Here is a 72089-nt window from a genome sequence, read left to right as displayed (position 1 = left end):
AGCAGCCACTGTCAATATACCATTCTTCGTCAAACTGCTCGTCACTAATAACCTGAAAAAATTAAGCAGATTTAGGAACCCAAAGTTTCTTGGGTCCACGTGAGCCTTTCACAGGAACAAGAATAGTAAGAGAAACATCAACAAGATATGTTCGTTTTATTAAGGTTGTTTCATCTTTTCTTTTAATGGTGAACACTTTGATTTTATTAGGATTAGTTGCATGCTTTTTGAATTCAGATTTTGGGGTACGGACTTTAGTCTGCTTTCGGTCTTCCTTGACTGAGGAAATCTTCCTTTTTCCTTTCAAGTTCGTTGATGATCTTGAATTTTGTGTAGGAACAGAATTGGGTTTAGAAGAAGATTGAGAATGAGAAGAATTAGAGGAAAAGAAATTAGAATGAGATTCTTTCCTGACTTGGGTTTCAAAATGACCCTTTCGTTTGTGGTCATTAGAGGGACCGAACCTGGACCTTCGGTAGCCGCTTGATGATGAGCCGAATTTGGATTTTTTGGTGTTGTTGGTTGGTGGTCCGAAACTTGGTCTTTTATTATAAAAGCTTGATGGACTGAAATCAGGTCTTTGCCTGTTATTATTAGGCGGACCGAAACTAGCTTTTCGGTTGCTGTTGCTTTCGGGACCAAACCTATCCTTTCGGTTCTGTTCTTCGTGTGGCCCGAAAGTCTTTCTCTCTGACTTAGAATCTTTATCATGGTAAGAGTAATGAGGGTTTTGAGAGCGAAAAAACTGCTTCCACTTTGAGAGATTTTTCTTGTATCTCAGGTTTCTCTGCTGCTTTTGATTTTTCACCTGTTTCGGTTGTCTGTGGATATTAGCTTTTTGTTTCAGCTTCTTGGCAACCGGTTCACTCTTCATAGATGAGGTTTCGCTTGTGGAGGTGACTTCTTCTACAAGAATTTCTTTTGTGCCACTTGTACTTGGTACGTCCAAGTTGGTAGGCTTATTTAGCGGCTCGGACACATATCTACCTTTGGTCTTCCAGGATGTTCGCTCCGACAGACCAACCGTTTCGTCTGCATTGTCTATGGGTGCTGACCAGAAAAACTCATCACAGCCATCTGCATTATCTTCGTTCACTATGGAAGTGAGTTCGGCTGTTTGATGTTCGGTTACTCCTGTGACCTTATACACCTGATTGGGAGTAGTTCTAACCTTCTGAAACACAACGGCTTTTTCTTTAAGGGCTGGGGACTTAGTTTTGGACAAACGAGCGAATTCCACAGAATTTTCAGAAATCAGGTTTTTGTGGTTTTCGGGTTCGCTCTTGACAAACTCAGAACATTCGACTTCAACCTCTACAGAAATTTCACTCATATCATCGTCCTCATTAAGTTCAGATGCGTTTTCAACATCAATTTTCTTTTCTGAACTTAAATTGGTACTCAATGAGTCGAATTTTTGTATGGTTTTGGTCCTGAGTTTCATCTTATCATTATCATCCAAAAGATTATTAAGCATGTCCTTATGGTCTTTGGACTTTATAAAAGATTCTATTTTGTCCAGACCATACATATAAGTAGGATTAACATCATCGGAAGATACAACACTTTCACAGTTGTATGCTTCGGCATCGATTTCATCCTCCTTAAACTCAAGGAAGGGTAGAATCATGCGATGTATCTTCTGCCCTATTTCACAATTTAGATGCAGTTGAGTAATGTTAGCATAAAGTCTTTTAGCGATCAAACAAAAAACATTCCTTTGTTTTAACAATTTCAAATTGTCTCTTTGCAAATAAATGTTTTCACCTCAAGACTTAATTAGCTCCGACTCCTTCTGCTCAATCCATATCCTTCGCTCCTCACTCTTGGATGACACCCTGCTTATTTGGTCAGTTAGATTAGAATTTGTGACCCGTGTTTGAGTTAAACAACTATCTAGATTTGAAAGTCTTGAATTCAAGTTATTTAATTCCTTTTCATATGATTTTTTGTGGAATTTTAAACGAAACAAAAACAGATTGTACCTTCTTGATCAGTTCATCAAGTTCATTGATCTGCGCACTGAGAGGTTTTGCTGTAAAGCATAAGTCCTATCGCCCCTTGGCCTCTTCATTTCCACCATCAGTATTGTATCCCCTCATCTGAGATACATCGGTCACCATCAGACATCTTCCACCGGTTTCACCACCTTTTGCGAGATAAGCCTTTCCATGAGAAAGCTTTCTCACCTCATCATCTTCTGAGTCGGTCGACCACACCTGTACACCACCGAACTCGTCATCCTCTGCCAAACCCTGCACAATAAGAGCATTCATAGAAGAATTAGTAGCAGCCTTCTTCCTTTTTATCTCTTCTAGTCTTTTCATAAGAGTTGATTTTTCATCATTCTCTTTGTCTTTCTCTGCCATCTTCTTCAGCACGCAATCCTTTGCGTAGCGATTCTTTCCCCCACAGTAGAAGCAACTGACACCAGAGTCAGCTTCACCCTTTGCTTCCTTTTTCGATTCCTCAACCTTCGGTTCATCTTTCACTCTTTCGGAACTATAACTTCCCTGCCAATTACGATTTTTGTTGGAAGGAAACTTTTTCTTGATAAATCTTCTAGGATTGGACACCATTAGAGCATAATCTTCGGCTGTCAGATCGTGATCTCCCAGATTAAGATCCTCTTCATCTTCTTCTACACTTTTACCCTTGGACAGAAGCGCCAGAGACCCCAGACTAGAAACCACGCTTTTCTCTTGCAACACAATCTTTTCTTGGGATTTTAGAATTTCCACCAGTTTCGCCAGCGAGTACGATTTAAACTGCTCGTGTGCTTTAACTGTTGACACAACAGCTCTCCATTTGGATCTTAGACCATTCAGAAAAGTGACCTTCTGTTCAATAAGCTTCCTTTCAATATCATGTTTGATCATCTTGCTGAGAAGATGATTGAAGTGATCAAACGTCTGTGTAATAGATTCATCAGGATTTTGCTTGAACTCTCCAAATTCAGACAGAAGCAAGGTCTGAATTGAGTGCTCCAGATCTTCATCTGTAGAATACAACTCTCGCAGCCGATCCCAGATTTCTTTAGCAGTACCACAGGAACTTACCAATATGAACATGCCAGATTGAAGAGCGAATCAAATCAGTGTCAATGCCTTGATGTTGCACTGAAACTTCTCCTTTTCGTCCTGAGCAACATCTTTCACATCTTTTAACAAATCATTATACTCTTTTTGAGTTTTAATAATTCTGGATGTTCCTAAATGAGCAAATGGTCCAGACACAATAGCTTCCCATATCAAATAACCATTATCTTCAGATCCAATGACGTAGTCTTCAAAGTGATGCGCCCAAACCTCATAATCTTGAATGTAAAGAATTGGAATCTTAGTCGTAGATCCTATACTGTTTGAGATGTTGATAGGATTGGATTGAGAATCGTCCATGCTTGATCGTTTAACCTGTTGTAAGATCAGACTTGTAATACGTAATATTAGGGCAAGATGAATAAATACCGAGATACGTCAATTATGGAGTGATGGCTCAATAAATATCAGTAAATGCGGAATAAACCCTAATCACTTCTTTCACAGAAGAGATGTGTATGAATTACACAGTCTCCTGCTCTGATACCAATTGATGAGTTAAGAAACTCTTTGATCGTTTAGATCTTCTAACAGGTTAATCACAAAAACGATAAACAATAATATAAAACACAAGAATGAATCAAAATATGTCGAATGATTCAATAGATTCAAGCCTCAGCAGAGCTCGATAAAGAACTTCCGCTGTAGAGGTTGTTAGGGTTACAAACGATAAAGATTAAATCTTTTTGAGTAATTGACCTCTAAAACTTACGTACTAAGATGCATGCAAGCACCTATAAATACAAAACCCTAGATATAACTCATGGATGGACTGGCCCAATCCGGAGACTAAATGGACTAAATAGCGAGCCCAAGACGCAACACCTTCCAGACCCTACAGTTATGTTGTTATGAGATGTGTTATCCATGCTAGAGTAGGCTAGGTAAATCATACCTTAGGACTAGGGTGGCCTGATATGTGATGCCTTAGCCTAGGAGTTTAAGCTACTGTGAGTTGCTTTGAGTGCATGTAGGTAGCAGAGAGTAGCTTGTGAGAAGTCTTCTAGAAAGTAGGCTGTATTCAGGGTGGTATAGAGTACTTGTGAATTGGGATCCTAGAAGGAGGACTTGGTGTGGATACGGATACGGTGTGGAAGGTAGTATTGGGCCCGTACTACTGAAAGCACCGGATCGGTAAGAATTCCAAGTAGGAATCCTTAGGGTGCTAAGGAAAAAGTAGGAGTGGTTGATCGAGTGTGAGTAATCTTGGTCGAGTCTCTGATTACTTTATGTCGTATTTCAGAGGCATCATGGTGGGAACGCGCCACAACCCAGGAGGCAATGGTACCAGTGGTACTAGTGATGAGAAGATTCGTAGGTTGATTCACGAGGAGGTGGCTGCAGCCATTCCAGTTGAGATACCGGAGATGTTTGGGTCTATCAAGACCACGCTAATTGAGACGTTTGATGAGAGATATGCTGCTGTTACTGAGGTAGCTGTTGCTGCAGCCACTACAGATGTCGCTGCCGCAAGGCCATATGGGGGTGACTCGTTGCTGTACCAAGAGTTCAGCAACACAAAGCCACAAGAGTTTGATGGGACTCAGGATCTGATAGCCGCGATGAGGTGGATCTCTGACATTGAGGGATGCTTCTACACCTGTTCTTGTCCGGAGCATCTGAGGGTACGGTTCGTGCTGAACCAACTTCGCTTGGGAGCGAAGGACTGGTGGAATTTGGTGACAGATGACTTCACTCCTGCAGAGTTGATAGCGGTGACCTGGGAGAGGTTCACCACCATGTTCCAAGATGATCATGTTCCCCCTATGGAGAGGGAACGTCTAGCCCTTGTCCCTCAAGCAAGGAACGGAGTCCGTGACTGTGATCACACGTATGTTTCATGAGAGGGCATTATTTTACACTGAGCACGTGTTTTCTGAGCAGGCACGTATTAGCCGATATCTAAGCATACTGAGGAGAGACATTCGTGAGTTCGTGGCGAACTCGTCATACCGGACATTTTCCAAGCTCTAGAAGAATGCATGGAAGAGGGGGATTGAGCTAGAGACTCAGGCCAGGGAGGAGGCGCAGTCTCAGAGGAGGGATAGGCAGCTAGCACAATCTCAGCCGGTGGCCAAGTGGGCAAAGCCCACGTGACAACCTGAAATTTCTATTCTGTACAACCCTTCACTTCAATAGAAGTCAGAACAGTTTCTACTAATTTTCAAGCTTTTTGGAATAAGTTTGAGTATTTTAGGATTAGCACTTTAGGAGATATCAGGAGAGAGGATGCCCTAGGGTTTATTGTGCATCAATAAAGTTCCAAAAACTCCAAGAGTTTGGATTTTACGGCCCAAATGGCATTTGGACCGTAAACCATAATGACTATATATATGACACTTAGCCATTTTTCACAATTTCAGGTTAGAACTCAAATCCTCTAAAGTGGCATTCGACTTTTCCTCCTATACCTTCAACTTGTAAGTGTTTCTAGCCCTATTAAGTTGATATATTACTTAATCTAGTGATCTAACACACTTCCATCCGTGAAATCATTCCAAAAGGTTAGATCTTCAAGTTTCACCAAGAACACCAAGAACACACACTAGTGTTCTTGGACTTTTAGCACCTTTTCAAGCCTCTATCTTGTAAGTACTTCTATCCTAGAGTATATTAAGGTTTTCTACAATTCCATATATCAAGAAATCACCCAAGAATCACCAAGATCAAGGTGTTTACGGTCCAAGATGTTCTTGAACCGTAAACCCTAAAAAGGGTGCCAAAGTGTGCCCTAGTCCCTTCTAAGCCTTGGAAACTAGCATAGATCCTTTCCTTGATGAGCTTAGCACTTGAAAACATCAAAAGACCATAAATCATAGGGTTTTACGACCGTAAACCCAAAGGAAAATGGTCGAAGGACCATAAACTCCATTTAGTAGTGAAATGGTGCCCTAATCCCTTCCTTAGGCTTATACTTCAAGTGGAAATGCTTCTAAGGACTTGTAGAGCTTCAAAACAACACATGGTCAAAGAAGCATGAGTTTACGACTGTAAACTCAATGGGTTGTGGTCACAAAACCGTAAACTCCCATAGAGGGTCCTTTGAACCCTAAACTCAATAGCCAAGTCCTACAAACCCATAGAGGCAATCCTTACGGCATATAGCACTTATACAAGGTGTTTATCATGTCCTAGGATGTCTTAACTTTGTTAATTAGTTGTTAAAAGACTAATTGGATGCATATATGTGTCATTATATGTTAACTAGGATCCTTGTGTGTGTTCAAAACTTCACTTGACGCCTAGCAATCGTGTTTCATCAGTTCAGCCAAACCACTCACTACAGGTGAGTTCATACCCCCTTAATTAACCTTTTAAATGTTTCGAAATGTTTATAAATGCTTTATGGGGGGATACAAGTTGAATCATGCTACTTGTTATATCAATCACATGTGATTAATAACTAGCATGCAAATGGATTAACTATACGTTAACTGTTTTACCAAACAAATTACTTCAAATGGCTTTCCAAAACGTTTTTACTTGTTTAAAACTCTTTATCTAACTGTCTTACATACTGAATGCTTCTTTTCAAACTCTATTACAATAGTGTTTCCAACAAACATTTTCCTTACACTTAAAACCGTTCTTATCAAATAAACTTCTTTCAAACCGTTTTACAAACTGACATCAAGTCATCATTTCTTAGTTATTAAATATTTCAAAGGTGTTACCAAAACTTCTTTTTATACTTTTATATTGTCAAATGCATGCCTATGTATGTATAGTTATATAAGTAATGTTTAAAGGACTTAGGAAGGCTAACTCGCTTTAACTCTTTTTCCCATGTTTGGATGTGGCTTTAGGGTATCGGTTATCCGTCTGAAGGTCGTTTAAATATTAGTTATATAACATGTATACATATATAGTCGTAAAAGTTCTTTCAGTCAATTCAATACCCTTGAGTAGCAAGAGTATACATTCATGTTCATACGTACAAGTCATATTACTAGTAAACTACAATAGGCGTAGTTTAGGAAGTTACTAATACTATTACTAGAACGATGAATCATACAATGAGTTAGTTCATACATGAGTCACTACTTGCTAGATAGAGAGAGAACACACAATACAGCTAGTACACACAATACGTTACTATACATGCTAGATAGAGAGAGAGCACACAATACAGCTAGTACACACATTACATTACTATACATCCTAGATAGAGAGAGAACACACAATACAGCTAGTACACCCAGTTCATTACAACACATGCTAGACAGAGAAAGAACACACAATACAGCTAGCACATACATTACATATACATTAATACAGTTATGTGAGCCACTAAACAGGGCATGGCACTACCTGCCATGACCATTTTTGTATCCATAATTTCCTTAATTGGGGAGCGTATGAGTTTGTGTATAGATCTATACTGGATTGACTATCCTACACCTTGTTGCTCGCTACAGTGGGACTTGCAAGTCTACGGGTGCCAAATGTCATTTCTTACGGCGTCTTACATCTTCGTTTTACTAGAGTCGGTAGCAGGATACAGGCCGATCACATGGCACTTTAAATTACAATTGGTTTAAGGTAGTTAGTACAATAGTAGTTACTTATTGCAATACTACATTACTTTAATATTTTTCTAATTACATTCACTTCGTGAACATTCACACGATGCACGGTAATGTAAAAACTATGTTTTTGGTTAATGGTAGTCGGATTTGGGAAAATACACACTCTTACAAGAGACACACACAGATACTAGATGCCTTGGTAGAAGGCTACTTTTACACCCCGTTCCCAAGTTCAACTTAACGAAAGAAAAGAAAGGAAATGGGCGGAAATGAGAAGAAAATAAAGGAAATTGGCGTTCCCGAGTTTCATTAATGGAGAGAAGTGGAAGGAAGTGGAGGGAAATGGGAGGATCACTTTCCGTCCTAACTTTCCTTCCGATTTGGGAGGATTTGGAAAGAAAGAATAAAATGATTCATTTTCCTTCTACTTCTCTGCAGCTCGGGAACACAAAAGAAAATTTTGTTTTCTTTTCCTTTCTCTTCTTTTCTCTCATGACTTTCTTTTCTCTTCTCTTCTTTTCTTTTGTCAAACTCGGGAACGAGGCGTTAGTAGGAAACATAGGGTTTTCTAGGAGGTTCAAAACTTTTACATACTTACACTTACAAAAGAAAAGAAGAGAAGAGAAAAGAAAGTCATGAGAGAAAAGAAGAGAACTTGTATCCTCAGGTCAACAATAGATAGGTACTGATACAAGGTTTAGGGAAGATGGTGCTCGTTCAAGACTCATCTTTCATTTTGATTTATACTTCAGTGTCTATTAAACATGTCAGAACACACTTGTATTAAAATTATATTATTAATGCAATGGATGATGTTGTTGCTTGTTTCCTACTATTCATTGTTGTGATACTGTAAATGACGTCCTCCGCCCTAGAACGTTTCCGCCGTTCATGGTTTTGGGGTGTGACAGATTGGTATCAGAGCATTGTTTATAGTGAATTAAGTATATCAACCCATAAAAGATATACTAACTATAAATACAATGGGATTAAAAATACTCTGACCAAGAGTTTATAGTTTTAAATAATAAAATATTTAACTAAGTATACATGCCTGCATTCATACTAAAATCCAAGTCACAATGTCAAGAACAAAAGTATTACGATTGTTGAATATCACAGGTAAGCTCGGGGATGTATGGTCAGTCTTGGGAGTGGCGTAGCCTGATCAACTATGCTGGTCCGAGGAGTGATTAGCACATGCCCAAGAATGGTTGTGATGTGTCAACAAGTCTAAAAACTTACCAACACTACCACAATGAGAACATTATATCAGAGCCTAAGTCTAAGATACTATAGGAGTAATTTGTGTTACTATAATTACTTACTTGAGAACTAAAAAGGATCTTCATTACTAAGTCAATAGTTGCTAAGTGGATACACCAAAGTTATATGTAACTACGATGTCATAGACTTAGAATCTGTGAAAATTTTGCTTTACCCCTATTCCTTGTGAAATTGGAGTTAAGGTCACTTATTCGAAGGCCTATCCTGTTTTGCTTATATATAACTGGTATGTACTTTACAAATAGTGATGTAACTAATGAAGATTATCTAATAATTATTAGATGAACTATCTAAATAATTATTAGATAGTTATTTTCTTAACCCAATTCTCACGTAGATAACATGGCTGGACTCCATCCCCATGGCAACCCGTACCTTCTGAATGAAGGCGATGCTGGGTGGTTTGGAGAAGAACCTAAGAATGATCATCCAATCCCTTTGAATGATCACCATGCTGAAGACCTTTCGGATGATGATAACTCCGAACCTGAGGTTGAGAACCTACCCCCGATAGCTCCCATTCCAAATCCTAACCCTCTTCCTGCTTTTCATGGCCCGACGCCCCCTTGGGTAGAAAGTTTGGAGACGTGGAGCAAAGAGCAAGATCAACCTATGCCGTTTAATGGAGACCGAAGCTTCTACAACTTAAGCGAAGGAAGCTCAGCAGACAGAGTTCTGCCAATCCTGGTCCGTAGAGTTGCCCGAAACAAAATTTAGGGCAGGACAACTCCACATCGTATCGCAGAGGTTGATGCCAATGCAGGAATGCATACCATCCGCACCTATCGTCTTGAACACACTCATGAGAGATCTGAGAGAAACCATGAGACTCTGCTGCAAGCATTAGCTGAAACCCGAGCCGAAGTCATAGAGTTCCGAGTACGCCAGAGGGTGTACGAAAGATACCTGCTGGACATGGAACGTCAACTGGCTGAACTAAGAGTTCACCAAAGGGAAGACCGCCACCAGTAGGAGATGCCTTACATTCCTTCCTTTGTTTTAAGGGATCGTTTTTCCTGTATATATCCTATGTGGCATTTTTCTATGAAACTATCTTGTATTGTAAGCACTTTTAGTTAGGCCTTTATGTGGCCAAAAACCTTTCTACTCCGGATATGATGTAAGACCTTCTACAAGGTCAATTTTTCCCAAACTTATTACGTCATGAATATTAATGATATTGACAGTCGGCTAACTTCTGTGTCATTTGTTGTTCAAATACTTTCATCATACTTTCATTGGAGTCTATCTGAAACTTGCTTTAGTCGAGTCTTTGGACTATAGTAATTTAACTCCGGAATCAATTTCAAGTCTCTTTCAAAGGTTGGATCATATTATCCACCAACCAATAATACCTCGGCTTGAACGATAAAACGTCTTGAGACCATTTTACGAACTTACTTCTACTCTTTACTAGGACTGCATCGTAGGGATATAGGTCAAACCTTCGCGAACATACTTCTATTCCGTACTAGGACTATATCATAGGGATGTAGGTCAAACCTCCGAGAACATACTCTTAATCTTTACTTGAACGATCGAAATTCATCTAGGTTCAACCATAATAGCTCACGAACTCCTTTTCTTTTCATGTAGCATAATCATGTCGTCATCCGGAAATAATCAGCCGCACAACGAAACCCCTATCCTTCGTATCGACGCCGCTACATTCCAAGCCACGATAATAGCTGCCGTGTCAGCTTTCCTTGCAGACCTCGGCTTTGGCAACGCAAACAAGACTGACAAAGGGGTTTACAATTCCGATCGTGGTAACGATCCGAGAAATCAACAAATAGTAACAGCCGCCAACACCCAAAACAACAACTTAGAGTTCAAGAAACGGAAGCATCAAGCCCAAACAGAACGCAAGCGATTTCAAAGTCTTGCCATGCGACAACGACCAGTGGCGACTCCTGCCACCTCAACACCGGTCAAGCGTTATGAGGGAACACTCACGAAGTGTAACAAGTGTAACTATCATCATAATGGAGCTTGCCGAGTATTGCAATGCAACAATTGCAACAAGATGGGGCACATTGCTTGTTTCTGTAGAACCACCTCCACCACCGGAGCCAACCAGGTTTGCTATAGTTATGGTGAGACAGGACATTATCATAGGAATTGTCCAAAAGGAAAGAACAACGAAAGCACCCACGTCCACATAACTCCGACTCGACACCTTGCTTCCACCACCGATGCTAGTACCAGCCAGATATGTCACCAATGCGGTGAGATTGGGCACTTCAAGAAGGATTGTCCAATAACTAAGAACTCCGGCTCAGACGGGAGAATACTAAGGATCACTGCCGCAGGAGAGACTACTCCGGACCCACGTTAATGTAATTAAGGCATTTTGTTGTAACAGACTTATAATCTGTTTAAAACTAATGCAACTAGAATCTTATCTTTTGTGAGATCTCGTCAGTAAAGGGACCCTCGTGCTGCGTATACTTGCCTTTTGTAGTATACCTTGTTCGCAACAATGGTCTTGTAGTAAATCTCAAGTACTCTAACTCTGTTAAAAGTTGCATGGTTGTGTTTATTCTGTAACTCCTTTATGTACAAATCTAATGTCTTTTACTTCTAAGTAAGTCCGACATTATCATACAACTTGAGTCAATTCAACCCGCACAATACCAGTTTCGTGCGCACATCTCTTTCTCCGTAAACGTCTTTCTAGCGAAGCCGTCATTTCAGAACACCAAAATACTCATGCACAGAGTACCTCATGATTCTTATCCTTTCCGAAGAAACCTCATCAAACCTCCCCAGAGTACCACTTGTACAGTACGTCAAGTTCAATCCAAAGATCCATACGATTGATCTATCGTGGAAGAATGTATACACAAGGGTGGTATATTATCAAGGCTCTACATGTTTAGAATTGATGATTCCACTTTAACTTCTTTTCCTCATTGGGATGTGAGCTTAAAGAAGAATCATTTATTGGACTACCTTTTCAATCTTAATTATATACGACTCGTATACACGAGACTGTGATTGATGAACCATGTATGAATTCTAATATGAACTTCAGGACGGAGACTACCCAAGACTATGAGTAATTGCATTGTCATGCGAACAAACTTAGAACCCAATATGACTCCTGTAACCAGATTGCCCTACAGCCTAATACCTACAGAGATACAAGAACCGTCCGGACAACTTAATGACTACTCAGCAACAGAATTGAAGACCAAGCTCCTCACCCTGGAGAACTCCGGTCTAATTCTTCAAGAAGGTAGATGGATTGTTTCGTAAGTCCATCGACTTTAGAGACCTCGACAAGATTTCCATTAGAAATCATTACCCACTGCCTCGCATAGATGAGTCGGTTGACCAATAACAAGGAACTATTTACCTTTCAGAAATAGACCTGAGATCCGAATATCACCGATTACGATTGTTAGTGAAGGATGTCCCGAGGACAATCTTCTAAACTCGATGTGGACGCTATGAGTCCATAGTGATACCCCTCGGAGAAGACCAATACGCCCGTAGTATTCATAAATTTAATGGATAGGGTACGCCATCCTTACTTGGATCAGTTAGTCATTGTCCATGTAAATGACTTACTTATCTACTCACGTAGTAAGAGAGGGCAAAGAAACATCCACAAGTTAACCTACCTCGCGAACTCAGTAACATACGTTTTACCCTCCACGTCTCGAACTTGAAAAAGTATCCGTCCGACGAGACTCTTGTAATCCCACTCGACGAGATCGGGTCCAATGAGAGCCTCACCTTCATGGATGAACCATAGTTACCAAGGACCGAGAGGTCATGCGAACGAATCAGAGCCACTTCCCATTAGTGAAAGTTCGCTGGAATGCCTACCGAGGACCTGAATTCACTTGGGAGCGCGAGAATTAATTGATTAGGAAGTATCCCCACTTCTTGTCTCGATTATTCATGCCTACTCCTTTACCTAAATCCTAATTTCGGGACGAAATTCCTTCTAATGGGGGGATGATGTGACAACCCGAAATTTCTATTCTGTACAACCCTTCACTTCAATAGATGTCAGGACATTTTCTACTAATTTTCAAGCTTTTTGGAATAAGTTTGAGTATTTTAGGATTAGCACTTTAGGAGATATCAGGAGAGAGGATGCTCTAGGGTTTATTGTTCATCAATAAAGTACCAAAAACTCCAAGATTTTGGATTTTACGGCCCAAATGGCATTTGGACCGTAAACCATAATGACTATATATGACACTTAGCCATTTTTCACACTTTTTCACCATTTCAAGTTAAAACTCAAATCCTCTCAAGTAGCATCCGACTTTTCCTCCTAGATCTTCAACTTGTAAGTGTTCTAGCCCTATTAAGTTGATATATTACTTAATCTAGTGATCTAACACACTTCCATCTGTGAAATCATTCCAAAAGGTTAGATCTTCAAGTTTCACCAAAAACACCAAGAACACACACTAGTGTTCTTGGACTTTTAGCACCTTTTCAAGCCTCTATCTTGTAAGTACTTCTATCCTAGATTATATTAAGGCTTGTTACACTTCCATATATCAAGAAATCACCCAAGAATCACCAAGATCAAGGTGTTTACGGTCCAAGATGTTCTTGAACCGTAAACCCTAAAAGGGTGCCAAAGTGTGTCCTAGTCCGTTTTAAGCCTTGGAAACTAGCATAGATCCTTTCCTTGATGAGCTTAGCACTTGAAAACATCAAAAGACCATCAATCATAGGGTTTTACGACCGTAAACCCAAAGGAAAATGCTCTAAGGACCGTAAACTCCATTTAGGAGTGAAATGGTGCCCTAATCCCTTCCTTAGGCTTATACTTCAAGTGGAAATGCTTCTAAGGACTTGTAGGGCTTCAAAACAACACATGGTCAAAGAAGCATGAGTTTACGACCGTAAACTCATGATTTTACGACCATAAACTCAATGGGTTATGGTCACAACACCGTAAACTCCCATAGAGGGTCCTTTTGAACCCTAAACTCAATAGCCAAGTCCTACAAACCCATAGAGGCAATCCTTACGGCATATAGCACTTATACAAGGTGTTTATCATGTCCTAGGATGTCTTAACTTTGTTAATTAGTTGTTAAAAGACTAATTGGATGCATATATGTTTCATTATATGTTAACTAGGATCCTTGTGTGTGTTCAAAACTTCACTTGACGCCTAGCAATCGTGTTTCATCAGTTCAGCCAAACCACTCACTACAGGTGAGTTCATACCCCCTTAATTAACCTTTTAAATGTTTCGAAATGTTTATAAATGCTTTATGGGGGGATACAAGTTGAATCATGCTACTTGTTATATCAATCACATGTGATTAATAACTAGCATGCAAATGGATTAACTATACGTTAACTGTTTTACCAAACAAAGTACTTCAAATGGCTTTCCAAAACGTTTTTACTTGTTTAAAACTCTTTATCTAACTGTCTTACATACTGAATGCTTCTTTTCAAACTCTATTACAATAGTGTTTCAAACAAACATTTTCCTTATACTTAAAACCGTTCTTATCAAATAAACTGCTTTCAAACCGTTTTACAAACTGACATCAAGTCATCATTTCTTAGTTATTAAATATTTCAAAGGTGTTACCAAAACTTATTTTTATACTTTTATATTGTCAAATGCATGCCTATGTGTGTATAGTTATATAAGTAATGTTTAAAGGACTTAGGAAGGCTAACTCGCTTTAACTCTTTTTCCCATGTTTGGATGTGGCTTTAGGGTATCGGTTATCCGTCTGACGGTCGTTTAAATATTAGTTATATAACATGTATACATATATAGTCGTAAAAGTTCTTTCAGTCAATTCAATACCCTTGAGTAGCAAGAGTATACATTCATGTTCATACGTACATGTCATATTACTAGTAAACTACAATAGGCGTAGTTTAGGAAGTTACTAATACTATTACTAGAACGATGAATCATACAATGAGTTAGTTCATACATGAGTCACTACTTGCTAGATAGAGAGAGAACACACAATACAGCTAGTACACACAATACGTTACTATACATGCTAGATAGAGAGAGAGAGCACACAATACAGCTAGTACACACATTACATTACTATACATCCTAGATAGAGAGAGAACACACAATACAGCTAGTACTCCCAGTTCATTACAACACATGCTAGACAGAGAAAGAACACACAATACAGCTAGCACATACATTACATATACATTAATACAGTTATGTGAGCCACTAAACAGGGCATGGCACTACCTGCCATGACCATTTTTGTATCCAGAATTTCCTTAATTGGGGAGCGTATGAGTTTGTGTATAGATCTATACTGGATTGACTATCCTACACCTTGCTGCTCGCTACAGTGGGACCTGCAAGTCTACGGGTGCCAAATGTCATTTCTTACGTCGTCTTACATCTTCGTTTTACTAGAGTCGGTAGCAGGATACAGGCCGATCACATGGCACTTTAAATTACAATTGGTTTAAGGTAGTTAGTACAATAGTAGTTACTTATTGCAATACTACATTACTTTAATATTTTTCCAATTACATTCACTTCGTGAACATTCACACGATGCACGGTAATGTAAAAACTATGTTTTTGGTTAATGGTAGTCGGATTTGGGAAAATACACACTCTTACAAGAGACACACACAGATACTAGATGCCTTGGTAGAACACTACTTTTAGTAGGAAACATAGGGTTTTCTAGGAGTTTCAAAACTTTTACATACTTACACTTCACATACTTACAAATATTTTCTTACAAATTCAGACACTAAAATACTTATGATCTCACGAGCTTTAAAGCTGACACTCTCTTTCAAAATAACTTGTATCCTCAGGTCAACAGTAGATAGGTACCGATACAAGGTTTAGAGAAGATGGTGCTCGTTCAAGACTCATATTTCATTTTGATTTATATTTTAGTGTCTATTAAACATATCAGAACACACTTGTATTAAAATTATATTATTAATGCAATGGATGATGTTGTTGCTTGTTTACTACTATTCATTGTTGTGATACTGTACATGATGTCCTCCGCCCCAGAATGTTTCCACCATTTATGGTTTTGGGGTGTGACAGCCCGCTGATGCGAGATTGGGAGGTCAGAAGGGCCGCACTTGTGGAAAGTGCGGTAAGAGCCATGATGGGGCTTGCAGTTCAGGTGTGTGTTACAAGTGCAGGAAGGAGGGGCATATCGCGAGGGATTGCCCCAAGGGATTTGCGGTTTGCTTTCATTGCAATAAGACTGGCCATCGGAAGGCCGAGTACTCGCAGTTACTTCAAGGATCAGCGCAGGGATCTGTGCCTTCTTCTACTCGAGCTTCAGAGGGGCGGCCAGTGAAGACGTGACGCCGAAGGCTCTCGGCAGAGCCTTCCAGTTGACAGTGGAGGAGGTCCACGCAGCGCCCGGTGTCGTGGTTGCTATGTATTCACTTGTTTACTTATAATAAGTTTGAGATATTGTTTTTATATTGTGGTATGCATAGGTACTTTTCTTGTGAGTCTTATACTTTCTTTAGTGTTATTTGACTCGGGTACGAGTCGATCTTTCGGGTCATTAGCGTTTAGCCAGCACATCAGTATCCGACGAGAGGCGTTGAGTCAACCTCTGCTGTAACATCCCGAAATATCAAGAGTAGAGTTGAAGGGCTAAAAGAATAGGTTGTGAAAGAGTGACTCGGCGAGTCCATGGATGGACTCGGCGAGTAGAGTCGCGACTGGGTCGCGTGCTATGTAGCCGACTCAGCGAGTCAGTGAGGAGGACTCGGCGAGTAGGCGCTGATTGGAGAAAACCCTAATTCTCGGGGTTGAGCCCTATATAAAGAACATTATGCCTTCCTCCCAGCCTCCTTATCACCCCTTGAGCCTCAGAAAACCCTAAATCGCGGTGAAGCACCATTGTTGAGTGGATTGGAGCTTGGAGAAGTAATTGTTGAAGGAATATTGGGAGATTGAAGGCTTGGAGCAGGGGGATTTGCTTGGATTCGAGTTGCATTGCAGTTGGGGCATCTCTTGGAGGTAATATCTCGTTCTTGGGCTGTTTTTATGTTGTTCCTTCATTTTGGGGGTTTGTGGGAACTTGTCTATGGATGTATTGGGAAGTCTAGAGGTTAGATCTGGAAGGGAGAAGAATCAGAGAGCATGAAAGTCCCTGTGTTGGAGTGTTTAGTGAAGCTTTCATGTCCCAAACCCTAGCCCAATGTGCAAATGGCCTAGATCTCTTTGGATTCACGTAACGTTTGCCACTTTACGTGATGGATGAGTGGTAGGAGGCTAGATCTATGTTTTGGAGCAATTGCATGGCCTGGAATGCTTATGAATGGATTCAGACCGGTGGTACTCGGCGAGTCACATGGGTGTACTCGACGAGTTGCTTGAAGATGAGCTGGGACTCGACGAGTTGGAAGAACAACTCGGCGAGTTGGATGAAGATGGCCTGGAACTCGGCGAGTAGGTTGATGATAGTCTTGGACTCGGCGAGTCTGTTCTTGGACTCGGCGAGTCTTGTCGAAGAGTCCCGATATTCCCTGTTTGAGTCGAGAATCGGTGAGTCAAGGGATGACTCGGTGAGTTGTGTGCGAGTGGACTCAGAGTTGTTGAACTCGGTGAGTCTCGGAGTGAATCGACGAGTTAGGTCGCGGATTGAGTGAAGTTCTGATTATAGGAACTCGGCGAGTCATAGGGTTGACTCGGCGAGTAGGGTCAGTCAGGGGTTGACTTTCACTGAGGACTTTGATTTTGACCAAGGGTTGACCGTTGACTTTTAGGGTTTGGTCAGCGATGTGGCCTTTAGGCCAAGAGAGGGGGGTAAAATAGTCTTTTACCCTTAAGAGGGTGCATTGAGAGGATTGATTCTAGTCTCGAGAGTTATAGTCATGAGAGTTTTGCCTTACGTGTTAGGCGGTGGCGAGTTCGAGATTCAAGTATGGAGATACCTGCTTTCTGCTTGCCAGGTGAGTCTTCTCACTATACCTTACCTTGAGTAGGTAACCAGAGTTATGTGACAGAGTATTTGTATGCTATGTAGGTTATGTGTTGTACTGCATTATTTCTATGTGATTTATGCTGTGCATGTTTGTAGAGTCGGAACCGAAGGGTTCCTAGAGTTAGAACCGGAAGGTTCACAGAGTTAGAACCCGAGGGTTCACAGAGTTTGGGTGCACGGACCCATAGAGTTATAGCCTCGAGTGGCTTATATGTGTTATGCGTGTGGTATTTTGGGGAACTCACTAAGCTTCGTGCTTACAGTGTTTTGTGTGATGTTTTGCAAGTTTCTTTCAGTATCACGGGACGGCACCGGCTTGATTGTACACACCAGAGAAAGAGTCATGTTTTGGAGGATCCTGGTTTTCTATACAAGCGAAAATGGAGTTATGTTTTGTAAATAAGATTTTTAAACAAGTGTTTCTAAGAATTAAAACGTTTATTTTAAATGAAAATTTTGTTTGAAGTTTTCGGTGTTACAAGTTGGTATCAGAGCCTTGGTTTGAGGGATTCGGATGCGCCTTCGGGTAATTCTGGACTCAAACTGAGGAAGTAAGAAAAGTTTTCAAAGAAATAATTTTCAAAGCGAATAAGAGTTCAAAGAGAAAACGAGAAAGAGCAGTGTGTACAATCAGCCAGAGCCCGAACGTTGATTTCCCAAAATACCCTTACTTTTCTGTTATGAGATATTTATGATGCACTTTATGAGATATTATTGCATGCTAGAGACAGGCTAGGTATTCCATATATTAGGACTAGAGTGGCCTGATTTGTGATGCCTTAGCCTAGGAATTGCTGTGATATGCGATGTGCTTTTGAGTATGTGATGAGTGAGAATATTTGATTGGAATCCTTTAGGGGATTTGAGTAGAGGAGTAATCTAGGTAAGATACCTAGATGAGTACTGTGGTACTTGGAGAAAGAATAGTTAGAGCCCACGCGGGGAAGAGTTGCAGAGTTCGGTGGTACTTCCGAGGATGAGCAGAGCAAGCGGAGTTATCACCCAGAGTGAGTCATATATATTCTTCGATGCTCGAATGCTGCTTGCTTCGTGCTTTGTGGAACTCTCGATGATGGGAGTCAGCTACCAAGCAAATATGACGATATTCAGGAGGTAGATGGCTGACATCATTAGGAGCTCTTCAGTAGCTGATGGCAGAGAAGTGTGGGAATCTGAGGAGAGCCTAGGGAGTAACCTTAGCCATATGAGTGCACTGGCAGGGTAGAGAATTTCGCTGGGGAGCGAGCGCGCGACGGAATTGGTGAACGAAAAGGTCGAGCAGCTACTTAGGAGCTCCGGGATAGTCCGTGTGGAAAGTATGGGTAGATGTGGCAGGTAGTATGGGCCCGTACTACTGAAAGCAGAGGACCCATGCTTGATACAGGGAGTATTCTGAAGGTTCTAACGAGCGTATTAAGGAGTGATGTATGGTTCGAGTACCATACATCGGAGCAGACTGAGGAGTGATGTTATAGTTCGAGTATCATACATCGGACCAGATGGAGGAGCGATGCTATGGTTCGGGTACCATACACTGGAGCATATTGAGAAGAGATGTCATGGGATGAGTACCATGGTTCGTAGTGAATGATGCTTGTGATTCTCTGGTTATCCGGTCACGATGGATGGGGTAGAGATTGGATGCTATGGGTTTTAGGCCCGTAGGCCATGATTGAGTTTGGAGAGGCGTCCCTCGAGAGGGAAGTCGAGAGCCTATTAGAGTATTTTGGTAAGGAGTTAGAGGGAGAGGAGAATTTCAGTCTGAGTTGAGTAATCAGTCGATAGAGGAGAGGTCACCTTCTATGTGAGTGGTGCTATTTATGTTCGTGTGCGGAACATGGGAGGCCTGATGTTTTAGTTTTGGGTTTGGGGGTAAACCTGCAGGTCATTATTAATGATGATTTCTCCCAAAGTATCAGGTAGCATGTATGCCGCGAGGCAGTGATTTATCATGAGCAGATAGTTAGTTGGGACTGAGATAGTCGAGGACCACACTACACCTATTTGAGTATAGTAGGATGTATTGTAGTGGTATCAGTGGGGAGTTCAGTCGAGTTTAGCAGTGCAGAGAGTTTTCCATCTATGTTGGGTGTTGAATATGGGAGTGGGTCCCTGTTCTTGGGATGATCCCGGTGTTGGAGCGATGTTTGATGAATTAAAGTGAGGGGTACGATGATTTTGTGGTTCGGTCTATGAGCCAGGGATGTTATTGAGCAGTTGAGTTGTTTGGTACTAGATTGGTACGAGATTTGGAACGACTAGAGGCAGTCGTGGCGAGAAGTTCTTGAGGAGTTCATTTGAGGATCAGAGTTATGAGATCGATTAATTTCCTTAAAGGGGATTATCGGGTGTTGCGTAGCACTTTCCAGGGGCAGGTGCATTATTGCTGGTGGAAATAGTTCGTGAGGCTGTTGATGTGTCAGATAGTGATGGTTCGAACCCTAAGTGGGGGAGAACCGGGTGGTTTATTGAGAGAACCAGAGATTTGTGCAAGAGCGGTTAGGGGTTGGATGCAGAACCAGCGGCTTGAATTCATGAGATCAGGGTCATTGGTGATTAAGGAAAGGTGCAGGGCGAGATAATGCATGTGATATATGTCTAAGAGAAGGATGGGTGTCTCCACGGCAGGTGGTTAATGATCAGGAATCTGATGGTGGTCAGAGTCGTCTCGAGTTGAAGGCTCGTAATGATGGTATGGGCAATTGAGAACTTCTGGGTTGAGATATGGGTAGTTGATTATCGAGTAGCCAATTCCCGGGCTAGGATGTGTATTCTTGCTTGAATTTTTGAGCAGTAGTGGAAAGGGTTTCGGAGGATCATCAGTGTGTTCTGAAGGGTTAGCACCTTCCTTGTATTCCAATTGAGTGTTTGGATGCACTGAAGTTGTGCATCGTGTGATATCAAAAATTATTATGGGATTCAGAGGAAATGTATTGTCGTGAGTGTATGGTATTGGGAGTAAGGGAATTAGTGGTTGTGGAAGGATCTTGTGATGTTCTGTTGGGATATTCCGAGGTATCCGGGTAGGATACCTTTATTTCGGAGTTACTCGTAAATCTTGAGTTGAAACGATTTGTGGTGTATCAGGTATCTACGGATCTAGTGGAAGCCCTTCGAGTATGGGCATCCAGGGAGATTATTAAGAGAGTGGATCTTCACAAGGGTGGGCATTTTGATATGTTGATTGCTTCCAGAGTTTGGAATGTGTATTCGAGTCGAGTATGGGTAGCTGCCTGTGATAGTCTGCGGAGCATGAGCTAGTGGAGTTAGAGGGTGTTGTGATACTGCGGGGAGCCGTAGTACTCACTAGTCAGAGGGTGTTGTGATACTGCGGGGAGCCGTAGTACTCACTCGTCAGAGAGTGTTGTGATACTGCGGGGAGCCGTAGTACTCACTAGTCAGAGGGTGTTGTGATACTGCGGGGAGCCGTAGTACTCACTAGTCAGAGAGTGTTGTGATACTGCGGGGAGCCGTAGTACTCACTAGTTAGAGGGTGTTGTGATACTGCGGGGAGCCGTAGTACTCACTAGATGGCAAGAGAATGTGATGATGGAATGATCTCCGATCAGTGTATGATGTGGAAGAGTCTTGGGCTTGAGTATCCCTAGTATTGAGTTCTGGAGCCTGGGTGTTGAACCGGGGGCGAGACTGGGGTCACCGTCTCTGTCAGGAGATGTGGCGAGATGCGCAAGGGATATGCGCAGCAGAAACCAGAGATCAGAGTTGAGGCGATCCTCGGTTGGATTGAATATTCTCGCATGAGGAAAAGAGAATTTTGTGACTTGCGCGTCCCTGGGCTGGGATAGTGGTCACGGGGAGGAAGTTAGTGGGTTATTTGGATCATGATATGGGTGACCTTTGGAGGCTCAGCTGTGGAGTCAAAAGCTGACATGGTGCTCAGTCTCGAAGAGAGATATGAGACATGAGCTAGAGCTTATCATGATGATGTCTGAGGACACTTCAGAGCGAGCGAGCGATTCAGACGCTCGAAGACATGCTTCGGGCATGTGTATTAGATCTCGGAGGGAGTTGCGGCACGTATGTATCTTTGGTTGAGTTATCCTATATCAACATCCATCATTAGTGCATTTGTATGCCACCCTTTGAGCTGTTGTATGGGAGTAGGTGTCGGACCCTCATTTGTTGGGGAGAGGTAGCGCATGGACCCGAGGGCCCTTGCGATCAGATCCAGAGCATGTGTGGTACATGGAGTAGTGGCAAGGTTGGCTAGTGGTTTCCCTGGGTAAGGGAAGAGAAAGGTATGTAACCCCTGGGGGGTGTTGGTTCACGGAAGTGAAAGTAGTAGTGAGAGTGGATGATTTGGAGCATGGTGGTTGAACACTGTGTCTGTGACAGTGGAATGGAATGACATCATGTTGGGATGTCTGCTGAGGACGCGGAAGGGGTTCCGCGAGAGTAGAGCCAAGAGTCTCAGGATGGATGCAGGGAGGGAGTCTGGGACTCCCAGCTTGATTCTGATCAGGATATTGGATATGTACTAGTGGTTCATCCTGGGGGGATGTTGGAGGATATCATCAGTGCATCGAGTTTTTCCCAACCTGAGGGTGCTGGGAAAGTTCAGCATGTGTATGTGAATGCAAGAGGAGAACTCGTAGGAGTTGCTCTGAGATTGAAGAGTGGGTCTTTCTGTCAGCACAGAATGGATAGAGAGGGATTCGGATCGGGGATCCGATGGTTCATGGCTTTCTAGCCCTTATGGGTCGAGCGATTGTTGAGATTTGGAGCAGTGATGCATCTCGGGTAATTCTCGATTGTTGAGTGTGATTATCAGAGGGTACAGCCGGTGCCCGGTTTGAGATAGTGGTCAGGACACCGCAAGGAAAGAGGAAGTGAGTTTGAGTTCGATGGTTATGCTTGAGGAACCTGGTCCAGTTAGGGCCAGGTGGCGCGTCGTGGGAGTATTTTGGAGTTGAGTTGCCGTTGGCTTCGAGGGCGAAGCCTAATTTAAGTGAGGGAGAATTGTAACATCCTGAAATATCAAGAGTAGAGTTAAAGGGCTAAAAGAATAGGTTGTGAAAGAGTGACTCGGCGAGTCCATGGATGGACTCGGCGAGTAGAGTCGCGACTGGGTCGCGTGCTATGTAGCCGACTCGGCGAGTCAGTGAGGAGGACTCGGCGAGTAGGCGCTGATTGGAGAAAACCCTAATTCTCGGGGTTGAGCCCTATATAAAGAACATTATGCCTTCCTCCCAGCCTCCTTATCACCCCTTGAGCCTCAGAAAACCCTAAATCGCGGTGAAGCACCATTGTTGAGTGGATTAGAGCTTGGAGAAGTAATTGTTGAAGGAATTTTGGGAGATTGAAGGCTTGGAGCAGGGGGCTTTTCTTGGATTCGAGTTGCATTGCAGTTGGAGCATCTCTTGGAGGTAATATCTCGTTCTTGGGCTGTTGTTATGTTGTTCCTTCATTTTGGGGGTTTGTGGGAACTTGTCTATGGATGTATTGGGAAGTCTAGAGGTTAGATCTGAGGTTGCTACCTCAGATCTGGAAGGGAGAAGAATCAGAGAGCATGAAAGTCCCTGTGTTGGAGTTTTTAGTGAAGCTTTCATGTCCCAAACCCTAGCCCAATGTGCAAATGGCCTAGATCTCTTTGGATTCACGTAACGTTTGCCACTTTACGTGATGGATGAGTGGTAGGAGGCTAGATCTATGTTTTGGAGCAATTGCATGGCCTGGAATGCTTATGAATGGATTCAGACCGGTGGTACTCGGCGAGTCACATGGGTGTACTCGACGAGTTGCTTGAAGATGAGCTGGGACTCGACGAGTTGGAAGAACAACTCGGCGAGTTGGATGAAGATGGCCTGGAACTCGGCGAGTTGTATGAACAACTTGACGAGTAGGTTGATGATAGTCTTGGACTCGGCGAGTCTTGTCGAAGAGTCTCGATATTCCCTGTTTGAGTCGAGAATCGGTGAGTCAAAGGATGACTCGGTGAGTTGTGTGCGAGTGGACTCAGAGTTGTTGAACTCGGCGAGTTCGATCGCAGATTGAGTGAAGTTCTGATTATAGGAACTCGGCGAGTCATAGGGTTGACTCGGCGAGTAGGGTCAGTCAGGGGTTGACTTTGACTGAGGACTTTGATTTTGACAAAGGGTTGACCGTTTACTTTTAGGGTTTGGTCAGCGATGTGGCCTTTAGGCCAAGAGAGGGGGTAAAATAGTCTTTTACCCTTAAGAGGGTGCATTGAGAGGATTGATTCTAGTCTCGAGAGTTATAGTCATGAGAGTTTTGCCTTACGTGTTAGGCGGTGGCGAGTTCGAGATTCAAGTATGGAGATACCTGCTTTCTGCTTGCCAGGTGAGTCTTCTCACTATACCTTACCTTGAGTAGGTAACCAGAGTTATGTGACAGAGTATTTCTATGCTATATAGGTTATGTGTTGTACTGCATTATTTCTATGTGATTTATGTTGTGCATGTTTGTAGAGTCGGAACCGAAGGGTTCCTAGAGTTAGAACCGGAAGGTTCACAGAGTTAGAACCCGAGGGTTCACAGAGTTTGGGTGCACGGACCCATAGAGTTATAGCCTCGAGTGGCTTATATATGTTATGTGTGTGGTATTTTGGGGAACTCACTAAGCTTCGTGCTTACAGTGTTTTGTGTGATGTTTTGCAGGTTTCTTTCAGTATCACGGGACGGCACCGGCTTGATTGTACACACCAGAGAAAGAGTCATGTTTTGGAGGATCCTGGTTTTCTATAAAAGCGAAAATGGAGTTATGTTTTGGAAATAAGATTTTTAAAGAAGTGTTTCTAAGAATTAAAACGTTTATTTTAAATGAAAAATTTGTTTGAAATTTTCGGTGTTACATCTGCGAGTTTGTATAGCTGATGAGCGAGCGGCTTTTGCTACTGATGTGATTCGAGGATGTGTACTCGAGATTTTCAGTGTTGAGTTCCCGATAGATTTGGTACCGATTGTGATGGGGGATGTCTGTGTCATCATGGGCATGGACTGGTTGAGCTGATTCGGAGTTGTTATTGACTGCGAGTGTCAGTTGGTGACCATACGAGACCCTAGTGTGGGAGTACTTATGGTGTATGGCGAGGGTACTCAATCTGGGTCAGCATTTTGCTCGGCTACCAGAGCAAGACAGAGTCTACAGCAGGGATGTAGAGGGTTTGTGGCCTATGTGACGGATACACAATTTGCCGTAAAGAGGCCGAGCTCTGTCAGTGAGGTTCCGATAGTACGAGAGTTTCCAGATGTTTTCCCCGAGGAGTTGTCGGGTGTGACTCCCGAGAGGCAGGTGGAGTTTCGCATCGATTTGGTTCCGGGGGCGGCGCCTATTGCCAAGGCACCCTATCGCCTTGCGCCACCGGAGATGCAAGAGTTATCCTTGTTGCTTCAGGAGCTGTTGGGGAAGGGATTCATCTGACCGAGTAGCTCGCCATGGGGAGCGCCGTTCCTTTTTGTCAAGAAAAAGGATGGTTCACACGGGATGTGCATTGATTACTAGGAGTTGAACAAGTTGACGGTCAAGAACCGTTATCCACTACTGAGGATCAACGATCTATTCGATCAGTTGCACAGAGATTCTTGGTTCTCCAAGATAGACGTGAGGTCTAGATATCACCAAATGAGGGTGCAGGGTGAGGATATCCAGAAGACGGCATTTAGGACTCGTTATGGGCATTACGAGTTCGTGGTGATGCCTTTTGGGCTCACCAATGCACTAGCAGCGTTCATGGATCTCATAAATCGAGTGTGCAGGCCGATGTTGGATCGATCGGTGATTGTGTTCATCGATGATATTCTAGTGTATTCGAGATCCGGAGAGCAACATGAGGAGCATTTGAGAGAGATTCTTGGAGTATTGAGATTGGAGAGGCTTTATGCCAAATTCTCCAAGTGTGATTTCTGGTTAGGAGAGGTCCAGTTCTTGGGACATCTTGCTAATTAGAATGGGATATTGGTTGATCCGGCCAAGATTGAGGCTGTTAAGAGTTAGGAAGTGTCGAGATCCCCCACCGAGATCAGGAGTTTTCTAGGGTTGGCAAACTATTATCGAATATTTATCAAGGATTTCTCTAAGATCGCCATTCCCCTCACCAGATTGACCCGGAAGGGTGTGGCTTTTACTTGTGGTCCAGAGCAGCAGACCTCGTTTCAGACGCTTCGCCAGAGATTATGCGAAGCCCCGGTGTTAGCCCTTACGGAGGGAATAAAGGATTTTTTGGTTTATTGTGATGCGTCTATATCAAGGTTAGGTGCGGTGCTTATGCAGAGAGGGCACGTGATAGCATACGCATCGAGGCAACTGAATCCTCATGAGACGAGGTATCCCACCCATGATTTGGAGTTGGGGGCAGTGGTTTTCGCCCTCAAGATATGGCGCCATTATTTGTATGGGGTTTGGTGTACCATATACACGGACCACAAGAGTTTGAAGTATCTGATGGATCATGCCAACCTGAACATGCACCAGAGGAGATTCTTGGATGTGGTAAAGGATTATGACTGTGTGATCCTGTACCACCCGGGCAAGGCTAACATTGTAGTCGATCTGTAACGCCCCGTTCCTAAGAGTACCTAATTGTGAGTCCCCGGGATTTAAGAGAAATGATATTTTGGTCATCTTGTGGGAAAAGTGGAAAATGAGGGGCAAGTATGAAATTTGGGGACTCGCCGAGTACGCCCAGCGTAAGCTGGGATTATGCCCAGCGTAAGGCGTATATGGACACGGGTGCAAGGCTGAGTACGCCCAGCGTACTAGAATTACGCCCAGCGTACTCTCAGAGTTCTAAAACCCTAAAATTAGGGTCAGCCACTATATAAGGAACATGTTGGTGCATACCCTAGCCTCCATAAGCTCTCCCTTAACCTCAGAAACCCTAGAAACCCGTATTCCCTCCATTGTTGGGTGTGTTTGGCCTTGGAAAGCTCATTTTGGCAAAAGAAAAGCTAGAAGAAGAAAGGAGAAGTTGTCAAAGAAGGAAAGGAACGATTGGAGCTTGTAGATTTGAAGAGATATCATCCTTTGGAGCTTATTTGAGGTATAAAGCATCTTGCTTTCTATTTATTTTGCATAGATCTAAGTGTTGTGAAGTTTTAGCATCTTTCTTGTCCCAAAGTTCTCATCTTGATTCATGCTTTGTGTTGGCCGAGATTATCTGTCCTTTCACACCTTTGGAGAGGTCTTGAGTGAGAAAAACAAGGTCCCAAGGGCTAAGGTTGTTCTATGTGTGAGATAAGTGGGTCTTAATGGATTAAGACCTTGGATTAAGAGCTTTATGGACGTCCCAAATGAGTAGTTGGGCTTAAGAGCTTAAGCCATTAAGATGTTATAAGGACTTAATGAGTAGCGAAGTTACGCCCCGCGTAACATGTGAGTACACCCCGCGTAGCGAGTCAGTGCCTCGATCCCCAGTTGCGAATCAGCGTGTACGCCCAGCGTACCAAGGAGGGTACGCCCAGCGTACTCCCTCTGTTGGGTTTTCATTTTGGGCCTTAGGGTTTGGGCTGTTATTTGGGCTGCTGGATTTTGGGCCGTGACTGGACATTATGGTTAGAGTAGTGTGGGCCCATTGGTTGTTATGGATCATGAGTGTAGGCCCATTTGGTGAGGTGGGCCCAATTTAGTAAATTGGGCCAATAATGGGCTTTGTTTTGGACTTCTGGACTTTGGGCCATTGGTGGGCTTGGGAGCTTACCTAGTGTTGGGCCGGATTGAGTTAGGGGTAAAATGGTCAATTTACCCTTAGAAGAGTATTGTGCTTGGCCTAATGTTTATTTGTGCTATGTTGGCTAGTTCGGGATTTTCAGTGAGTCGGTGATTCGAGAATCTGCTTCTCCAGTTCAGAGTTTCGGTAGTGCGAGGTGAGTTATCCTCACTATATCAACAGGGTCTAAGGCACCAAGGTCGGCCCTTTATCGGATTGAGTTATGGGTATTTGTTTTTATATTATTGCTTTGATATGTTTGCATCCTGGTAGCTAGGATGGTATATGTTAGAGACCTGGTTGAGGTCGGTATCCTGATATGTAGGGTGATGCTATGCTAGTGACCGGTTAGGTCGGTATCCTGGTTAGGATGATGATATGCTATGTGATCTGTTTGATCGGCTTGTTGACTGTGAATTATTATATGATTGTATGTTTATGTGCACATGGTTGTTAGAACTGGAGTTGGGTTGAGGCGGGTCCTGCTTTGTGCTGTAGGCCAAGATACCCAGGGCGGACCGGTTGTCCCGAAGGCCCAACGAGCGGTCTGGATAGGCTGTAGGCCCCAAGAGGGCGGACCAGACGTGCCGAGGCTCGGAGAGTGGACCAGGCCGACTGAAGGCCCGGTGCGGGCGGACCAGTCATACTGTAGACTCGGAGAGTGGACCAGGTGGATTGAAGGCCCGGTGCGGGCGGACCAATCACACTGCAGACTTGATGTATATGGCTAGACTCGGAGGGTGGACTAGGTGGACTGTTGGCCGGTGCGGCGGACCAGTCACACAGTAGACCCGAAGTGCATGGCTGTTCTGTGATCGGTTATGATATGGCATGTTATGCATGTATGGTATATATGGTTGGTATTTTGGGATATCTCATTAAGCTTTCGGGCTTACAGTTGTGGTTTAATGTTTTTCAGGTTCCTCAGGAGGTCGTGGCAAGGCGAAGGCCTGATCGTACCACTCCTCATGTTTATGATGTGATGTGATTCTGGGAATACTCTAAATAAATTGTATTGAAAACCTTTTTGTAATAATTTAATGAATTCGGGTTGTTTTTGAAAAATTTAAATTGGTTGGAATTTTTCTGTCGTTACAAGTTGGTATCAGAGCCTTGGTTTGAGTGAATTGGAGGAACACTCGTGTGACTCCAGTCTCAAATCGAGGAGAGTTTTCAAAAGAGAATTTAAAATGGTTTTCAAAATGAGTAAAGGAGGATGCGGAGGTACGATCAACCGGAGCCAGTAGGTAACCCCAAAATACCATACATGATATTTGTTTTTGAGCTTTGATAGAACAACATGCTAGTGCTAGGCTAGGGATCTTCAGGATTTCATGATAATGTTGCCTGATTTATGATGCCTTTTAGCCTAGGGTTTCCTTACGTGAGATTTCCAGTGTTCCTCTAGTAGTGAGGGTTGAGCGATTGTTATGTATGTTTTCACTAGGGTGTTGTGGTAGTGCTTCATACAAATATGGGTAGGTGTGGAAGGTAGTATGGGCACGTACTACTGAAAGCACAGGACCCATACGCGTATCAGGGAAACCATGACCTCTAGGGTTGGGTTGAGAGTTGGTTCCCGGGTTAGTGGGAAGGGTATGAGATTTTGTGGTGTTTTTCAGTATGGAGATTCCGAGGCATGCTGGGAGTGGATCCGGGTCTGGATCGGGAGTAGGAGAGGGAGTTTCGGGCAGGTCAGTACCGCCCGAGGTTATCGGTCAGATGAGCACATGCGAGTTGGATGCGAGGATTCGTGAGATCCTGTGTGATGAGATTGCTGCGTTGTTCCGGGCTGAGTTGCCGGAACTGTTTGGGTCGATCAAGACCGCCATGGTTGAGTATTTTGATGAGCGCTATGCAGCTCTCACAGAGACGGCTGCCGCGGCGGCTACAATGGCTGTAGCAGCGGCAGGGGGAGGAGCTGGTCGGGGTTTTCAGTATCGGGACTTCGATAATACGAAGCCTCCCACCTTTGATGGAGTTCAGGACCCGATTGTTTCTATGAGATGCTTATCGGACGTGGAGGGGTGTTTCTTCATGTGTTCATGCCCTGCTGATCAGAGGGTGAGGTGTGCTCTGAACCTGTTGAGGCTCGGGGCGAAGGATTGGTGGAGATTGACCACAGGTCATATTCGGATGCGCAGAGGGCTGCGGTTTCATGGGATCAGTTCAGAGAGATGTTCAGCACTCGTTTTGTTCCGTGGGTTGAGAGAGAAAGATTGGCTCAGGAGTTCCTGGAGCTAAAGCAAGGTTCGGAGTCGGTGACTGAGATCACCCGGATGTTCACTGAGAGGGCAATGTTTTGCCCCGAGTTCACTTCGGAGCAGGCTCAATTGTCCCGATATTTGAGTATGCTCAAGAGAGATATCAGCCAGTTTGTGTCTACACAGATGTGCAAGACTTTGTTGGAGTTGCAAGAGGCCGCCAGGCGGCCTGAGTTGGAGATTGAGTTGCAGTTGCGTGAGTTGAGGCAGGCTCTGGTGCAGTCGCAGCCGGTGCCGAAACGGTCCAAGACCGTTGATTCTAGGGTGGGAGATCAGAGCAGCCACGCTTGTGGGAAGTGTGGGAAGGGTCACACCGGAGTTTGTAGGTCCGGTGGTGCATGCCACAAGTGCAGAAAGGAAGGGCACTATGCAAGGGATTGTCGGCCGTCAGCGCCGGTTCGGGATTTGAGGATTTGTTAGCATTGTCATCAGGTTGGACATTTGAGGGTCAACTGTCCATAGCTTGCTGTAGGACCGGTGCAGGCTCCGGCATCGGCCACCTTGAGGATCACGGGTGGAGGTCAAGGTGGAGCGGAGCCCCCAAGGGCTCAGGGTCGTGCTTTTCAGCTTGCAGCAGAGGAGATCAGAGCAGTGTCGGATGCAGCTGCGCGTATGTTTCTTTCTTGATGTCTCGTTTATCTTATGGTTATTATGGAGTATTGTTTATCTGCTAGTCTCATTGTGTGGTTTTCGGTGCGGTATTCGTTGTTCTTTGAGGGTTATGGTTTGGTTATGGGTTACTGTTGGGAATTTCGTTGGTTATCCTTCATGGGGGTTATTAGTGGAAATATGGCATTGGCCTGAATGGCGGGTAGCATCTGCATTTTGAGGAGTGGTTAGCCGCAGATTGAGGTTCTTTTGAGCTCGGGTCGATCAGCGTTGATATGTGTTTTGTGAAGGTTGTTTGCGCTTGGGGGACGTAGTTCGCGTGTAGGTGATTGTGCTGTGTAAGGTTGTTGAGGGAGGTCGATGATGGCGACCGGTGATTGATAGCCAGTGCTATAGGTAGGGGAGAATTGGAAAATTCTCCGGAAGATCGATGAGCATTGGAGGGTGTCTAGTTGCTTGGGATTCAGCAGTGTTCTGCCAGCCAAGAGGGTAGGCTGGTATGAGTAAGTGGCAGGAATGCGGGGCAGGATACAGACCTAGGGCATTTGATTGTGGAGGGCCTGGGATCAGGTCAGGATTGAGTATGTATGATGGAGATAGAGTTCAGAACCACTAGAGGGCTAGAACAGTATGCACGGGAGGGTTTCCCGGAGAGATAACTCGGAATGATGGATGTTAGTTGAGCAGACCAGATAGACTGAAGGACGGTAGGCGTACCAGTCAGGCCGAAGGCTCAGAGAACGGTCCAGCCAGGCTGAAGGCCCTGGAGGGCGGTCCAGATTGGCTGAAGGTACTAAGAGTGGTCCAAATTGGCTGAAGGCCTGGTAAGGCGGTCCAGTCATGCTGAAGACTCTGCAGGTATTGTTAGATCAGTTCGAGGAAATGGATTGAGTATGTCGCTATATGTTAGCATTGGATGGTCTGGCACCGGGTATTGATCTCGATTAGTGGAGATGGTGCATGGACTCGAGAGTCCTTGTGAACAGATTTAGAGCATGTGTGTTGCATGGATAGCGGTTATGCTATAAGGGAGTGGTGTAGCGTTGGGCGAGCACCGTGACACTTGTCGCAGTGACAAGGCGACCAAGTGGATTCCCTTGGTAGGGAAAGATAGAGTAATATAGTTCCGAGAGGGAGCATAAGTTCACGGAAGTGAAAGAAGCAGCGTAGAGTTATGTTTGGAATGGTCCAATTATGGTCATTGAGCAGCATGATTGCGGCAGTGGTATGGAAACACATCCGGTTTGGATGTCTGCTGAGGTCGCAGAAGGAATTCCACGGGTGTAGAGCCAAGAGGCTCGGAAGGGATGCAAGGATGGAGTCTTGGACTCCCAGTTTGAGTCTGATTGAGGAAGTGCCATGGAGTGGTACTCGGTCCATAAGTGTGGAGCCTGATAGGTGTGGTTATCAGAGGGTGAAGCCGGTGGTCGGCTTGAGGCGGTAGTCAGGACACCGCTAGAAAGGAGAAAGTGAGTTTCGGGTTTCGATGGTTGCGTCTTGGGGAACCTGGTTGGGTTAATGCCAGGTGGTGTGTGGCGGGAGAAGTTCTGGAGTAGAGGTGCCGAAGGCTTCGAGGGAGAAGCCTAATATTTAAGTGGGGGAGAATTGTAACGCCCCATTCCTAAGAGTACCTAATTGTGAGTCCCCGGGATTTAAGAGAAATGATATTTTGGTCATCTTGTGGGAAAAGTGGAAAATGAGGGGCAGGTATGAAATTTGGGGACTCACCGAGTACGCCCAGCGTAAGGCGTATATGGACGCGGGTGCACGGCTGAGTACGCCCAGCGTACTAGAATTACGCCCAACGTACTCTCAGAGTTCTAAAACCATAAAATTAGGGTCAGCCACTATATAAGGAACATGTTGGTGCATACCCTAGCCTCCATAAGCTCTCCCTTAACCTCAGAAACCCTAGAAACCCGTATTCCCTCAATTGTTGGGTATGTTTGGCCTTGGAAAGCTCATTTTGGCAAAAGATAAGCTAGAAGAAGAAAGGAGAAGTTGTCAAAGAAGGAAAGGAACGATTGGAGCTTGTAGATCTGAAGAGATATCATCCTTTGGAGCTTATTTCAGGTATAAAGCTTCTTGCTTGCCATTTATTTTGCATAGATCTAAGTGTCGTGAAGTTTTAGCATCTTTCTTGTCCCAAAGTTCTCATCTTGATTCATGCTTTGTGTTGGCCGAGATTATCTGTGCTTTCAGACCTTTGGAGAGGTCTTGAGTGAGAAAATGAGGTCCCAAGGGCTGAGGTTGTTCTATGTGTGAGATAAGTGGGTCTTAATGGATTAATACCTTGGATTAAGAGCTTTATGGACGTCCCAAATGATAAAGTTTGATACTTTATGAATCTTAGGCATATTTGGCCTAGGGATCTGAAGTTTGGGCTTAAGAGCTTAAGCCATTAAGAAGTTATAAGGACTTAATGAGTAGCGAACTTACGCCCCGTGTAACATGTGAGTACGCCCCGCGTAGCGAGTCAGTGCCCCGATCCCCTGTTGCGAATCAGCGTGTACGCCCAGCGTACCAAGGAGGGTACACCCAGCGTACTCCCTCTGTTGGGTTTTCAATTTGGGCCTTAGGGTTTGGGCTGTTATTTGGGCTGTTAGATTTTGGGCCGTGACTGGACATTATGGTTAGAGTAGTGTGGGCCCATTGGTTGTTATGGATCATGAGTGTAGGCCCATTTGGTGAGGTGGGCCCAATTTAGTAAATTGGGCCAATAATGGGCTTTGTTTTGGACTTCTGGACTTTGGGCCATTGGTGGGCTTGGGAGCTTACCTAGTGTTGGGCTGGATCGAGTTAGGGGTAAAATGGTCAATTTACCCTTAGAAGAGTATTGTGCTTGGCCTAATGTTTATTTGTGCTATGTTGGCTAGTTCGGGATTTTCGGTGAGTCGGTGATTCGAGAATCTGCTTCTTCAGTTCAGAGTTTCGGCAGTGCGAGGTGAGTTATCCTCACTATATCAACATGGTCTAACGCACCAAGGCCGGCCCTTTATCGGATTGAGATCCGGGTATTTGTTGTTATGTTATTGCTTTGATATGTTTGCATCCTGGTAGCTAGGATGGTTTATGTTAGAGACCTGGTTGAGGTCGGTATCCTGATATGTAGGGTGATGCTATGCTAGTGACCGGTTAGGTCGGTATCCTGGTTAGGATGATGATATGCTATGTGATTTGTTTGATCGGCTTGTTGACTATGAATTGTTATATGATTGTATGTTTATGTGCACATGATTGTTTGAACTGGAGTTGGGTTGAGGCGGGTCCTGCTTTGTGCTGTAGGCCAAGATACCCAGGGCGGACCGGTTGTCCCGAAGGCCCAGCGAGCGGTCCGGATAGGCTGTAGGCCCCAAGAGGGCTGACCAGACGTGCTGAGGCTCGGAGAGTGGACCAGGCCGACTGAAGGCCCGGTGCGGGCGGACCAGTCATACTGTAGACTCGGAGAGTGGACCAGGTGGATTGAAGGCCCGGTGCGGGCGGACCAATCACACTGCAGACTCGATGTATATGGCTAGACTCGGAGGGTGGACTAGGTGGACCGTTGGCCGGTGCGGTGGACCAGTCACACAGTAGACCCGAAGTGCATGGCTGTTCTGTGATCGGTTATGATCTGGCATGTTATGCGTGTATGGTATGTGTGGTTGGTATTTTGGGGATATCTCACTAAGCTTTCGGGCTTACAGTTGTGGTTTAATGTTTTTCAGGTTCTTCAGGAGACCGTGGCAAGGCGAAGGCGTGATCGTACCGCTCCTCATTTTTATGATGTGATGTGATTCTGGGAATACTCTAAATAAATTGTATTGAAAACCTTTTTGTAATAATTTAATGAATTCGGGTTGTTTTTGCAAAATTTAAATTGGTTGGAATTTTTCGGTCGTTACACGATGAGTTCCTCGATACGAGATATTTGTATGAGGATGACGGTGATGACTCCAGTATTGGATACCATCCGAGAGGCCCAGGCAGAAGCTGTAAGACCAGAGAACCGTAAGAAGGAGTGGGTGATTGGGTAGGTGTCCGAGTTTGTTACCGATTGCCGAGGGCTTATGACCTTTCACGGTCGGATTTGGGTGCCGTTTACGGGCAGGACACATAGCAAACTGATGGAGGAGGCGTATAGATTGAGATTCTCGATCCGTCCCGGGGCCCACTAAGATGTATTTGGACCTGAAGAGAGATTATTGGTGGCCCTCTATGAAGAGGGATGTTACGTGGGTAGTAGAGAGGTGCTTGACCTGTTGCCGGGTTAAGGCCGAGCACCAGTGTCCGCATGGCAAGTTGCAGCTACTAGAGGTTCCCCAGTGTAAGTGGGAACATATTTCTATGGATTTTATCACCAAATTGCCGAGGACCGCGAGCGGTGTTGACACAATTTGGGTGATTGTGGATCGGCTGACGAAGAACGCTCACTTCCTTGCTATCAGTGATAACTCTTCTACATAGAGACTGTCAGAGATATATATGAAAGAGGTGGTGTCTTGGTATGGAGTGCCGATCTCGATTGTGTCAAAACGAGATGTACGTTTCACTTCCAGGTTCTGGAAGAAGTTTCCTGAGGAGTTGGGTACGAGATTGCATTTCAGTACTGTTTATCACCCATAGACAGACAGGCAGAGTGAGCGGACGATATAGACGCTTGAGGACATGCTTCGAGCATGTGTCACAGACTTCGGTGGAAGTTGGGATACATATCTACTCTTGGCTGAGTTTTCTTACAACAACAACCACCATTCGAATATTGGTATGCCTCCCTTTGAGCTTTTATATGGGAGGAGGTGTCGGACCCCTATCTGTTAGGGAGAGGTAGGGCAATGAGTGATGGGTAGCACTGAGATAGTGCTTAAGATGATGGAGCAGATTCAGCAGTTCAGATAGAGGTTACTGGTATCCCAGAGTCGCCATAAGAGTTATATGGATAGGCGAAGATCCGGTCTCGAGTTCTTGGTTAGAGACTTTGTTCTCCTGAAGGTATCTCTTTGGAAATGAGTGATCTGATTCAGGAAGAGGGGCAAACTGGGGCCCCGATACATTGGTCCTTTGAGGATGAACGCTAGGGAGGGCAAGGTAGCATACTTTTTGGAGTTACCTAAGGAGTTGAGTCAAATTCATAACACCTTCCACGTATCCCAGTCGAGGAAGTGTGTGGCCGATGAGGCGACAGCTGTACCATTGGAGGATATTCAGCTGGATGCGAGCCTGAATTCCATCAAGAGGCCGATCGCGATACGGGATAGGAAGATCAAGGTTCTGAGGAACAAGGAGGTGCCTCTGGTTTAGGTCCAGTGGCAAAATCGGAGAGGATCCGAGTTGACTTGGGAGCCGGAGTCGGAGATGCGGGAGCAGCATCTGGAGTTATTTTCGGCATGAGACTTTGAGGGTAAAGTGTGATTCTAGTGGGGGAGAATTGTAACATCCAGAAATTTAGGTATATCTCTTTAATCCTTCTTCTTTTCCAAGTTGTCAAAATTAGCACAAACTAGAAAATGGTGACAATTGGGTATGATGGGCGTACTGAAGAGTACGTTGCGCGTACCCATGGGCGTGCCTTTGACACGGACTCAACCCAGTAGGCGGGGCGTACTGGGTCTATATTCAAAACCCTAAATGAAGCATGAACACTATAAAAGGAACATTATGGCCTCCATCCCAGCCACCATTTTTAGAGAGTGAAACCCTAAAAGTGCCAACCCTTGTTTTAGAGCCTGTGTGTGTGTATTTGAGCTTGATAAAGTGTTCTTGTGAGACTGTGAAGAAAAGAAGGGCTATTGTAGAAGCTAGAGTTAGAGTGCAAGCGTTGGATTTGAGCTTTACAGAGGTTGGATCATCATTTGGAGGTAAAAAGCTCAAAGCTTTCTTAACCTTTTTGGATTTGTGCTTCATGGACCATTTTTAGGGTTTTTGTCCCAAATATGGAGATTCTATTAGTAAATTGTCTCCATAAGCCTTAATCTGCCCCCATTTCAGTATGAAATGTGTTGAGATCCATAAAAATCGAATCTTGATCATTAGTATTGAGTCATGGATGAGATAAGGGCTTAATGAGGAAAGAGGATAAGAGTTTGGAGTGATTGGTGACCTTTACACCCATGAAAAGATTTAAAGGCTTCGACTTTATGGTTTAAGAGGCATTAGAAGGACTGGATCTGGAATATGAGCTTGTATATTAATCGATTCAGACCAAAAACATTAAGAGCATGAAATTGAGACTTACGTTGGGCGTAAATCTCAGAACACGCCATGTAGGGGTTGAGATCCCCGATTCTGGATAGCCAGGGTACGCCCCGCGTACAGAGTTGGTACACCTCGCGTATTTCCCTCTTTTGACTTTCGTTGACTTTTAGGGTTTGGTCAACAATTGGACATCTGCACCATTGGAGGGGTAAAATGGTATTTTCCCCTTCTGAGAGATTATAGGAAGGGATTAGTCTAGCCTTTGAGAATCGTTGTTAATTATAGGTAAATTAGTTTATGTGATTAGGTGGAGGCTAGATCAGTATTTCGAGTTCGAGACTTTTTGAGGTTATCCGAGGTGACTCTTGTCACTATACATTACCCAGAGTGGTATCTATGTGCAGATCGGAGGGTCTTATGTGTATGTGTATGTTTGAGATTTATGTGCATTGTGTTATATGTATGCTATGTGTTATATAGACCGGACTGGAGGGTCCACCGATTTAGACCGGACCGGAGAGTCCAACGAGCTAGACCGGACGGGAGGGTCCACCAATTTAGACCGGACCGGAGGGTCCAATGAGCTAGACCGGACCGGAGGGTCCAACGAGCTACGGGACTGGAGGGTCCCGCTGAGACACATTGACCGGAGGGTCATACCGAGTTAATAGCCTCGAGTGGCTTATGTGCTGTATGTGGTATTTTGGGGAACTCACTACGCATTTATGCTTACTGTGTTATATGATATGTGTTTCAGGTACTAGCGAGGATCGCGGGAAGGCGCCAGCATGATTTGTACACACTGACATAGGATTTTATATTTGAGATTCTGGGATATGTTTACCGTGATAACATTTGATACAATTGAGTTTTTGAGATGATTTATATGAGATATGTTATTTTTGAAAAAGGAAAAATTGTTTTAAATTTTCACGTCGTTACACAATATGATTTCATATTAATATATTAGAACTTATAATGTATTAATAAACCATAAATAACTTCTTCTCAAAAGTTCATCTTATCAAATTGTCAGGATGATATGCAACCCAACTAGACCATGCTACTCTCGGGTCAAGTACATACCAATTATAGTTATGAACTTAAACACTAATCCAACAGTCTCCCACTTGGATAAGTCTAATAACTATTATTGAAGCATGAATCCAACCCGACTAGCAATCGTAGCTCTTAAAAGCCGCTATTGAACTCTGACCTAGTCAATGACGTGTCCATTAGATAAGGGATCATATATTCCTCCATTCTAGATATCATATGGACTAATACATGGATTATAATCATTCTCTCTGTCCATTTTTTGTTTCCCGATTTCCGATTTATGACAACTGACTAATTGAACAAATCAAATCAGTCCAGGCTTGATGTCATCACTAAATCATCGAGGGGCCCACATATATCACTTTTATCCACATAGGGTAAAAGGAACGGATAAACTTCGACCCAAATGCTTGCTTGTACTTACTCATCAAATTACACACAACGATATGTTTTATAACATCTATGTTACTGGTGCGTTTACATATGTCAATGTGCAACTGACTTGCAACTACCACTCACATGTCTCCGTTTCAAGAATATAAGATATTATCGTCTGATGATCACTCGTGATAAGAATCCATGAAGTGATTCGGATGAGTGTGGGTTGAATCCAATACACGAATCTTATTCCATGAGTACTCATGACCACTGCAACCACCTTGTCCTAAACAAACTACAGACCCATTCATGATAGTCTTTCCTTAATAACTACTTCTAAAGTATGATCAACTGTGGATGATTTGAATAACCTAGTTGTTCGGGAAGTCAAAACATGCAAATTGAAACACAAGAATAATATTAATCCTATATGGCCCCAAAACTTTTGAGCCATATTGATTACTCTTCATTCATTGTCTAATGTTTTGAATAATCAACTTAATACTTGAATTAAAACAATAGCTATGCCATGCTCCAAGCATGCACACTATGTTTGTCTAAACAATTATTATGCCATGCTCCAAGCATGCACACTATGTTTGTCTATGGTCCTTACTTTGTGAAATAGATCAATTGAAAACATTTCAATGATGCTCATTCCATAACTCCAAATTCGTATTGCAATTGTAAGAATTCCAAATTCTTGTCACTGCTAGGAAGTGTTAGATTCTAAACTATCATGCAATGATTCTTTTGTAATGTCTAGATGCCAAAAGTCACATACACTTGACCAATGATATTACAAAATATTCCTTTGGAGATTGTTATAAGACAATTCCATGGAAATGAAGTCTCAAACTCAAAGTACATTCCTTTGAACATCCCTGTTGCATAAAAGTTTCTAACTTTCTCATCTATTCTTCAACTCCCAATATGGAAACATTCCATATTTTCCATATGACAACTCATTATTTATAGACTCTTGTCTATTCATAATAATGTCAATATGGTGCTTCCATTACTATACTTTCAACTGTCCTTAAGCGACCAATCTTTGGCGAACCTTAGACTGTCCTTGACAGTTGTTTAACCACTTTAGTCATATCCGGTTATATTCATTTTCCCCTCTAAATGACCTAGTCATTTGGAAAATTAGAACACGAGAATATTATATCATATGCAATCGATCCTATAACCGAAGCATATGGGATACGATTCATAATGTCTAACATAAAGACGTGATACTTAATCAGTCTTTTGCTATAATATTTCTATTTTCCATGTTCTCATAATTTTTATTATGAAGAGGGATGCCGTAATCATAAACAAATTTTGAGAACGCAAATAACATTTCCATATATAGAATTTCCTTATGTTGTGTAACATCCAAAATTTCAAAACAATTAAAACTTTTCAAAATCACCCATTTTATTAACGTTGTTACAAAAAGGTTTTCAATACATTATTAAACAGAGTAATTTCCCAGGTTCATATCATAAAACACCAACGCGAGGAACGGTATGATCACGCCTTTGCCTTGCCACAGACTCTTGAGAACCTGAAACATAAAACCACAACTGTAAGCCCGAAAGCTTAGTGAGATACCCCCAGAATACCAACCACATATAAGCCTTTCCAGGCTCTGACCTTCCGGTCCATGTGTCTCAGGGGACTTCCGTCCCTGCTGGGTAAACCTTCCAGTCCTACCCACGCCGACCTTCCGGTCCATCACACAATATAATCGCCTTCCGGCCCATAACATATTGCCTTCCGGCCCATAACATATATTGCCTTCCGGCCTATATCATAACAATGACAACCACCCGGATTTCCATCCGATAAAAAGGGTCGGCCTTGGTGCCATAAACCCTAGCGATATAGTGAGGATAACTCACCTCGAAACTGCCGACTGAACAGATAACTCAAGCTGCTCCGATCACTGATACGATCTCCACCTCTGGACAGTCACCAATGCACTGAACTCAAACAATAAACAACAATTACCAAAATACCCCTGGAACCACTGGTCAATCCTTGGTCAAAGACAAGGTCAAAGTCAACCCCTGACTGACCCTACTCGCCGAGTCAACCCTATGACTCGCCGAGTCCCCATACTCAGAACTTCACTTAACCCGCGACCTAACTCGCCGAGTCACCCCAAGACTCGCCGAGTTCAACGTCTCTGAGTCCACTCGCCCTTGACTCACCGATTCCTTAAGATTCCCTTTCTACACGTCGAGTATCCCCTTTTTACTCGACGAGTTCCTCCTGGAAGAATCGCGGGGCCACCCCGACTCAACTTGCCGAGTCTGAAGAACAACTCGACGAGTCCCAGTTAATCTTCAAGCTACTCGCCGAGTCTGTTCATCGGACTCGGCGAGTCCATGCCATGCAACCGCTCAAACTGCTTTCTAATGGCAGAACTGCTCCGACCATTCATAGGCCTGGCCTTCCTAGACTGGTCCATCACGTAAGGTCCTTATTTTGGTGCTCATGGTACACCCCAAGACTTATAATTTACATATTGACCTAAGGCATAAGGATTCCAATCCAAAACCTTCATCAATTTCTGAAATGCACAGGCATGGGACATTCTGGACCTCCAAAGGTCCTAATGGAGGGTTACAATCGTTTGGGGGACTAGGGTAACATTCAATCTAGCCACAAAAGGGGTTCCATAAACCCTAAATCCATATACACATCAACATAGCAGAGTATAACTCGAATTCTTACCTGAATAATGTGCTCTCTGTGTCCCCAATCCTCAGAACGTGACTTCCTTTGTTGCTCCCTTAATCAAGCCTTCTCTTCCTTGCACAATAACTCTTCTAAAATCAACAATGGCCTTCAACCTTGTTCCAGACGCTCACAATCAATTTAGGGTTTCTCTCAGAAGGCTAGAGTGAACAATGACGGCCATAAAGTCCCTCATATACGTCCCAAACCTGAACGGTTAGGGTTTCGCTAAACAGCGTGGACTCGCCGAGTCCATATCCGGACTCGTCGAGTCCAGTCGTGAACCCGCGACCAGATCTACGACCCTACTCGGCGAGTCTGAACTCCAACTCGCCGAGTCCCCTCTTAAAACACCCCAAAATCATAATTATATCAATATCTAAAATTCCGGGCTGTTACATGTTGAACCATTCCAACATAACATTCATATATATATATTTGAATAAAATTGATTAAAATCTGAATCTAAGCTTTTAGATTCTAAATGAAGTATAAATTCCTCTCCCTTAATTATAGCAAAACAACATTTTCAAACCCTGCAACTTTGCGAATTGAAACTTTTGTTCTCTATAATTAACATTACTAACTTGCAACACTTACCGTAATATTTATGCTCCCACTAGCATAATAATTATTAACTTACCAACATAATACTTATGCTCTCACTAGCTTTAACATGTATTCAGAAATCAACTGGACTTCTAGAAATCAATACTTATGGACTTTGATTACCAAAGTTCAGATTTCTTATACGAGATGCTTCGATAAGACTTTATCTAGGCTTCTCAAAATCATACACCTTTCCTTAGACAGCTCGCATGTGTGTCTAAACAGTTTTAAGAACTTACAGCAATAAGTCTCAAATGTTTATAATTTTTGCCATTTATCACAATTCGAATTATGAAAAGGGAAGCCATAATCATAATCAAATTTGAGAATGCAAATATCACAATTCAATCTCCTTAAAATCTACTTAGTGAAAGCGTTTACTCACAATCATTTTCATGAATTGGAGAGAAACCTTATGAAACTTAGATTTTATGGTTTATGTGTTCCTATCCATGTGAATTTTTCATAACCATAATCCCAAGACAAGGTTAGTGACAAATCCAAACTGATATGGACTGAACTTGTTCAATCTCAATCTCTTGCCACTTGGCAGCACAAGGGCTTACCATTTCTTCCAAGTTGTTATGAAAACAACTGAGAACTCATAGAACTCATAGAACTCACATCCATAGTCAACTTTAACTGGAATGGGCACAGAAATAAAAATATGTCAACACGATAGGTTATAAACCTCAAGTCGTGTGCTAGTGATAAGCAATAGGTTTTATTCTTGATTCGTTATTGAAACTTGTCAAGATCTTTAATACATAAGATTCTCTTGTCATGAATCATTCCTTGACAAATTGAATATTCAAGAGTTAGTGCGGATTCTTATCAAGACAAACACTTTACACATTGGCCTTAGTTGGTCTTTCTTTTTTCCAAAAACATCACAACTTACCAATTTCAAATGTACATGAGTAGAAAACTTTTACTCTACATTTGAAAAGTGTTTTAAACCTTTCTTAAGATTATGTCACTCAAGGTTACAATCTTGGAGTATGACTCTAAGACTTGTTTTGGGAACGAAGTATGAGTCATCTTCTTGATTTAGACTATTTTCAGCAATTCACGATTCCTCTTCTTAGCCATGCAAATACACTAGGCTGTCTTTAGAGGATCAATTGTGATATGGTTTTTCCATAAACATTAAGATGATCATAAAACACGATACTAAAGTACTCTGCCATCTTTTCATATTGGAGAAACTTTGATCTTTCTGCCTAATTTGATTCTTCTCATTCATTTTGCCATACATTGAATCCTTTTCCAATGCTTCAGAATTATACTTAAACTTGTAAGCATAACCATGTTTACTAAACTTTAGTAAATCATGACGAATAGTCTTATCAATCCTTGTGGTGGATCTTGACAAGCGTACACCTAGTATACTCAATCTCTTAGTCATTCACTTGACTCACATATACATGTGAACAAGGAATTAGTCTTAATTTACCAAAGATGAAAATTCTCATTCATCATACAATATAACTTGCATAATTCCGAGTTTCTGTCCAATTGAAACTTAGGTGATGAGAATCTTTCCTTATTTGGTAAATTTTGACACTACCATAAATGAAAGCATCAAATCCATTGCTAAACATAGAAACATACAAACATCAAATTTCATAAATGCCATTGCAAGGAGATATAATAAAATAAAACAAAATTTTAATTATTTATAAAATGCGGAAAAAACATTACCTTACAATGCAATTACAAATTAAAACTGTGACAACCGTCAATTTCCGGTCAAGTCAAAGTCAACTGAAGTCAACAAGTCAAACCGTTCGACTCAATTTTTCCGTGGGTACTAGAGTTTACGTTATGTAAATTCTAAACAACTCGTTAATCTAATAAGAGATCATAAATCAAAAAGTACGTACATCTAGACCTCCTTAACCTAAAATTATGGTAAGTGACGAGCTAAACGGATAAAACAATGTTGCATACTCATCGGGAGCGTGTAAGATCCTTAAACAAGGCTTAACAGGGTTTACGGACCTTGCATTGCGAAGCCGGACACTCACAATTGTCACACATGAAACCTCTCTCAATCGTTTTCACTCTATCTCTCTCTATTTTTAAATCTGTCCCAAATCTCTCTAAGTATGTTAAATCTCTCCCAAATATCTCTTTGTATGAGAAATCTCTCCAAGAATGTCAAATCTCTCCCAAATCTCTCTAAGTATGTCAAATCTCTCCCAAATCTCTCTAAGTATGTGAAATCTCTCCCAAATATCTCTTTGTATGAGAAATCTCTCCAAGAATGTCAAATCTCTCCCAAATCTCTCCAAGAATGTGAAATCTCTCCCAAATCTCTCTTTGTATGTGAAATCTCTCCAAGAATGTCAAATCTCTCCCAAATCTCTCTAAATATGTTAAATCTCTCCCAAATCTCTCTCAAAAGTTCCCGTAACTTTTTGAAGTCATTCGGGTCATTTCGACCCTTAACCGGGTCAAAAACGGCTTGAATCAGTGTAAAAACGAGTAAAATAGGCTTAAGGACCCGAAACCCTTCTTAAGGAGCTGAACCCTCTTAAGGACCCGAAAGTCCTCTTAGGGACCAAACCCTCTTGGATCGATCCCGAAGGCTGCTGAACCGAACCCGAAGCTACTATTCATTCGGTCTATTTCGCTCCTGATTACTTCGGACCGAGCCTCCTCTTCGCTCCTTGCTGCCTCGCTTCGCTTCGGACCCAGCACCAGAAGGGACCGAACCTTTGGCCCTCTTCCGAGAAGCCTCGTTGGAAGTTCATTTCTTTCCGGTTTTTGACTACGAATTCATTTTAGCTTCGTTTTTAATTCTTTTAACACGGGATTTTCACCCAAAACTTCATTTTAACATATAAGACCCCATAATTATTATATAATCACGTTTTTAAGGATAAAACTTTATCCAAGAAGAGTGGGTGAAGTACAAGAGGTGGAGTGTTGACTTTCCTTTATTCTATGACACAAGCAACCACTCCCATACCCACTCCATGTCACTATTCACCATCAGCCCATACCTAGTCATTTCATGGTACTTTTCCCACCATTTTTCAGCCACACACTTGGTCAAGGGTAAGAAAATCCTCCTCTCTCCTCACACTTCTCTCATTTTCTCATTCTTTCACCAAGAAGACCAAACTCTTTTCCTCTCAAACTTCCTCCCTCAAATTCGAGATTCAAGGCTGATTATCAAGCTTTCTCACACTCTTGGTAAGTATAATTCATCCTCTCTATGATTATTACACTTCCCTCTTTCTCAATCAATGATTCCTTACACAAACATCATCACATTCTTGTTAGATCTTCGAATCTTCAAGTGATTCTTCAAGTGTTCTTGAGTTGAACACTTATCTTCTTCAACACTCATCTACTGAAATCACTCAAGGTGAGTTCATAACCCTACATTTTCATGTTTTCTCAAGTTTTTAGGGGTGGAATACAAGTTAAAACACCAAGAACATAAATAAACTTTTCTAACAGCTTTCATTAGAAATGTTGGACTCCATTCACAGACTGTTTTGGACAACTTAAACATTTTAGTTTTAAAAGCGGTTTTAGGTGAAATTATTTCCGGTTCTTAGCTTTACAATGACTACTTGTACATCTCCATACGATTTTTCTACAATTTATGGTGATTTTTACAAAACTGCCTATCATTTCAAACACCAATCCGGACCAGTCAGTGATTATGGACTTTTTTGCCCAAGTTGGAGGTCATTAAAAATCATGATAAAAATTATGAGTAAACTAGACACATTTTGGGAACTCTCTGAATTTACGGATTTAGTTTTCAACTTCGTATGATTTTTCTATGACTTTTCTAAAACAGTGTAGAAAGGTTGAAAATTAGTTAACAGCTTATAACTTTCATAACACTTTGTATTATGTTGAGCAAAGTGTATAACAATAAGTTCTAAATAATGAATGTGTTTCCTTGTTAGTTTTTCATCATAAACTGAAACTTAGTCATTCATGATAAGATTATTCATTCATTTTGAACACGTATATTAAGCTATAATAAGCATAGTTAATGGATTCATAGCACTAATGCATTTTCATGAAAGAGTTTTTATACATTACAAACGTTTTGGATAAACTATAATAGGTATAGTTTATGTATCATTTACTTCTCAAACTTATTTACCAAAGGTTTTCAGTTTAGTTCGCGTAAATCTGTTAATGAATAAGTTTGTGAGTCATTCGCTTCGGGTTACTTCCAAAGTAACCAATTCAAAAAGTCATGTAAATTGTAACCAGAATCTCTTGTAGGGAGAACGTGATAGTTGTGTATAGATCTATATTGGGCTTGACAAACCACACCAGAGCTGCTTGCAACAGCTAGACCGGCAGGTCTGAGGTGACAAGTGTCATAATAGTTCCGACGCCTGAAGAACGTCGTATTACGAGGCCGTCTAAGTCAAGTATGGTTATGATAGCTCACATGTGGTATTAACAAATCATAAGATTTACGGTTCTAACTTTAAATTAGCGAGTTATGTCGATTTAGCTCACTGAAATTTCTTTAAGTATGGAAAAATACTTGTGCGCCTTCATATCAAAAAGGGTTTTATGTCAATTTAAAATCACTTTTTATATCAATAATTACAAATATTATTGTATATTTTCAGTTTTGGTATTTAAGACTACACATCATTCATTATGGGATTCTTCTCAAATTAAAAAGGGTTTTATGCCAATTTAAAACCACTTTTATATCATTATGTATGGAAAATACTTGTTCATTCTTGGTTCTGGGATTCTTCTCAAATTAAAAAGGGTTTTGTGCACATGATTGTTTGAACTGGAGTTGGGTTGAGGCGGGTCCTGCTTTGTGCTGTAGGCCAACATACCCAGGGCGGACCGGTTGTCCCGAAGGCCCAGCGAGCGGTCCGGATAGGCTGTAGGCCCCAAGAGGGCTGACCAGACGTGCCGAGGCTCGGAGAGTGGACCAGGCCGACTGAAGGCCCGGTGCGGGCGGACCAGTCATACTGTAGACTCGGAGAGTGGACCAGGTGGATTGAAGGCCCAGTGCGGGCGGACCAATCACACTGCAGACTCGATGTATATGGCTAGACTCGGAGGGTGGACTAGGTGGACTGTTGGCCGGTGCGGCGGACCAGTCACACAGTAGACCCGAAGTGCATGGCTGTTCTGTGATCGGTTATGATATGGCATGTTATGCGTGTATGGTATATGTGGTTGGTATTTTGGGGATATCTCACTAAGCTTTCGGGCTTATAGTTGTGGTTTAATGTTTTTCAGGTTCTTCAGGAGACCGTGGCAAGGCGAAGGCGTGATCGTACCGCTCCTCATGTTTATGATGTGATGTGATTCTGGGAATACTCTAAATAAATTGTATTGAAAACCTTTTTGTAATAATTTAATGAATTCGGGTTGTTTTTGCAAAATTTAAATTGGTTGGAATTTTTCGGTCGTTACACGATGAGTTCCTCGATACGAGATATTTGTATGAGGATGACGGTGATGACTCCAGTATTGGATACCATCCGAGAGGCCCAGGCAGAAGCTGTAAGACCAGAGAACCATAAGAAGGAGTGGGTGATTGGGTAGGTGTCCGAGTTTGTTACCGATTGCCGAGGGCTTATGACCTTTCACGGTCGGATTTGGGTGCCGTTTACGGGCAGGGCACATAGCACACTGATGGAGGAGGCGTATAGATTGAGATTCTCGATCCGTCCCGAGGCCCACTAAGATGTATTTGGACCTGAAGAGAGATTATTGGTGGCCCTCTATGAAGAGGGATGTTACGTGGGTAGTAGAGAGGTGCTTGACCTGTTGCCGGGTTAAGGCCGAGCACCAGTGTCCGCATGGCAAGTTGCAGCTACTAGAGGTTCCCCAGTGTAAGTGGGAACATATTTCTATGGATTTTATCACCAAATTGCCGAGGACCGCGAGCGCTGTTGACACAATTTGGGTGATTGTGGATCGGCTGACGAAGAACGCTCACTTCCTTGCTATCAGTGATAACTCTTCTACATAGAGACTGTCAGAGATATATATGAAAGAGGTAGTGTCTTGGCATGGAGTGCCGATCTCGATTGTGTTAAAACGAGATGTACGTTTCACTTCCAGGTTCTGGAAGAAGTTTCCTGAGGAGTTGGGTACGAGATTGCATTTCAGTACTGTTTATCACCCATAGACAGACAGGCAGAGTGAGCGGACGATATAGACGCTTGAGGACATGCTTCGAGCATGTGTCACAGACTTCGGTGGAAGTTGGGATACATATCTACTCTTGGCTGAGTTTTCTTACAACAACAACCACCATTCGAATATTGGTATGCCTCCCTTTGAGCTTTTATATGGGAGGAGGTGTCGGACCCCTATCTGTTAGGGAGAGGTAGGGCAATGAGTGATGGGTAGCACTGAGATAGTGCTTAAGATGATGGAGCAGATTCAGCAGTTCAGATAGAGGTTACTGGTATCCCAGAGTCGCCATCAAGAGGCCGATCGCGATACGGGATAGGAAGATCAAGGTTCTGAGGAACAAGGAGGTGCCTCTGGTTTAGGTCCAGTGGCAAAATCGGAGAGGATCCGAGTTGACTTGGGAGCCGGAGTCGGAGATGCGGGAGCAGCATCTGGAGTTATTTTCGGCATGAGACTTTGAGGGTAAAGTGTGATTCTAGTGGGGGAGAATTGTAACATCCAGAAATTTAGGTATATCTCTTTAATCCTTCTTCTTTTCCAAGTTGTCAAAATTAGCACAAACTAGAAAATGGTGACAATTGGGTATGATGGGCGTACTGAAGAGTACGTTGCGCGTACCCATGGGCGTGCCTTTGACACGGACTCAACCCAGTAGGCGGGGCGTACTGGGTCTATATTCAAAACCCTAAATGAAGCATGAACACTATAAAAGGAACATTATGGCCTCCATCCCAGCCACCATTTTTAGAGAGTGAAACCCTAAAAGTGCCAACCCTTGTTTTAGAGCCTGTGTGTGTGTATTTGAGCTTGATAAAGTGTTCTTGTGAGACTGTGAAGAAAAGAAGGGCTATTGTAGAAGCTAGAGTTAGAGTGCAAGCGTTGGATTTGAGCTTTACAGAGGTTGGATCATCATTTGGAGGTAAAAAGCTCAAAGCTTTCTTAACCTTTTTGGATTTGTGCTTCATGGACCATTTTTAGGGTTTTTGTCCCAAATATGGAGATTCTATTAGTAAATTGTCTCCATAAGCCTTAATCTGCCCCCATTTCAGTATGAAATGTGTTGAGATCCATAAAAATCGAATCTTGATCATTAGTATTGAGTCATGGATGAGATAAGGGCTTAATGAGGAAAGAGGATAAGAGTTTGGAGTGATTGGTGACCTTTACACCCATGAAAAGATTTAAAGGCTTCGACTTTATGGTTTAAGAGGCATTAGAAGGACTGGATCTGGAATATGAGCTTGTATATTAATCGATTCAGACCAAAAACATTAAGAGCATGAAATTGAGACTTACGTTGGGCGTAAATCTTAGAACACGCCATGTAGGGGTTGAGATCCCCGATTCTGGATAGCCAGGGTACGCCCCGCGTACAGAGTTGGTACACCTCGCGTATTTCCCTCTTTTGACTTTCGTTGACTTTTAGGGTTTGGTCAACAATTGGACATCTGCACCATTGGAGGGGTAAAATGGTATTTTCCCCTTCTGAGAGATTATAGGAAGGGATTAGTCTAGCCTTTGAGAGTCGTTGTTAATTATAGGTAAATTAGTTTATGTGATTAGGTGGAGGCTAGATCAGTATTTCGAGTTCGAGACTTTTTGAGGTTATCCGAGGTGACTCTTGTCACTATACATTACCCAGAGTGGTATCTATGTGCAGATCGGAGGGTCTTATGTGTATGTGTATGTTTGAGATTTATGTGCATTGTGTTATATGTATGCTATGTGTTATATAGACCGGACCGGAGGGTCCACCAATTTAGACCGGACCGGAGAGTCCAACGAGCTAGACCGGACCGGAGGGTCCACCAATTTAGACCGGACCGGAGGGTCCAATGAGCTAGACCGGACCGGAAGGTCCAACGAGCTACGGGACTGGAGGGTCCCGCTGAGACACATTGACCGGAGGGTCATACCGAGTTAATAGCCTCGAGTGGCTTATGTGCTGTATGTGGTATTTTGGGGAACTCACTACGGATTTATGCTTACTGTGTTATGTGATATGTGTTTCAGGTACTAGCGAGGATCGCGGGAAGGCGCCAGCATGATTTGTACACACTGACATAGGATTTTATATTTGAGATTCTGGCATATGTTTACCGTGATAACATTTGATACAATTGAGTTTTTGAGATGATTTATATGAGATATATTATTTTTGAAAAAGGAAAAATTGTTTTAAATTTTCACGTCGTTACACAATATGATTTCATATTAATATATTAGAACTTATAATGTATTAATAAACCATAAATAACTTCTTCTCAAAAGTTCATCTTATCAAATTGTCAGGATGATATGCAACCCAACTGGACCATGCTACTCTCGGGTCAAGTACATACCAATTATAGTTATGAACTTAAACACTAATCCAACAGTCTCCCACTTGGATAAGTCTAATAACTATTATTGAAGCATGAATCCAACCCAACTAGCAATCGTAGCTCTTAAAAGCCGCTATTGAACTCTGACCTAGTCAATGACGTGTCCATTAGATAAGGGATCATATATTCCTCCATTCTAGATATCATATGGACTAATACATGGATTATAATCATTCTCTCTGTCCATTTTTTGTTTCCCGATTTCCGATTTATGACAACTGACTAATTGAACAAATCAAATCAGTCCAGGCTTGATGTCATCACTAAATCATCGAGGGGCCCACATATATCACTTTTATCCACATAGGGTAAAAGGAATGGATAAACTTCGACCCAAATGCTTTCTTGTACTTACTCATCAAATTACACACAACGATATGTTTTATAACATCTATGTTACTGGTGCGTTTACATATGTCAATGTGCAACTGACTTGCAACTACCACTCACATGTCTCCGTTTCAAGAATATAAGATATTATCGTCTGATGATCACTCGTGATAAGAATCCATGAAGTGATTCGGATGAGTGTGGGTTGAATCCAATACACGAATCTTATTCCATGAGTACTCATGACCACTGCAACCACCTTGTCCTAAACAAACTACAGACCCATTCATGATAGTCTTTCCTTAATAACTACTTCTAAAGTATGATCAACTGTGGATGATTTGAATAACCTAGTTGTTCGGGAAGTCAAAACATGCAAATTGAAACACAAGAATAATATTAATCCTATATGGCCCCAAAACTTTTGAGCCATATTGATTACTCTTCATTCATTGTCTAATGTTTTGAATAATCAACTTAATACTTGAATTAAAACAATAGCTATGCCATGCTCCAAGCATGCACACTATGTTTGTCTAAACAATTGTTATGCCATGCTCCAAGCATGCACACTATGTTTGTCTATGGTCCTTACTTTGTGAAATAGATCAATTGAAAACATTTCAATGATGCTCATTCCATAACTCCAAATCCGTATTGCAATTGTAAGAATTCCAAATTCTTGTCACTGCTAGGAAGTGTTAGATTCTAAACTATCATGCAATGATTCTTTTGTAATGTCTAGATGCCAAAAGTCACAGACACTTGACCAATGATATTACAAAATATTCCTTTGGAGATTGTTATAAGACAATTCCATGGAAATGAAGTCTCAAACTCAAAGTACATTCCTTTGAACATCCCTGTTGCATAAAAGTTTCTAACTTTCTCATCTATTCTTCAACTCCCAATATGGAAACATTCCATATTTTCCATATGACAACTCATTATTTATAGACTCTTGTCTATTCATAATAATGTCAATATGGTCCTTCCATTACTATACTTTCAACTGTCCTTAAGCGACCAATCTTTGGCGAACCTTAGACTGTCCTTGACAGTTGTTTAACCACTTTAGTCATATCCGGTTATATTCATTTTTCCCCTCTAAATGACCTAGTCATTTGGAAAATTAGAACACGAGAATATTATATCATATGCAATCGATCCTATACCCGAAGCATATGGGATACGATTCATAATGTCTAACATAAAGACGTGATACTTAATCAGTCTTTTGCTATAATATTTCTATTTTCCATGTTCTCATAATTTTTATTATGAAGAGGGATGCCGTAATCATAAACAAATTTTGAGAACGCAAATAACATTTCCATATATAGAATTTCCTTATGTTGTGTAACATCCAAAATTTCAAAACAATTAAAACTTTTCAAAATCACCCATTTTATTAACGTTGTTACAAAAAGGTTTTCAATACATTATTAAACAGAGTAATTTCCCAGGTTCATATCATAAAACACCAACGCGAGGAACGGTACGATCACGCCTTTGCCTTGCCACAGACTCTTGAGAACCTGAAACATAAAACCACAACTGTAAGCCCGAAAGGTTAGTGAGATACCCCCAGAATACCAACCACATATAAGCCTTTCCAGGCTCTGACCTTCCGGTCCATGTGTCTCAGGGGACTTCCGTCCCTGCTGGGTAAACCTTCCGGTCCTACCCACGCCGACCTTCCGGTCCATCACACAATATAATCGCCTTCCGGCCCATAACATATTGCCTTCCGGCCCATAACATATATTGCCTTCCGGCCCATAAGCATAAAATGCATATACAACATAACGAATATTCATATAGCAGTTCATAGAGAACAATCGATCAACAAATTACATATCATAGCATTACTCTAACAAGATACCGGTCTAGCCGGTCACTATCATAACATTACCCTATGAATCAGTCAACATACTAAATGCATACATACGCCTTTCCAGGCCATGACCTTCCGGTCCACATAGCAAAGCCTTCCGGCCCATAACATGTATTGCCTTCCGGCCTATATCATAACAATGACAACCACCCGGATTTCCATCCGATAAAAAGGGTCGGCCTTGGTGCCATAAACCCTAGCGATATAGTGAGGATAACTCACCTCGAAACTGCCGACTGAACAGATAACTCAAGCTGCTCCGATCACTGATACGATCTCCACCTCTGGACAGTCACCAATGCACTGAACTCAAACAATAAACAACAATTACCAAAATACCCCTGGAACCACTGGTCAATCCTTGGTCAAAGACAAGGTCAAAGTCAACCCCTGACTGACCCTACTCGCCGAGTCAACCCTATGACTCGCCGAGTCCCCATACTCAGAACTTCACTTAACCCGCGACCTAACTCGCCGAGTCACCCCAAGACTCGCCGAGTTCAACGTCTCTGAGTCCACTCGCCCTTGACTCACCGATTCCTTAAGATTCCCTTTCTACACGTCGAGTATCCCCTTTTTACTCGACGAGTTCCTCCTGGAAGAATCGCGGGGCCACCCCGACTCAACTCGCCGAGTCTGAAGAACAACTCGACGAGTCCCAGTTAATCTTCAAGCTACTCGCCGAGTCTGTTCATCGGACTCGGCGAGTCCATGCCATGCAACCGCTCAAACTGCTTTCTAATGGCAGAACTGCTCCGACCATTCATAGGCCTGGCCTTCCTAGACTGGTCCATCACGTAAGGTCCTCATTTTGGTGCTCATGGTACACCCCAAGACTTATAATTTACATATTGACCTAACGCATAAGGATTCCAATCCAAAACCTTCATCAATTTCCGAAATGCACAGGCATGGGACATTCTGGACCTCCAAAGGTCCTAATAGAGGGTTACAATCGTTTGGGGGACTAGGGTAACATTCAATCTAGCCACAAAAGGGGTTCCATAAACCCTAAATCCATATACACATCAACATAGCAGAGTATAACTCGAATTCTTACCTGAATAATGTGCTCTCTGTGTCCCCAATCCTCAGAACGTGACTTCCTTTGTTGCTCCCCTAATCAAGCCTTCTCTTCCTTGCACAATAACTCTTCTAAAATCAACAATGGCCTTCAACCTTGTTCCAGACGCTCACAATCAATTTAGGGTTTCTCTCAGAAGGCTAGAGTGAACAATGACGGCCATAAAGTCCCTCATATACGTCCCAAACCTGAACGGTTAGGGTTTCGCTAAACAGCGTGGACTCGCCGAGTCCATATCCGGACTCGTCGAGTCCAGTCGCGAACCCGCGACCAGATCTACGACCCTACTCGGCGAGTCTGAACTCCAACTCGCCGAGTCCCCTCTTAAAACACCCCAAAATCATAATTATATCAATATCTGAAATTCCGGGCTGTTACATGTTGAACCATTCCAACATAACATTCATATATATATATTTGAATAAAATTGATTAAAATCTGAATCTAAGCTTTTAGATTCTAAATGAAGTATAAATTCCTCTCCCTTAATTATAGCAAAACAACATTTTCAAACCCTGCAACTTTGCGAATTGAAACTTTTGTTCTCTATAATTAACATTACTAACTTGCAACACTTACCGTAATATTTATGCTCCCACTAGCATAATAATTATTAACTTACCAACATAATAGTTATGCTCTCACTAGCTTTAACATGTATTCAGAAATCAACTGGACTTCTAGAAATCAATACTTATGGACTTTGATTACCAAAGTTCAGATTTCTTATACGAGATGCTTCGATAAGACTTTATCTAGGCTTCTCAAAATCATACACCTTTCCTTAGACAGCTCGCATGTGTGTCTAAACAGTTTTAAGAACTTACAGCAATAAGTCTCAAATGTTTATAATTTTTGCCATTTCTCACAATTCGAATTATGAAAAGGGAAGCCATAATCATAATCAAATTTGAGAATGCAAATATCACAATTCAATCTCCTTAAAATCTACTTAGTGAAAGCGTTTACTCACAATCATTTTCATGAATTGGAGAGAAACCTTATGAAACTTAGATTTTATGGTTTATGTGTTCCTATCCATGTGAATTTTTCATAACCATAATCCCAAGACAAGGTTAGTGACAAATCCAAACTGATATAGACTGAACTTGTTCAATCTCAATCTCTTGCCACTTGGCAGCACAAGGGCTTACCATTTCTTCCAAGTTGTTATGAAAACAACTGAGAACTCATAGAACTCATAGAACTCACATCCATAGTCAACTTTAACTGGAATGGGCACAGAAATAAAAATATGTCAACACGATAGGTTATAAACCTCAAGTCGTGTGCTAGTGATAAGCAATAGGTTTTATTCTTGATTCGTTATTGAAACTTGTCAAGATCTTTAATACTCCCACTGCCTTCTTAACATATAAGATTCTCTTGTCATGAATCATTCCTTGACAAATTCAATATTCAAGAGTTAGTGCGGATTCTTATCAAGACAAACACTTTACACATTGGCCTTAGTTGGTCTTTGTTTTTTCCAAAAACATCACAACTTACCAATTTCAAATGTACATGAGTAGAAAACTTTTACTCTACATTTGAAAAGTGTTTTAAACCTTTCTTAAGATTATGTCACTCAAGGTTACAATCTTGGAGTATGACTCTAAGACTTGTTTTGGGAACGAAGTATGAGTCATCTTCTTGATTTAGACTATTTTCAGCAATTCACGATTCCTCTTCTTAGCCATGCAAATACACTAGGCTGTCTTTAGAGGATCAATTGTGATATGGTTTTTCCATAAACATTAAGATGATCATAAAACACGATACTAAAGTACTCTCCCATCTTTTCATATTGGAGAAACTTTGATCTTTCTGCCTAATTTGATTCTTCTCATTCATTTTGCCATACATTGAATCCTTTTCCAATGCTTCAGAATTATACTTAAACTTGTAAGCATAACCATGTTTACTAAACTTTAGTAAATCATGACGAATAGTCTTATCAATCCTTGTGGTGGATCTTGACAAGCGTACACCTAGTATACTCAATCTCTTAGTCATTCACTTGACTCACATATACATGTGAACAAGGAATTAGTCTTAATTTACCAAAGATGAAAATTCTCATTCATCATACAATATAACTTGCATAATTCCGAGTTTCTGTCCAATTGAAACTTAGGTGATGAGAATCTTTCCTTATTTGGTAAATTTTGACACTACCATAAATGAAAGCATCAAATCCATTGCTAAACATAGAAACATACAAACATCAAATTTCATAAATGCCATTGCAAGGAGATATAATAAAATAAAACAAAATTTTAATTATTTATAAAATGCGGAAAAAACGTTACCTTACAATGCAATTACAAATTAAAACTGTGACAACCGTCAATTTCCGGTCAAGTCAAAGTCAACTGAAGTCAACAAGTCAAACCGTTCGACTCAATTTTTCCGTGGGTACTAGAGTTTACGTTATGTAAATTCTAAACAACTCGTTAATCTAATAAGAGATCATAAATCAAAAAGTACGTACATCTAGACCTCCTTAACCTAAAATTTTGGTAAGTGACGAGCTAAACGGATAAAACAATGTTGCATACTCATCGGGAGCGTGTAAGATCCTTAAACAAGGCTTAACAGGGTTTACGGACCTTGCATTGCGAAGCCGGACACTCACAATTGTCACACATGAAACCTCTCTCAATCGTTTTCACTCTATCTCTCTCTATTTTTAAATCTGTCCCAAATCTCTCTAAGTATGTTAAATCTCTCCCAAATATCTCTTTGTATGAGAAATCTCTCCAAGAATGTCAAATCTCTCCCAAATCTCTCTAAGTATGTCAAATCTCTCCCAAATCTCTCTAAGTATGTGAAATCTCTCCCAAATATCTCTTTGTATGAGAAATCTCTCCAAGAATGTCAAATCTCTCCCAAATCTCTCCAAGAATGTGAAATCTCTCCCAAATCTCTCTTTGTATGTGAAATCTCTCCAAGAATGTCAAATCTCTCCCAAATCTCTCTAAATATGTTAAATCTCTCCCAAATCTCTCTCAAAAGTTCCCGTAACTTTTTGAAGTCATTCGGGTCATTTCGAGCCTTAACCGGGTCAAAAACGGCTTGAATCGGTGTAAAAACGAGTAAAATAGGCTTAAGGACCCGAAACCCTTCTTAAGGAGCCGAACCCTCTTAAGGACCCGAAAGTCCTCTTAGGGACCAAACCCTCTTGGATCGATCCCGAAGGCTGCTGAACCGAACCCGAAGCTACTATTCATTCGGTCTATTTCGCTCCTGATGACTTCGGATCGAGCCTCCTCTTCGCTCCTTGCTGCCTCGCTTCGCTTCGGACCCAGCACCAGAAGGGACCGAACCTTTGGCCCTCTTCCGAGAAGCCTCGTTGGAAGTTCATTTCTTTCCGGTTTTTGACTACGAATTCATTTTAGCTTCCTTTTTAATTCTTTTAACACGGGATTTTCACCCAAAACTTCATTTTAACATATAAGACCCCATAATTATTATATAATCACGTTTTTAAGGATAAAACTTTATCCAAGAAGAGTGGGTGAAGTACAAGAGGTGGAGTGTTGACTTTCCTTTATTCTATGACACAAGCAACCACTCCCATACCCACTCCATGTCACTATTCACCATCAGCCCATACCTAGTCATTTCATGGTACTTTTCCCACCATTTTTCAGCCACACACTTGGTCAAGGGTAAAAAAATCCTCCTCTCTCCTCACACTTCTCTCATTTTCTCATTCTTTCACCAAGAAGACCAAACTCTTTTCCTCTCAAACTTCCAACCTCAAATTCGAGATTCAAGGCTGATTATCAAGCTTTCTCACACTCTTGGTAAGTATAATTCATCCTCTCTATGATTATTACACTTCCCTCTTTCTCAATCAATGATTCCTTACACAAACATCATCACATTCTTGTTAGATCTTCGAATCTTCAAGTGATTCTTCAAGTGTTCTTGAGTTGAACACTTATCTTCTTCAAAACTCATCTACTGAAATCACTCAAGGTGAGTTCATAACCCTACATTTTCATGTTTTCTCAAGTTTTTAGGGGTGGAATACAAGTTAAAACACCAAGAACATAACTAAACTTTTCTAACAGCTTTCATTAGAAATGTTGGACTCCATTCACAGACTGTTTTGGACAACTTAAACATTTTAGTTTTAAAAACGGTTTTAGGTGAAATTATTTCCGGTTCTTAGCTTTACAATGACTACTTGTACATCTCCATACGATTTTTCTACAATTTATGGTGATTTTTACAAAACTGCCTATCATTTCAAACACCAATCCGGACCAGTCTGTGATTATGGACTTTTTTGCCCAAGTTGGAGGTCATTAAAAATCATGATAAAAATTATGAGTAAACTAGACACATTTTGGGAACTCTCTGAATTTACGGATTTAGTTTTCAACTTCGTATGATTTTTCTATGACTTTTCTAAAACAGTGTAGAAAGGTTGAAAATTAGTTAACAGCTTATAACTTTCATAACACTTTGTATTATGTTGAGCAAAGTGTATAACAATAAGTTCTAAATAATGAATGTGTTTCCTTGTTAGTTTTTCATCATAAACTGAAACTTAGTCATTCATGATAAGATTATTCATTCATTTTGAACACGTATATTAAGCTATAATAAGCATAGTTAATGGATTCATAGCACTAATGCATTTTCATGAAAGAGTTTTTATACATTACAAACGTTTTGGATAAACTATAATAGGTATAGTTTATGTATCATTTACTTCTCAAACTTATTTACCAAAGGTTTTCAGTTTAGTTCGCGTAAATCTGTTAATGAATAAATTTGTGAGTCATTCGCTTCGGGTTACTTCCAAAGTAACCAATTCAAAAAGTCATGTAAATTGTAACCAGAATCTCTTGTAGGGAGAACGTGATAGTTGTGTATAGATCTATATTGGGCTTGACAAACCACACCAGAGCTGCTTGCAACAGCTAGACCGGCAGGTCTGAGGTGACAAGTGTCATAATAGTTCCGACGCCTGAAGAACGTCATATTACGAGGCCGTCTAAGTCAAGTATGGTTATGATAGCTCACATGTGGTATTAACAAATCATAAGATTTATGGGTTCTAACTTTAAATTAGCGAGTTATGTCGATTTAGCTCACTGAAATTTCTTTAAGTATGGAAAAATACTTGTGCGCCTTCATATCAAAAAGGGTTTTATGTCAATTTAAAATCACTTTTTATATCAATAATTACAAATATTATTGTATATTTTCAGGCTTGGTATTTAAGACTACACATCATTCATTATGGGATTCTTCTCAAATTAAAAAGGGTTTTATGCCAATTTAAAACCACTTTTATATCATTATGTATGGAAAATACTTGTTCATTCTTGGTTCTGGGATTCTTCTCAAATTAAAAAGGGTTTTGTGCACATGATTGTTTGAACTGGAGTTGGGTTGAGGCGGGTCCTGCTTTGTGCTGTAGGCCAAGATACCCAGGGCGGACCGGTTATCCCGAAGGCCCAGCGAGCGGTCCGGATAGGCTGTAGGCCCCAAGAGGGCTGACCAGACGTGCCGAGGCTCGGAGAGTGGACCAGGCCGACTGAAGGCCCGGTGCGGGCGGACCAGTCATACTGTAGACTCGGAGAGTGGACCAGGTGGATTGAAGGCCCGGTGTGGGCGGACCAATCACACTGCAGACTCGATGTATATGGCTAGACTCGGAGGGTGGACTAGGTGGACTGTTGGCCAGTGCGGCGGACCAGTCACACAGTAGACCCGAAGTGCATGGCTGTTCTGTGATCGGTTATGATATGGCATGTTATGCGTGTATGGTATATGTGGTTGGTATTTTGGGGATATCTCACTAAGCTTTCGGGCTTACAGTTGTGGTTTAATGTTTTTCAGGTTCTTCAGGAGACCGTGGCAAGGCGAAGGCATGATCGTACCGCTCCTCATGTTTATGATGTGATGTGATTCTGGGAATACTCTAAATAAATTGAATTGAAAACCTTTTTGTAATAATTTAATGAATTCGGGTTGTTTTTGCAAAATTTAAATTGGTTGGAATTTTTCGGTCGTTACACGATGAGTTCCTCGATTCGAGATATTTGTATGAGGATGACGGTGATGACTCCAGTATTGGATACCATCCGAGAGGCCCAGGCAGAAGCTGTAAGACCAGAGAACCGTAAGAAGGAGTGGGTGATTGGGTAGGTGTCCGAGTTTGTTACCGATTGCCGAGGGCTTATGACCTTTCACGGTCGGATTTGGGTGCCGTTTACAGGCAGGGCACATAGCAAACTGATGGAGGAGGCGTATAGATTGAGATTCTCGATCCGTCCCGGGGCCCACTAAGATGTATTTGGACCTGAAGAGAGATTATTGGTGGCCCTCTATGAAGAGGGATGTTACGTGGGTAGTAGAGAGGTGCTTGACCTGTTGCCGGGTTAAGGCCGAGCACCAGTGTCCGCATGGCAAGTTGCAGCTACTAGAGGTTCCCCAGTGGAAGTGGGAACATATTTCTATGGATTTTATCACCAAATTGCCGAGGACCGCGAGCGGTGTTGACACAATTTGGGTGATTGTGGATCGGCTGACGAAGAACGCTCACTTCCTTGCTATCAGTGATAACTCTTCTACATAGAGACTGTCAGAGATATATATGAAAGAGGTAGTGTCTTGGCATGGAGTGCCGATCTCGATTGTGTCAAAACGAGATGTACGTTTCACTTCCAGGTTCTGGAAGAAGTTTCCTGAGGAGTTGGGTACGAGATTGCATTTCAGTACTGTTTATCACCCATAGACAGACAGGCAGAGTGAGCGGACGATATAGACGCTTGAGGACATGCTTCGAGCATGTGTCACAGACTTCGGTGGAAGTTGGGATACATACCTACTCTTGGCTGAGTTTTCTTACAACAACAACCACCATTCGAGTATTGGTATGCCTCCCTTTGAGCTTTTATATGGGAGGAGGTGTCGGACCCCTATCTGTTAGGGAGAGGTAGGGCAATGAGTGATGGGTAGCACTGAGATAGTGCTTAAGACGATGGAGCAGATTCAGCAGTTCAGACAGAGGTTACTGGCAGCCCAGAGTCGCCATAAGAGTTATACGGATAGGCGAAGATCCGGTCTCGAGTTCTTGGTTAGAGACTTTGTTCTCCTGAAGGTATCTCTTTGGAAATGAGTGATCTGATTCAGGAAGAGGGGCAAACTGGGGCCCCGATACATTGGTCCTTTGAGGATGAACGCTAGGGAGGGCAAGGTAGCATACTTTTTGGAGTTACCTAAGGAGTTGAGTCAAATTCATAACACCTTCCACGTATCCTAGTCGAGGAAGTGTGTGGCCGATGAGGCGACAGCTGTACCATTGGAGGATATTCAGCTGGATGCGAGCCTGAATTCCATCAAGAGGCCGATCGCGATACGGGATAGGAAGATCAAGGTTCTGAGGAACAAGGAGGTGCCTCTGGTTTAGGTCCAGTGGCAAAATCGGAGAGGATCCGAGTTGACTTGGGAGCCGGAGTCGAAGATGCGGGAGCAGCATCTGGAGTTATTTTCGGCATGAGACTTTGAGGATAAAGTCTGATTCTAGTGGGGGAGAATTGTAACATCCTGAAATTTAGGTATATCTCTTTAATCCTTCTTCTTTTCCAAGTTGTCAAAATTAGCACAAACTAGAAAATGGTGACAATTGGGTATGCTGGGCGTACTGAAGAGTACGTTGCGCGTACCCATGGGCGTGCCTTTGACACGGACTCAACCCAGTAGGCGGGGCGTACTGGGTCTATATTCAAAACCCTAAATGAAGCATGAACACAATAAAAGGAACATTATGGCCTCCATCCCAGCCACCATTTTTAGAGAGTGAAACCCTAAAAGTGCCAACCCTTGTTTTAGAGCCTGTGTGTGTGTATTTGAGCTTGATAAAGTGTTCTTGTGAGACTGTGAAGAAAAGAAGGGCTATTGTAGAAGCAAGAGTTAGAGTGCAAGCGTTGGATTTGAGCTTTACAGAGGTTGGATCATCATTTGGAGGTAAAAAGCTCAAAGCTTTCTTAACCTTTTTGGATTTGTGCTTCATGGACCATTTTTAGGGTTTTTGTCCCAAATATGGAGATTCTATTAGTAAATTGTCTCCATAAGCCTTAATCTGCCCCCATTTCAGTATGAAATGTGTTGAGATCCATAAAAATCGAATCTTGATCATTAGTATTGAGTCATGGATGAGATAAGGGCTTAATAAGGAAAGAGGATAAGAGTTTGGAGTGATTGGTGACCTTTACACCCATGAAAAGATTTAAAGGCTTCGACTTTATGGTTTAAGAGGCATTAGAAGGACTGGATCTAGAATATGAGCTTGTATATTAATCGATTCAGACCAAAAACATTAAGAGCATGAAATTGAGACTTACGTTGGGCGTAAATCTCAGAACACGCCATGTAGGGGTTGAGATCCCCGATTCTGGATAGCCAGGGTACGCCCCGCGTACAGAGTTGGTACACCTCGCGTATTTCCCTTTTTTGACTTTCGTTGACTTTTAGGGTTTGGTCAACAATTGGACATCTGCACCATTGGAGGGGTAAAATGGTATTTTCCCCTTCTGAGAGATTATAGGAAGGGATTAGTCTAGCCTTTGAGAATCGTTGTTAATTATAGGTAAATTAGTTTATGTGATTAGGTGGAGGCTAGATCAGTATTTCGAGTTCGAGACTTTTTGAGGTTATCCGAGGTGACTCTTGTCACTATACATTACCCAGAGTGGTATCTATGTGCAGATCGGAGGGTCTTATGTGTATGTGTATGTTTGAGATTTATGTGCATTGTATTATATGTATGCTATGTGTTATATAGACCGGACCGGAGGGTCCACCGATTTAGACCGGACCGGAGAGTCCATCGAGCTAGACCGGACCGGAGGGTCCACCAATTTAGACCGGACCGGAGGGTCCAATGAGCTAGACCGGACCGGAGGGTCCAACGAGCTACGGGACTGGAGGGTCCCGCTGAGACACATTGACCGGAGGGTCATACCGAGTTAATAGCCTCGAGTGGCTTATGTGCTGTATGTGGTATTTCGGGGAACTCACTACGCATTTATGCTTACTATGTTATGTGATATGTGTTTCAGGTACTAGCGAGGATCGCGGGAAGGCGCCAGCATGATTTGTACACACTGACATAGGATTTTATATTTGAGATTCTGGGATATGTTTACCAGTGATAACATTTGATACAATTGAGTTTTTGAGATGATTTATATGAGATATGTTATTTTTGAAAAAGGAAAAATTGTTTTAAATTTTCACGTCGTTACACAATAAGATTTCATATTAATATATTAGAACTTATAATGTATTAATAAACCATAAATAACTTCTTCTCAAAAGTTCATCTTATCAAATTGTCAGGATGATATGCAACCCAACTGGACCATGCTACTCTCGGGTCAAGTACATACCAATTATAGTTATGAACTTAAACACTAATCCAACAGTCTCCCACTTGGATAAGTCTAATAACTATTATTGAAGCATGAATCCAACCCGACTAGCAATCGTAGCTCTTAAAAGCCGCTATTGAACTCTGACCTAGTCAATCACGTGTCCATTAGATAAGGGATCATATATTCCTCCATTCTAGATATCATATGGACTAATACATGGATTATAATCATTCTCTCTGTCCATTTGTTGTTTCCCGATTTCCGATTTATGACAACTGACTAATTGAACAAATCAAATCAGTCCAGGCTTGATGTCATCACTAAATCATCGAGGGGCCCACATATATCACTTTTATCCACATAGGGTAAAAGGAACGGATAAACTTCGACCCAAATGCTTGCTTGTACTTACTCATCAAATTACACACAACGATATGTTTTATAACATCTATGTTATTGGTGCGTTTACATATGTCAATGTGCAACTGACTTGCAACTACCACTCACATGTCTCCGTTTCAAGAATATAAGATATTATCGTCTGATGATCACTCGTGATAAGAATCCATGAAGTGATTCGGATGAGTGTGGGTTGAATCCAATACACGAATCTTATTCCATGAGTACTCATGACCACTGCAACCACCTTGTCCTAAACAAACTACAGACCCATTCATGATAGTCTTTCCTTAATAACTACTTCTAAAGTATGATCAACTGTGGATGATTTGAATAACCTAGTTGTTCGGGAAGTCAAAACATGCAAATTGAAACACAAGAATAATATTAATCCTATATGGCCCCAAAACTTTTGAGCCATATTGATTACTCTTCATTCATTGTCTAATGTTTTGAATAATCAACTTAATACTTGAATTAAAACAATAGCTATGCCATGCTCCAAGCATGCACACTATGTTTGTCTAAACAATTGTTATGCCATGCTCTAAGCATGCACACTATGTTTGTCTATGGTCCTTACTTTGTGAAATAGATCAATTGAAAACATTTCAATGATGCTCATTCCATAACTCCAAATCCGTATTGAAATTGTAAGAATTCCAAATTCTTGTCACTGCTAGGAAGTGTTAGATTCTAAACTATCATGCAATGATTCTTTTGTAATGTCTAGATGCCAAAAGTCACAGACACTTGACCAATGATATTACAAAATATTCCTTTGGAGATTGTTATAAGACAATTCCATGGAAATGATGTCTCAAACTCAAAGTACATTCCTTTGAACATCCCTGTTGAATAAAAGTTTCTAACTTTCTCATCTATTCTTCAACTCCCAATATGGAAACATTCCATATTTTCCATATGACAACTCATTATTTATAGATTCTTGTCTATTCATAATAATGTCAATATGGTCCTTCCATTACTATACTTTCAACTGTCCTTAAGCGACCAATCTTTGGCGAACCTTAGACTATCCTTGACAGTTGTTTAACCACTTTAGTCATATCCGGTTATATTCATTTTCCCCTCTAAATGACCTAGTCATTTGGAAAATTAGAACACAAGAATATTATATCATATGCAATCGATCCTATACCCGAAGCATATGGGATACGATTCATAATGTCTAACATAAAGACGTGATACTTAATCAGTCTTTTGCTATAATATTTCTATTTTCCATGTTCTCATAATTTTTATTATGAAGAGGGATGCCGTAATCATAAACAAATTTTGAGAACGCAAATAACATTTCCATATATAGAATTTCCTTATGTTGAACCATTCCAACATAACATTCATATATATATATATTTGAATAAAATTGATTAAAATCTGAATCTAAGCTTTTAGATTCTAAATGAAGTATAAATTCCTCTCCCTTAATTATAGCAAAACAACATTTTCAAACCCTGCAACTTTGCGAATTGAAACTTTTGTTCTCTATAATTAACATTACTAACTTGCAACACTTACCGTAATATTTATGCTCCCACTAGCATAATAATTATTAACTTACCAACATAATACTTATGCTCTCACTAGCTTTAACATGTATTCAGAAATCAACTGGACTTCTAGAAATCAATACTTATGGACTTTGATTACCAAAGTTCAGATTTCTTATACGAGATGCTTCGATAAGACTTTATCTAGGCTTCTCAAAATCATACACCTTTCCTTAGACAACTCGCATGTGTGTCTAAACAGTTTTAAGAACTTACAGCAATAAGTCTCAAATGTTTAGAATTTTTGCCATTTCTCACAATTCGAATTATGAAAAGGGAAGCCATAATCATAATCAAATTTGAGAATGCAAATATCACAATTCAATCTCCTTAAAATCTACTTAGTGAAAGCGTTTACTCACAATCATTTTCATGAATTGGAGAGAAACCTTATGAAACTTAGATTTTATGGTTTATGTGTTCCTATCCATGTGAATTTTTCATAACCATAATCCCAAGACAAGGTAAGTGACAAATCCAAACTGATATGGACTGAACTTGTTCAATCTCAATCTCTTGCCACTTGGCAGCACAAGGGCTTACCATTTCTTCCAAGTTGTTATGAAAACAACTGAGAACTCATAGAACTCATAGAACTCACATCCATAGTCAACTTTAACTGGAATGGGCATAGACATAAAAATATGTCAACACGATAGGTTATAAACCTCAAGTCGTGTGCTAGTGATAAGCAATAGGTTTTATTCTTGATTCGTTATTGAAACTTGTCAAGATCTTTAATACTCCCACTGCCTTCTTAACATATAAGATTCTCTTGTCATGAATCATTCCTTGACAAATTCAATATTCAAGAGTTAGTGCGGATTCTTATCAAGACAAACACTTTACACATTGGCCTTAGTTGGTCTTTGTTTTTTCCAAAAACATCACAACTTACCAATTTCAAATGTACATGAGTAGAAAACTTTTACTCTACATTTGAAAAGTGTTTTAAACCTTTCTTAAGATTATGTCACTCAAGGTTACAATCTTGGAGTATGACTCTAAGACTTGTTTTGGGAACGAAGTATGAGTCATCTTCTTGATTTAGACTATTTTCAGCAATTCACGATTCCTCTTCTTAGCCATGCAAATACACTAGGCTGTCTTTAGAGGATCAATTGTGATATGGTTTTTCCATAAACATTAAGATGATCATAAAACACGATACTAAAGTACTCTCCCATCTTTTCATATTGGAGAAACTTTGATCTTTCTGCCTAATTTGATTCTTCTCATTCATTTTGCCATACATTGAATCCTTTTCCAATGCTTCAGAATTATACTTAAACTTGTAAGCATAACCATGTTTACTAAACTTTAGTAAATCATGACAAATAGTCTTATCAATCCTTGTGGTGGATCTTGACAAGCGTACACCTAGTATACTCAATCTCTTAGTCATTCACTTGACTCACATATACATGTGAACAAGGAATTAGTCTTAATTTACCAAAGATGAAAATTCTCATTCATCATACAATATAACTTGCATAATTCCGAGTTTCTGTCCAATTGAAACTTAGGTGATGAAAATCTTTCCTTATTTGGTAAATTTTGACACTACCATAAATGAAAGCATCAAATCCATTGCTAAACATAGAAACATACAAACATCAAATTTCATAAATGCCATTGCAAAGAGATATAATAAAATAAAACAAAAGTTTAATTATTTATAAAATGCAGAAAAAGCATTACCTTACAATGCAATTACAAATTAAAACTGTGACAACCGTCAATTTCCGGTCAAGTCAAAGTCAACTGAAGTCAACAAGTCAAACCGTTCGACTCAATTTTTCCGTGGGTACTAGAGTTTACGTTATGTAAATTCTAAACAACTCGTTAATCTAATAAGAGATCATAAATCAAAAAGTACGTACATCTAAACCTCCTTAACCTAAAATTGTGGTAAGTGACGAGCTAAACGGATAAAACAATGTTGCATACTCATCGGGAGCGTGTAAGATCCTTAAACAAGGCTTAACAGGGTTTACGGACCTTGCATTGCGAAGCCGGACACTCACAATTGTCACACATGAAACCTCTCTCAATCGTTTTCACTCTATCTCTCTCTATTTTTAAATCTGTCCCAAATCTCTCTAAGTATGTTAAATCTCTCCCAAATATCTCTTTGTATGAGAAATCTCTCCAAGAATGTCAAATCTCTCCCAAATCTCTCTAAGTATGTCAAATCTCTCCCAAATCTCTCTAAGTATGTGAAATCTCTCCCAAATATCTCTTTGTATGAGAAATCTCTCCAAGAATGTCAAATCTCTCCCAAATCTCTCCAAGAATGTGAAATCTCTCCCAAATCTCTCTTTGTATGTGAAATCTCTCCAAGAATGTCAAATCTCTCCCAAATCTCTCTAAATATGTTAAATCTCTCCCAAATCTCTCTCAAAAGTTCCCGTAACTTTTTGAAGTCATTCGGGTCATTTCGAGCCTTAACCGGGTCAAAAACGGCTTGAATCGGTGTAAAAACGAGTAAAATAGGCTTAAGGACCCGAAACCCTTCTTAAGGAGCCGAACCCTCTTAAGGACCCGAAAGTCCTCTTAGGGACCAAACCCTCTTGGATCGATCCCGAAGGCTGCTGAACCGAACCCGAAGCTACTATTCATTCGGTCTATTTCGCTCCTGATGACTTCGGATCGAGCCTCCTCTTCGCTCCTTGCTGCCTCGCTTCGCTTCGGACCCAGCACCAGAAGGGACCGAACCTTTGGCCCTCTTCCGAGAAGCCTCGTTGGAAGTTCATTTCTTTCCGGTTTTTGACTACGAATTCATTTTAGCTTCCTTTTTAATTCTTTTAACACGGGATTTTCACCCAAAACTTCATTTTAACATATAAGACCCCATAATTATTATATAATCACGTTTTTAAGGATAAAACTTTATCCAAGAAGAGTGGGTGAAGTACAAGAGGTGGAGTGTTGACTTTCCTTTATTCTATGACACAAGCAACCACTCCCATACCCACTCCATGTCACTATTCACCATCAGCCCATACCTAGTCATTTCATGGTACTTTTCCCACCATTTTTCAGCCACACACTTGGTCAAGGGTAAAAAAATCCTCCTCTCTCCTCACACTTCTCTCATTTTCTCATTCTTTCACCAAGAAGACCAAACTCTTTTCCTCTCAAACTTCCAACCTCAAATTCGAGATTCAAGGCTGATTATCAAGCTTTCTCACACTCTTGGTAAGTATAATTCATCCTCTCTATGATTATTACACTTCCCTCTTTCTCAATCAATGATTCCTTACACAAACATCATCACATTCTTGTTAGATCTTCGAATCTTCAAGTGATTCTTCAAGTGTTCTTGAGTTGAACACTTATCTTCTTCAACACTCATCTACTGAAATCACTCAAGGTGAGTTCATAACCCTACATTTTCATGTTTTCTCAAGTTTTTAGGGGTGGAATACAAGTTAAAACACCAAGAACATAACTAAACTTTTCTAACAGCTTTCATTAGAAATGTTGGACTCCATTCACAGACTGTTTTGGACAACTTAAACATTTTAGTTTTAAAAACGGTTTTAGGTGAAATTATTTCCGGTTCTTAGCTTTACAATGACTACTTGTACATCTCCATACGATTTTTCTACAATTTATGGTGATTTTTACAAAACTGCCTATCATTTCAAACACCAATCCGGACCAGTCTGTGATTATGGGCTTTTTCGCCCAAGTTGGAGGTCATTAAAAATCATGATAAAAATTATGAGTAAACTAGACACATTTTGGGAACTCTCTGAATTTACGGATTTAGTTTTCAACTTCTTATGATTTTTCTATGACTTTTCTAAAACAGTGTAGAAAGGTTGAAAATTAGTTAACAGCTTATAACTTTCATAACACTTTGTATTATGTTGAGCAAAGTGTATAACAATAAGTTCTAAATAATGAATGTGTTTCCTTGTTAGTTTTTCATCATAAACTGAAACTTAGTCATTCATGATAAGATTATTCATTCATTTTGAACACGTATATTAAGCTATAATAAGCATAGTTAATGGATTCATAGCACTAATGCATTTTCATGAAAGAGTTTTTATACATTACAAACGTTTTGGATAAACTATAATAGGTATAGTTTATGTATCATTTACTTCTCAAACTTATTTACCAAAGGTTTTCAGTTTAGTTCGCGTAAATCTGTTAATGAATAAATTTGTGAGTCATTCGCTTCGGGTTACTTCCAAAGTAACCAATTCAAAAAGTCATGTAAATTGTAACCAGAATCTCTTGTAGGGAGAACGTGATAGTTGTGTATAGATCTATATTGGGCTTGACAAACCACACCAGAGCTGCTTGCAACAGCTAGACCGGCAGGTCTGAGGTGACAAGTGTCATAATAGTTCCGACGCCTGAAGAACGTCGTATTACGAGGCCGTCTAAGTCAAGTATGGTTATGATAGCTCACATGTGGTATTAACAAATCATAAGATTTACGGGTTCTAACTTTAAATTAGCGAGTTATGTCGATTTAGCTCACTGAAATTTCTTTAAGTATGGAAAAATACTTGTGCGCCTTCATGTCAAAAAGGGTTTTATGTCAATTTAAAATCACTTTTTATATCAATAATTACAAATATTATTGTATATTTTCAGTCTTGGTATTTAAGACTACACATCATTCATTATGGGATTCTTCTCAAATTAAAAAGGGTTTTATGCCAATTTAAAACCACTTTTATATCATTATGTATGGAAAATACTTGTTCATTCTTGGTTCTGGGATTTAGGACAACATAACTTTTATAAGGAAAATATAGGATTTTTCTTGGTAACATACATCTCTTTACAAAAATCGATTTTCAAACTCTTACTATCAAAAGCTTATGAACTCACCAACCTTTGTGTTGACACTTTTTCAAAACTACTTGTATTCTCAGGAATTCAGTGAAACAGGAAATCAACAACGTTTTGAGGATGGGATGATAAATCGTCAAACAGTTCATTTTGTCATCATAATGTAATTGATTTGAAATATGTAAACATATACATTGGTGTAACTTTTTCAATTATATTAATGATGGTTGTATTTACTTTGAGCACTATTATACACGTTGTTGTGATACTATACATGAAGTCCTCCACCCCCGGACGTTTCCGCCATCCTTGGTTTGGGGGTGTGACAAAAACTATGTTATTACATATTTCCAAGCAGTCTATCATAACTCCTAAGCAGTAGCTCAAAAAAACGATTATCAAACCATGCGATAGAAATCCATTTTCGCAATCAGATTCAACATACTCTTCCTTTAAGATTCCTTCCCTTTGCATGATCCTACAAAACATCAAAATGAAACCTTGTCATGTGATGTATTAAGAATCAACAATTAGGAACTTAACAGAGTTAGATAGTAGACTAACTTGAAGCAGAGTCAAACTTTTTGATTCTTCCTTTTCTCAGATCTTTCAGGTAGTCAGGACAGCTTCGCAACCAATGCCCATTTTCTTAGCAATAGAAACATATAGACTCTTTGGGAATGGTACACGGGACAATCTCAAACTTAGCCTTTCTCTTTCCGTTGGAAAGAGAAATTTTTTCTCGACTTCTAATTCTTCCATTGTCAATATCCATGGAAGTTTGGGGACTAGATCTTCCCATCAAATTTGCTTTTCCAGTGCGCCACATCATTGTTGATTCAGCAGCAACAAGCAAATAGGTAAGATCAATAAGGGTCATGTCGTGGTCTGTCACATAGTAGTCCTTAATGAACTCACTATATGACTCAGAAAGTGACTGAAGAACCCAGTCAATAGCCAACTTCCTTGAGACTTTGACATCCAACTCTCACAGCTTGTCAGTCTGTAACTTCATCTCCAAAACGTGAGCACATGCAAACTTTTCTTCCTGCCAATAGGGATTTGAGTGACCCAGAATTTGTGGGTTAGGGAGAATTATTGGAAGAGGTGGAGGAAGTGAAGTATGACTTCCAAGATCCAACCGCGAGACATCATCTTCAAGAGGAAAGCTTGTTCCAAAGGATTTGCAAAGACCTTAGTTGTTTGAACTAAACATCTACAATGGGAGAAATTCAAGTTTAGTTGATTTTAGTCCTTAATATAACACCCAACATGAAATATTAAGGTTAGGACCCAACAAAATATTTTACAATTTGGAAGATGGATGTCGTAATCTAAACTGCAAAATATTTGAAGGTAGGTAAATGACAATTTACCAATTTCCACCACGAAAAATGAAAAAGAATTTTAGGTTTTAAGTGAATTGAAATTCCTATATCCTTTGAGATTCATTGAACAATTCAATGGCATGTTGAAATCTCAATTGTGCCCTTCAAGTTTGCGACTAGGATGCCGAGGATCACAAACAAGGTGAGAATAACCATGCAAATTAGCTTGGTACACCCAATGTTACAACCACCTAATCAATGTGTCGGTTAGCCACACACGCTCAATTGATCTATGATTAACATCAAGCTACCCTTTGCCACACACTGTCAGTCTCATATTAGTGTGCCGGTTAACCACACACGTTCCACTAACGACTTAAAAAGGTGCAAAGTGCAATTTCATGGGTTAGCACCATGTTCACATTTTCCTAAGTAACTAAGATTTGGGAGTTTATAAGTGTTTAGTTACTTTATATTTATCATTGTACTTTTAATGAAGGGAGAATTAGATTCCTATCCTACCCGTTCGACTAACGACCCTCCACCAGTCAAGGAAGTGGTGGGTGAGAGTGGACACCCATTAAACTACCATTTTATAGGCACTAACCTTATACCCCCCTTATAGGCCGGCTTCGTGAATGAGGCCTACTAACGGTAACACTGACTATGTTCTTATACATACATATATATATATATATATATATATATATATATATATATATATATATATATATATATTAAATCTATAATATTATAATAGTATAGGGGTAGAATCTTAAACATTAAAATTCTAGGGTTTGGAATTAAATGTTTCAAAAGTTAGACTTTCACATTTACAAATTCTAGAACTCGAGGGCAAGTTTTGAACTACTCAGAAACTTTTGGAATCCATAACTTATGAGTTTAATATTGGTTTAAATGAAAAGACTCTGGAAAATCCATAACTTGAGGACAAGTTATGAAGTTCATAAAACCATTTATGGGAAAAAAGACTCTTCAAGTTCATAACCTATAAGTTTAATAGTATCTTGAAAAGAAAAAAAAATTTCATTTTCCATAAATTGAGGACAAGTTATGGAATTCATCAAAACATTTAGATCAACTATTGTAACTTACAAAAATCAAACATTTTTGTCAATGATCTAAATTAAACTCATAAGAACAAGACAATTCACATCAAACAAATTTCATGTAATTAACCTAACCATATAAACTAATACAAAACATGAAACTTTGACAATTATCTTATAAATTGGATAAGCATGATCAGTACCACATCATAAACATGTTTATAAGTTCAAAAACAGCTTAGGGT

Source organism: Lactuca serriola, chromosome 4 (genome assembly GCF_051521515.1).
Source record: "Lactuca serriola cultivar US96UC23 chromosome 4, Lser_US96UC23_V15, whole genome shotgun sequence".
NCBI lineage: Eukaryota > Viridiplantae > Streptophyta > Magnoliopsida > Asterales > Asteraceae > Lactuca > Lactuca serriola.
This window is presented reverse-complemented; position numbering follows the sequence as displayed.